At 41.1% G+C, this 60,948-nt stretch overlaps 5 protein-coding genes across 5 annotated transcripts; 2 read left to right on the top strand and 3 right to left on the bottom strand.

Moving 5' to 3' along the window:
- Positions 1-1,366: 1,366 nt before the first annotated feature.
- On the bottom strand, positions 1,367-7,630 carry her8.2 (hairy-related 8.2). The gene is made up of 5 exons (XM_031741534.2): positions 7,447-7,630; positions 2,855-3,165; positions 2,643-2,738; positions 2,483-2,561; positions 1,367-2,065 (listed from the first exon to the last, which is right to left on the bottom strand). The coding sequence occupies exons 2-5, from the start codon at positions 2,915-2,917 to the stop codon at positions 1,731-1,733; spliced, it is 573 nt and encodes a 190-aa protein (XP_031597394.1). The 5' UTR covers positions 2,918-3,165; positions 7,447-7,630; the 3' UTR covers positions 1,367-1,730.
- On the top strand, positions 6,410-22,133 carry cab39 (calcium binding protein 39). The gene is made up of 9 exons (XM_031741531.2): positions 6,410-6,624; positions 9,338-9,493; positions 9,643-9,807; positions 13,170-13,288; positions 14,791-14,959; positions 15,634-15,693; positions 16,116-16,181; positions 16,593-16,736; positions 19,897-22,133. Exons 2-9 carry the CDS (start codon positions 9,380-9,382, stop codon positions 20,083-20,085), a joined length of 1,026 nt encoding a protein of 341 aa, XP_031597391.1. The 5' UTR covers positions 6,410-6,624; positions 9,338-9,379; the 3' UTR covers positions 20,086-22,133.
- A 1,791-nt stretch (positions 22,134-23,924) lies between these two features.
- Positions 23,925-29,706, top strand: itm2ca (integral membrane protein 2Ca). The gene is made up of 6 exons (XM_031741579.2): positions 23,925-24,191; positions 25,881-26,024; positions 26,234-26,422; positions 27,708-27,818; positions 28,328-28,478; positions 28,640-29,706. Exons 1-6 carry the CDS (start codon positions 24,099-24,101, stop codon positions 28,729-28,731), a joined length of 780 nt encoding a protein of 259 aa, XP_031597439.1. The 5' UTR covers positions 23,925-24,098; the 3' UTR covers positions 28,732-29,706.
- A 1,378-nt stretch (positions 29,707-31,084) lies between these two features.
- Positions 31,085-34,359, bottom strand: LOC116321656 (lysophosphatidic acid receptor 6-like). Its single transcript, XM_039622450.1, has one exon. It carries the CDS (start codon positions 34,295-34,297, stop codon positions 33,449-33,451), a length of 849 nt encoding a protein of 282 aa, XP_039478384.1. The 5' UTR covers positions 34,298-34,359; the 3' UTR covers positions 31,085-33,448.
- Positions 34,360-48,120: 13,761 nt separating this feature from the next.
- On the bottom strand, positions 48,121-49,488 carry LOC116321657 (lysophosphatidic acid receptor 6-like). Its single transcript, XM_039598250.1, has one exon. It carries the CDS (start codon positions 49,144-49,146, stop codon positions 48,289-48,291), a length of 858 nt encoding a protein of 285 aa, XP_039454184.1. The 5' UTR covers positions 49,147-49,488; the 3' UTR covers positions 48,121-48,288.
- Between the last annotated feature and the right edge of the window lie 11,460 nt (positions 49,489-60,948).

Here is a 60,948-nt window from a genome sequence, read left to right as displayed (position 1 = left end):
GTAGATCATTACATATTTGAAATGTTTGCAATTTTATATTCAAGAACATTACTCTGAAATTTTCCCCTGATTTGCAGAGGCAGTTTTTACAGATTGGTGAAACTCTGCCTTTCAAAGATGCTCTTTTTCTACCCAGTCATGTTACTGACCTGCTAACCTAACGATTTCACATGTTTTTCCAGCTTTTTAGTGTTAGTGCCACTTACTTTTCTTTTTTATTTTACCTTTTTTTTTTTTTTTTTTTTTAGATGTATGACTGTCATAAAGTTCAAAACAAGTTAATATTTGTCAATATAATTTCTCTGTTTGAGCATTTGATATATTTTCTAAGCTCTATTGTGAATAAGATTAGGGGGTAGATCACTGCATTCTATTTTTATTTACATTTTATGCAGCATGCCAGATTTTATGGTATCCAGTTTGTAGATTAGTTGGTCCCAGGGTGTTCATGTTAACCATATTAGCTTACTGGGACAGTGGAAATGAAAGTCCAGACTCATCTTCTATGTTATTTTTGACATCTGTTCTCACCCCTTCATGAAAAGTCCAAATATTAGCTGCTTCTCTGTTCTGTTTAATCAGCTAAACTACAACTAAGTGTAAAGATATGAGTCTACATAGTACTGAAGTGTTTTCTTTCTGACTTTGTCACGTTTTTATTAGGCAGTTGAGTTTAGCACTGGAATGCTGCGTCACTTTATTTGACTTGTTTCATGTCCATTACATGACAATAGTCCATCCATGAATCCATTTTCCTAGTTTATCGCATCCAGAGCCACAAGAGGGCTGGAACCTATCCCAGCTGTCACTGGATGAGGGGCAGTGTACACCTGGACAGGTCACCAGTCTATGACAGGATTACAACAGAGAGACAGTCAGCCACACACTCACATCCACAGCTTCAGCCAATTTTAAGTCAACGTTTATCCAAACAGGAATGTCTTTGTACCGTGTGAGCAGATTGGGATGACAGGGCAATGGTAACGCATGCAAACTCCACACAGAAAGGCCCCTCCCGCCCAGGAGTTCCAAACCAAGCATCTTCTTGCTGGGATCCAACAGTGCTAACAGTGCACCAACGCATCTTTCTAGTTGTGTAATGGCACTCATCAGTGAATTTAGCTTCTAAATGCTCTCCAAAATGTTTTTATGATGATAGAAGTTATAGTCTTTCACACCTGAGTCAAATGCTGTGTAATCCCCAAAACTCTTAATCCATATTACTGTAATATCATATTACAATAAACACTTGTAGGCCTCTTATGCTTTGTGTTTGTAAGACCTTAAAGTACTCCTGTCAATATCCAACAGAAAAGAGCACCTGCACACAAACATGGCTGTTCACAAAGATCATACAATCTGAGTGCATAATAAGTTTTATTATTAATAATGTTTAGGTTAATAGTACAGCAAAGGAGGAATCTATGCAAAGGCCAAGCAGGCAGTCTAAGAAGCAAAGTCATGCCTTATAATAACAATAAATAAAGCTGTTAATACAATAAATACACGGAAGATTAATAAGAGCCTTCTATAATGCAGGCTACAAGAGGTCAACTTCTGAAGGGAAGTACTGAGAAAAGGTCTGTATAGAATCATTATAGCACACCTACAATAATAATCACTGGAACAAAAACCGCCCCACATGTTTGTCTTCTGAGCAGCATATCTATAAGATACATAACAGAGGATGGTCTAACAGAATGGACAACCAAGATCATCAATCCAGCAGTTCACCAGGGCCTCCACATCTCAAGCATCCCCAGGTGGGAGCTGTGGAGTGCTGGCCTTTCCTGAGGTCCAGCCTCTCTCTGGAACTGCTCTACTCTGAGGGGGGTCCCTGGGACGGCTTGGGTGGCTGGAAGAGCAGCATCGAGTCTGGGTGTGGGCAGGGTGAGGGGGCGCTCATCGGTGGACCTAGGCAGGGACTTGAGGAGGTGGTTGAGCAGACGGGAACCCAGAGTTTTGTCCATCCAATCACAGGTCAGGAGCATGTTGTGAACCTCGTGCATGCACTGGATGTAGCCCGTGCTGTATCTCTGCTGGGCCTCAAGGCCTAACGTGGGGTCTGAATGAAGAGAGAAAAAGATGCATGTTTCACAGCGACCCCTGGTGGTAACAGGTAACAGCACAACCATCACAACCGGTTGGCTACAATTATATTTCCATCCATGGCTCAGCACTTCAGACAGCCATCATTTTCTAATTTTTCCACTTTCACCCATCCAGCAGCTCCACACACTGCTCTAACCACCACCCAGTGAAAACGTTGTCAGACCTCCAACATATGCCATGATATGTGCTGATGCTGCCCCCTGCTGCCTAATGCCAAATAGGTCAGTGGATTTTCATTCTCACGCATTATCGGTTCATTACGCCTAACCAAATTAATAAAACGGAGATATAAATATCTTTTAATACAACGGTGAATAACAGCAGTAACAAACTCGTAATATCGTAATCAATCAAGTGCCCGGTTCCTTACCGTTAACTTTATTGTTCTGGATGTTCTGCAGATGTTTCACCGTCATCTCCAAAATATCCGCTTTCTCCAGTTTGGATTGCTGTCGAGAGAGGAGAAGCCTCACAGTTATTATAGAGCCCTCGCTGTTTGCTCAGAGGAGACACGTGAGGACAATACTCACGTCCAGCCTGAACGCTCCGATCACGGTTTCTTTGAGCTGATCCAAACAGTTGTTGATCCTCTCCCGTCGTTTTCTCTCAATGAGCGGCTTTCTGAGCTGTAAAAAAGTAAACAAACTAGGTAAGAGCAGGAAAAACAAGATGAAGAGGCACCATGCTGGATTCATTTAAAAAAATTGGTCAAAAAGAAACCCGTCTTCAGTATGCCCAGTACCTTTCTTTCCTCCTTTGCGCTAGGATGTTTCCCCAGGTTGTGCGCCATGGATGAAGCAGTCATGTTTTAACCTGTGGTGTGTGATGGTGTGTGTGTATGTGTGTGTGTTTGTGTGCGCGCTTTTTTGTCCCTTCTCCTCTGAATCTCAGTTCGTCTCTAGGGTCCTCGGCGCGGCGCGACCCTCTTATTTATAGGGCGCAATTAGCATGTGAATGCGCCAACTCTTTGGCTGCGGGATTTTCCCACACACGGGGTCCCATCAGTCAAGACTGACAGGTCACTGGTTCCATTGAATAACTGAGAGACCCGGCCTAGAAAAAAAAAAAAAAAAAAAAAAAAAAGCTCACAAGCGACAGATGTCCAGCCTGAAACCATTGCGCTACACCCCCCTCTCTCCACCCTCTTCACCCGACAATAACACCGAAAAACTGCAGTTTCCTCTTCTCCCAGGCATGAACAAGAGTGTGCAATTACCGTGCTTTACTCCAGGGACCCCCACGTCTATTCTATACAAGGGCAACATTACACTACCTGCAAAAAAGACCAAACCTATTTCCTCAGAGCTCACGGGACGACACAAAAAGGCTGACAAATCACCTGAGAATATATTTCTGTCACCTGTTATAGTTCATATTCATATCCTTAAAAATCCTCTGAATCATGTTAACAGCAGCTGGTTGCACTGGGAGAGGTTGTACTTTTGTGGAAGCGCAGAAGAGTTGGGAAAAACACGCTGTGTGTTTAGCCTGCTTTGATCACATTCGGTGTTTTTAAAATGTGAGACATCTGCTGTTAACTGTTTACGAGCAGATGTCAGATTGACCAGATGCCCCCTCCCCCCTTCCACCCTCTCTCTCTCCCTCCCCGTCCTCCTACCTTTTGGGTCCCCTGAAGTGGGAGTCCTTGTTTCAGAGCCACGCGACTGCCAGGCGAATGCCGGGTCGTGGGAATCGAGGCCGGACAAAGAGCGCTATTCACCCAAACCTAATCAGCATGAAGTGAGTAATAACCTTCACACAGGGTCCGACCAGAGGAGGACGAGGAGGAGGAGGCTCGGCCTTTGGCAAGTGACCAGTAGATAGCCGGTGACGAGGACAGGTGTAACACATGGCAACCAATCCAAATACATCAATCAGATCATAACCTCAGAGAAGCATTAGGTAGGCGTCTGTATTTTTAAAGGGAGGGGATTTTGAAGCCACTGTGGGGCTGTTGTCGCACTAAAGTGTTAGTAATAGAGTTTTAATATTACAGATCCACCCTTTTCCAGTGTTTAATGGCACACAGTGGCAAAAACAAAGGCAAAATAAGCCCCGAAACAGCTCATGAGCTACCGAGATAGACAAGTCAGAGTATCTTAGAAACTGCTGATCTACTGTAGGGGCACAATTTGGTATGAACAACATGAGAGCATCTATCCATCTGCATTGTATCAGTGTTTCAGAATGCTGGTAGGAGTGTAACTTTCCTCACAGTCTACCTGAGTATTGTTGCTGTCCATGTCCATCCCATGACCATCACCTGATGGCTTCTTGGAGCAGGATAACACACCATGTCCCAAAGCTCAAATAATCTCAAACTGGTTTCTTGACCAGGAGGATGAGCCACCAGATCTCAGTCCACCAGAGCACCTCTGGGTTGTGGTGGAATGGAAACTGTGCAGAGTTAAAGCAATTCTGAAGTCCGACCCTGCACCAGCATGGTCAGCCAGTGTAATGTCAGTACTGCTGAATTCTGAATTCTACTGGAATCAATAACACAGAGGATCTGCATTGTTATAGTATTTATAACAGACTGCACAAATACACCATGTATGTTACCTGTATGCAAGGCTTGAAATGCAGGACTGCCAATCCCATCAGTGTTCTCTGTGGGGAGTGGGTATCTCAAACCATGTAGTTGCTTTGAATTTTATGTTGCAATTGACTTTATCAGTTAACTGTTTACGGGTTAAGATCAAATCTGATGATGATGAACATTTGATGAAATGATGAAACAAGGTTTCATATATTGTTAGAAGTTTGTCAGCAAAAGCAGACCATACTTGATGAGGGGGGCATATTTGCTGCAATTACTTTTTGATAGTCAGCCACATATCCAGCCACTATCCTCCACCTGAGGCTTCTCTTGTTCTCTTGTTCTTCAGTCTCAGCCCCCAACATGTAACTTCCAGCTCTAGGTAAACCCTTACTACACCTTTTGATGAAAAACAGAGTTTGGAGCTAACAGCTGCTAAACTCTCTTGATGCAGCTAAACAGACAGCTGTAAAATTAAAGCCTCTTCCTGCTTCTGTTAGCTCTCGCCTGAGGCTTTGCTTATTAAAGTGAATCACAGCTGCCTGCTTCCCAAGCCACTGCCTGCACAGTCTTAACTTAGTATCTAAGGAATGAATAGTTTTGTGTATTGTACATTAATAAAACATTTTTCCTATACAAGAGGCCTTAAAATACTCTGGCTGTTGGCAATACTATGCATCATCACTTAGAAAACAACTTAAAGTACAACAAATTAATTTAGAAATTTGGAAGAATGCAATGCATTCTTCTATTGTTTCAAATCCTTGTTTTGTTCAGAGTTAAGGAAGTGTTTGTGCTCATAGAGAGAACAGTACCACACAACTTAAAAAAAACATTTCAAGCAAAGTTCAGTTTTATTTCAAGCAAAATGTATTCTAATATGAAGGAAATTTAGACAATTCAAGGAAAAAGTTGACTTATTTCAAGCAAAATGTAGATTTCAAATGTGCCCCCCATCACCCCCACCACCACCATTGTCACTGATGTTCTAATATTAAAGGCTATCGTTGAATTATTAAACCGATTTGTAAAGGTGTATTAGTCCAGCTGCTATGTTTGTTAATGGGGTCTGCAGTTAATGTAGATCATTTCATTTGTCAAAACTGGATGAAATAATAATGCTTTGAGTTCAAATCATAACCTGTAAGTACAATATTTCCTTCAGGTGACATTTGATACAGTGTACTCCAGATTAAGGCTAACTGCATCCTAAAATGCCTTGGTTTCTAACCTTAAATGGGGTGCTAAGGTTTCGTTCCAAATATGCTCTCTGTACACTGAAATAGTTATAAGAGGAAGACAAATATTTCAAGTTTCCTGATTTTAAGTCAGCAATCTTAAAGTTTGTAATAAAGTAAAATATCTTGAACGTTTTATTACTGATCAGAGGACATGAAGATATTTATAGGCAAGAAAACATATTTCTATTCAATTTTGTTGCATGTACAGATTGTGACCGATGTTCATATTCATATTGCACACAGGACAGTTGCAGGGAAACTGTAGAAGTGGGATCATATGGTTCAGTGCAAGTGAAATGTCGTTGTTGCTAAAGGAATCAGTGCTTTTAAGCTGTTAAGAAACCTAATACGTACATTTATTTGCAGGTACATTGTCGCTTGGAGTTCTACCTAATTCATCTTATAGGTCCCACGATCTGTCTATGGGTTAAGCGCGCCCTCGTGCGGTGATCTCGCATGTCCCTGCAGTGTAACCCCCCCACTGTTGTTGCACGAGGCGACCACCGGAGGCGCTAGACGACACTGCAGTGACAGCCGCTCTCTGCTAACGTTACCAGTCGGGCTCAGAGAAAGCACTAGGAGGAAACAGGGGCTGCACAATTAACAACAGTACAAACAAGGAGAGGCAACACGAGCAGGGAAAACAAAGCGGTTTTTGTTCCGAGGAGCACCTGAGTTGCCTTTTGCTGTCTTTACAAACCGGGAGAAACGAGTGAAAACGCCGTTTGCAAGGTATTGTGTTGTGAATATTATCCTATGAATTATGGTTTGCAGGCATAGCTTTCTGAGCAGCTCTGAGCAAGTGGAAACGGTTTAGCTGAACCTAGCCTGCTGCTGATTGTTGCTAAAGCCAGGCATGGTTTTCACAGCACTAACGCGAGCAGCCCCAGTCAGGCCTGGCTAACGTTAGGCCGAGTTAGCTAATTAACGTAGCCACTTTTGCCTTATGATAGCTGGTGAGTTGGTAATATATTGCCACAACTCCTAGCAGCTTTAAATGAAGGTTTAGCAGCTGGAAAATGCTTGTAAGCAGTGGGCCTGCCGAGGCCTCCCGTGTGTCGACAGCACACACACAGTCACATACACACTTCCACAAGCCAGCCAACAGTAGCACGGTTGTTTAGTGGACTGTGATTGAAAAACTATAGGCCACGCTACCTTGCAAACAAATAAAGTTCGCTGTCCTGTAGAAATGAAAGAAAGCTAAGTGGTATATTGTTCCAGCTTTGCGGTAAACGCTCTTTTGTTTGCTAGACTCCATGTTATTCAGTATCCATTTTGTTAACATTGTGCAAAGTTGGCAGACTTCACACCATCACAAACCAGGCATGGATAACAGAGATGGGCGGTGCTCACTGTCAGGTTTATGTTGCACAGCTTATTGGACCGTAGGTTTGCAATTAGCTTTTAAGTTGTACGAGTGGCAATACTTTCATTAAATAGATGTGTTGGTGTGTATAAGATATTTTTTAATATATCGCTTGGGTAAATGTGTAAATAAATCAGGGGACTTGACTAGCACCCGCTAGCAGCGAGTAGCGGTTGCTAGCTTACCTTCAGATGGTAGCAGGGCACCCGCTGCTGTCTGGACTGAGAGAGAGATGGTGAGGTTAACGTTGAGCTGTTCTATGGCACTGTATTGTTTGTGTTCTGGTAGGTATTTATAGGTCAGGATTCACTGTCACTTGCCATGACAAGTCTTTCTAGACTAATTTACCCAAAAAGAGGTGGAGCGGGTTTCTTTTATCCTTTTTTCTTTTTTTTGTCTCTGTTAGGACAGGTTGTACAGACGTCAGGTTGACATTTGTTGGCACAATTTTACTCGGACTCCTGATTAGTACCGGAGTCGTTGTGGGTTAGATGTGATCTACCGATTTTGAACGCACCATATGTATTTCCCTCCTATTTGCGTCACTGGTACTGTATCAGGTCAGGAGCAGAGAGGCGCTTCTGCTGCCTACTTTAACGAGCATTAGCCTGCGCGAAAGACGCATTTGGCCACCTGGCAAAGCTGAAGCGTAATGAAGCTGTGAGCAAGCAAAAACCATCCGCTTGGGAACATAAGGCTCTCCTGTTTCAGCTCTGTCACACATGACACATCATATATGAATGGTGGGCAACAGCAGCAGCCTGCCACCCCACTTTGGTTGGTGCTCGGTTTTATATTCCTGGCTCCAGCATTGCTTTCTAAATGTGGACTCCCTGCCAAGATATAAGAGGAAGTGTGTGACAGCTCCAGTATTTGTGTGCACAGTTTAGAGGATCCTGGCTGGAAAACAGGTTAGTGGCAGTGCCTGATTTGTACCTTTAGGTCACTAAATTCACCAAACAAAAAGTGGAAATATGTCCTAAAAGTGCAGCACGCTTTCTGTGTTTCCTCCAGCTAACCTGATCATGAGAAGGGGATTACAGTTTACTGGCGTGGTGTTGTCTCTTCGTGATTGTTCATGAAACTTTGACTTTTGCCCTGCCCTGTGAACTTAAGGTTGTTGGGTGGGTTGGAGAATTTCTTAGAAAGGGGTCCTTGTTAAGTCACACAGTTAAACAGGAGCAGCAGTGAGATATGAGATGGTGACATCTGTCGATTGCATCACCCGTGGCCTTGCTAGGGTCTTTAGTGTTTATTTTTTCGGTATCGTTTGAGGATTTAGTTTTATAGATTTGTGACTCAAAGGGTGTGTTTATAAACCTAAATGTGAACTGATAAAGCATATTTGGCAATGTCACCTAGTGTCTGTTTAAGTATGTTATTGAAGTGAAGGAGTCGGGCATACAAAGGTCTGATGTGGTGTCTTCATTCATGTGGGCCTGCGTCATAGTAAGCTGATTTCACAGTTAATCATTTACTAATAATGACCAAAAAACTTCACAAGCTTTTACAGCTGCTCAATGAAGCCTTAAAGGTCAGATCTAGATATGTGCAAATCATTAAAATCATAATATTTCCACAAACTTATTTCTATAACTAACATGAGCTTGACTTTTATTAGTATTGAAAGCTTCTTTGGGACTTGATACATAGGTTAGTGTTTGTTACAGGATATATGGAGTGCACCACCTCCCTGCCCCCACCCAACTTCTACTTCTCAGCTCAAAGTTGCATAACAAAACAACTTCATCAAAGGCTCAATCCAGAGTGATGACTTGAGCAACATTTCTGCTTATCCCACGAGAGAAATGAACATTTGCCAAAAATGCTAATTCATAAGATGAGAAAAATCTCTTCTTGTCTTGAATACAGTAACAAGTAGAGAGAGAGAGAGATTTACCGCTACCATGCACACCTGTAAGTGCAGCAGCAGTCAATACATTTCCTGTTTCTGCGGTATTTAACCTTTCAAACTTCTCCTGTTCTGGGTTTTGTGTCTGCTCGTTATATCATTTCTGTGAACGTACTTGATCTTGAAAGGTGGATTTGTTTTACATTTTACATTTCTTTCCTCAGGTGGACAGTCGGCTGCCTGGTCACTCGTGGTAACTCTCCGCCATGCCTTTCCCCTTTGGCAAGTCCCACAAGTCGCCGGCGGACATCGTCAAGAATCTTAAGGACAGCATGACGGTGCTCGAGAAGCACGACATCTCGGACAAAAAGGCAGAGAAGGTAGGGTGAATCTCTTCATCTGTCAGGTGCAGTGTCCGTCACCTAAGAGATTTCACTGTATTTAGTAACACGAATTTGAAGGAATTCTTTTGAACTTTGAAATAATCTGATGTGTTGATGTTGTGCCCTGGATTAATTTGTGTATTCAGGCTACAGAGGAGGTGTCAAAGAGTCTCGTGGCCATGAAGGAGATCTTGTATGGGACTAATGAAAAAGAGCCCCAGACAGAAGCAGTGGCCCAGCTCGCCCAGGAACTCTACAACAGTGGATTACTCAGCACCCTGATAGCAGACCTGCAGCTCATCGACTTTGAGGTCAGACTTTTGATGTGAAGTTGAAAGAACAGGAAGTAGTGGTAGACATTGAACAGTGGTCTCAATTTATCCAAGGTGTGCAAGCATTGCAAGAATGTGTCTTACAGGGGCACTAACCTAATAAAATATCTGCAGTTAGCAGCCACTTAGCACACATAATGTAGAGGATTCAGATTGTGGTGAGAAAGTTTGAAAAGGTGTGGAGACATTTTATTTCTCACTGCAAACATAAAGGGCAGGCACAATAAAACCAACTAGAGAGCACTAACGTTAACCCTAACAGCAAGGAATTAAGCCTACATTAATCAGTCAGTATAAGTGGATGGATATTGATCATCTGAAAGCAAAACAGTGTTAAGTCATAATGTTTGTCCCATTCTTGCTATTTATTTTAGGAACTTTGTTGATCCACTAATTGTTTCAGGTGTTGTTTTTAGTTGTAGAATCACTTTATGTTGTCTTATGTGCCTTACTTTGATTCACAAAACAGAAACAGTAAATGAAAATTAAAAAAATATTATTGCGTTTGTGGTCTGCTGGCGCTTTGGGGATGTCCAATCTGCCTGCAGAGAGCTCTGTTGTCGATGGAGACAGTTACAGTACACGGTACAGTTGTTGTGTGGACCACTCTTGCTTATGCTTTTGTCCGTCTGCCAGCTGTGGAGAAGAGTGAAGTTCCAATAAACAAAGAGCTGAAGTGAAACAGAGTGTTAAAAACTATGAAAAGTGTCACTTCAGCACTGTCTGTGCTTTTCATGCTATTTCTTTTCTTTTCTTTTTTTAAATCTTTGAATTTCTTTCTGCGGTTCTGCAGTTCCCGGTTAACTCCGCTGTTGCTCCATTGCCTATTCCAGTCTACTTGTCAACCAATTGGCATTTGGCAGAAGCATGTGTCATCTGCTTCCAGCAACACGCAGTCAGGATTTAGGAGGACTGCACAGAAGTGCATCTGCCTTGGTTGAAAACCCCTCCCCTCCCATCCAAACACCAAAGTGTACCCAGACAGACACATGTGCAAGATCATAAATGATGTTTAACATGTCAGTGTTCTGTTGGTCATCATTGTGTGTTGGCTGTGGACTCGCAGTAACTTTACACTCACTGATGATTTTTTATTTTTTATTTTGCAGTAATGCACAGTAGCAAATGCACAAATCAAATGCAATATAGCAAATAATATAACTAAATATAAAATGCCCTCTGTGTTGGTGTCAAAGGAGAACCTGTCTAGGGTTTAACCTGCCTCTTTCCCTATAATACCTGGAGTAGGCTCCAGCCCCCCCGCGACCCTGATAAGGATCAGGGGAGAGAATGAATGCATGGATAAAATGCAATATTCCGGTCTGGAAATTAAATTAGGTTCCTGAACTTGGGTAAATAAATTATTTAAGTATGCATCTTGTAAATATGTAATTGATTGCTTAAAAATAAAAGCTAAAAATATAAAATTCCTTGATGTGGAACAGACTGGTAGCGGCCCTGCACAGTAAATGGTACAAACCACATTCCAAAGTGATGTTTTTAAAGCTCTTGTTCAGTTTGACCAGCAGTGCAAAATCTGCAGAAATTCACTCACTGTTAACTGTGGTTTTAAAAAAAAAAGTACTGTGGTACTGTTTTTTTTTTTTTTTTTTTTTCTTTAAAGGTTTTTAAAAGCATTTTGTTTTTTTTAAACAATGGTGCAGGAACTGAACTATGTATGAGAAGGAAAAAGCAGGATGTTTCGAAAAAGTGCACGTGGGCTGACAGCTTGCTACTCATGACAAACCTGCCTGTTTTGATATGTGAGCAAACTCATGTCTCGCTGCAATATGTCAGACTAGTGGTGTGTGGTAACCACTGCAGGCTTCCCTGACTCACCCCATCACAGTATGACTCACTGTGCTGTGTGATCCTTCTTCCTCTTTTACCCTCGCTCATACTGCCTACTTGCTCAAAAGAAAAGTCTGGTGAACAGTTGCAAAGCACAAGAGTCCAATATCGAAGTTTGACAGTGATTTGATATTTCTGATAACTTTGCACACTTTTATTATATGTTCAGTTTTGCCAGTATATGACAGTGTCTCTCTTTTTGGCTCCTATGTTTAGTGCTGTTTCCTGTCAATTAGAGCTGGGCAATATAAGATTTTTTTCATATCACGATATGTTTTTTTCATTTCAGGCGATAACGATATATATCACGATATAAGCCAAATAACTATATTTGAAATAATCAGCAGCTTGTTTTGATTTAAATATTTATTTCCCATAATAAGTTCAACAGAGTAGATGTACTTAAGGAACATGAGACTTTTTCAGATAAATAAAGGCAAATATTGCAAACTACACAAAGGGCAGCCGATAAAGCGTTTAAGTTTCAAAATAGAACAAACAAAACAGACTAAATTGTCAATTCCACTCAGAAACAAAATATTAATTCTAAAAAAATAAATCTTAGTTCGTTTTACAGAAGAACAGACAAAATTGACTAACTTTTGTCAATATCAAATAAACTGAGAACTAAAAGGAAATTCTCAATCTCTCCTTGTTGTATAGCTTAGCTTTTCAAACAGTTTTAACAGTTACTTTAGTCTGACAAAAGCCAAATGACGAATTAGCGCTTTCAGTCAGAGACTGAGCATGCACCGCTTTATTGTATTTCCAGACTTGCTTTCGGCACAATTTACAGTGTGCGCTACTCTGTTTTTTGTCAGACTTGAAATAGCCGAAATACCTTCACACTACGAAACTTCTATGGCCTTTCCGTTCGACAATCTCTCCGGCATTGGAACCATCATCTGTTTTCTCTTCGATAACCTTCGCTCACGCACTCTGTTGATTTTTCTCTAGTCGGCACACTCATTTCCTCCATTACCCGGGCGGCACGGCAGCTGGCTGCTTCCCAAACAAATACACACGTGCGGCTTGGCACTTGTGTTGTACGTAACAAGTCACGTGACGTGACGCTGCGGCTGTGATTGGTTCGGCTCTGCGCTACTTAATTTGGATTGGCTGTTCTTTTTTTTTTTTTAAGAGCGCAAGAGAGATGAGGCCTATCGCAATAGCTTAATTTTTCTATCGAGAAAAAGTTATTTTGCAATACATATTGTTATCGTTCTATCGCCCAGCTCTACTGTCAATATGTTTAAACCTCAAGAGAACGGATCTTTCATCAAGGTTTTATTGCCACACTGCAGAAAATTAAGAATGCAGCAGATTCCTAGCCGTTCATTAGCTGTTATGTAACAAAGCACCACACCTTACATTTACAATTTTGCTTTCCACCCAGAGAGCCTGCTGTAAAATGACTTCATGTACAAATTCTCTATTGTGTATTTCTGTTCTGTCTAAGCCTTCATGTGGTATTTTTCTGTCACCGCCAGGGTAAAAAAGATGTGGCTCAGATTTTCAACAACATCCTGAGGCGTCAGATCGGTACTCGGACACCCACGGTGGAGTATCTTTGCACCCAGCAGAATATTCTCTTCATGCTGCTTAAAGGGTAAGAGCATACACACAGAGTAATCCTGCCCCCCCCATGATTATTTCATTATAATTGTTGTTGTTAACAGTACTTGGTATTGAAAAGACCAAGGAATTTCCCGAGTAACTTCCTAGCATAAAGGGAAATGAGATCTGCTGCCTATATAAGAAAAGTAAAAATAGAGCACGCAGTCTAGTTCACTAAAGATTATAAAAACACCAGTAGAGTGCTACTACGGCTTGTGGAAAGGGGCTTGTTTCTGTGCACCTCATCCACGCTTACAGATATCCCCTGGTCTACCCTTCACACCCGTCTCATTTTGCAGTAACAGAGCAACTACTAGTAACATAAACAGTTACACTTTTTTTTGTTTTTTAGAGTACAACAAGTTACATGCAAAGTCCAGGCTGGAATAAGTTTGTGAATCGCTGTGCTCATAATGTCAGGTGTTTCAGTTAGATACCACTGGAGGTCTGCACTTCTCAGATTCAGTAGTTCAGTGAAGGTTTAAAAAGGTAACTGGAGAGGCTATACAACACATGAGAAGCGCAACTGTTTTTGTGTTGTCAGATTGTTTCTGTCTTTGTGACTTGGATGAAGATATGAGAATATTTGGAGTCACCGGTGCAGAAATCCTAGTGACTCCAAAGGATTTAAAAAGCTCTTCTTAAACCTGTTTTGTGAAAACCAAGCACACGGCACGAGCATCAGTCATTTTGTGCCAGGGGCACGGTGAATAGATGCACTACTATTCCCATTTTCCAGCATTTTAATGCTTCAGAGTGTAACATTTAGTTCTCAGATTGGCACGTCTTATTTTGCACAGCTTGATGTGACTGAAGCGTTCTATTCTTTATGTTTGTTCAGTTAATCTCAAGGGAAACTAAATGTCTGCAGTAAAGTGGTGCTCTGACAGAACATACATCTTGTGCGCATACTCCCATTGTGATAGGACTAATGAGGATTTCCCTTGTTTTGTGTTGCACAGTGGAATTGATCCTCATTATCAGTTGTGTAAACATCATAAGCTTTCACCCGGCTCAGTCACTATCCCTGCTTTGTCTTTCCTGAAAACTGAAGGATCTTTGGCTAGCTGCTACAGATTACACTCAGTTTAAACACTGGAAGTCTGTTTTATGTGAAATTGCTGACATGAAGATAAGATGGTTTCATTTAAATAAAGCAATTGCACATTTTTAAATGACGTTACCCTCCTGTTTGTTGATACGAAATGGTTGTTTTAAGTGCCATAAAATAGAAGGGAAACATAAAAAAAACTGTGCACCCAATGTGCAGGAAGATCTTTGCAGAAATACCATATTTGCTAAATTGTTACCTTTATTAATGACTTAATGTGTACCTTGTAGTACTGTACACCATTATTATGCCAAACATTTTGCAGCTCACTGTGTTCTTGTTTCAGGTTTTCAGGAAACCATCCATCCTTCTGCCGCTTGTGTTTGCGCGCATGTGAAATGCAAAATGAGAAATCATTTTCCATATGTTGATGTTATATGCAGGTATGAGTCTCCAGAGATTGCACTGAACTGCGGTATCATGCTGAGGGAGTGCATCAGACATGAGCCACTGGCCAAAATCACACTGTGGTCAGAACAATTCTACGACTTCTTCAGATATGTGGAGATGTCCACATTCGACATCGCCTCAGACGCATTTGCCACTTTCAAAGTAAGTGAGCAAAGTTGTTTATCTATTGAAGTAATGCTCTAAAAACATCTGTGGTTCCTCATAGCTGTAACTGCCTAAACAGCTTAAAGAAAACAGACTTGATAAAGCACAGGCACCAAAAGTGCGTCTGCTGCTGCTGCTGCTGTTACAACAGGAAAGATGAAAGTAATGCCTTGAATTAAAAACCAGATCTCAACACTTCAGCTCTCATGATCTGCCTCTTAGATTCAAAAGGGAAAACCTGGTCATGCTTTCATGTTTATGACAGTTTAAATAGCTGTTTATATTATTATGTAAACCTTTCTTGTAGTTTGCTACTTCAGGGTCCCATTGGAGCAGCTCATGTTTAAGATGGTATTTTTTCAGGAGGGGGATGACAGGCCAGTCTTGACAGTAAACATGTTTATTCCATCCAGCAAAAGATAACTTTGATAAACCTTTGTAATAAACCATTTGTCTGCTGTCTTGGAACAGTTTCAGTCATCAAACAGTAATCTGACATGTCTTTTCTCGCTAATTTTTAGCTTCATAGTGGTTCATTTAGTGGCAAAACGTAAATGGATTTCTCTGGGTTATGGTTTGTATCTGTGCTGTACAAATAGGAGACAGATGGGACCTAGTCATAGCTGTCAGGTCTGAATGTGTCGCTGATAGTTGCCTTTGTCTGTTTCCAGGACCTCCTTACAAGACACAAGCTACTCAGCGCAGAGTTTCTGGAACAACATTATGACAGAGTAAGTTCACATTTAACTAAAAATATCTAGATTAGATTGGAAAACATGTAAAGAATATACTCTTAAATAAACCATATAGCCTTACCCCGACCAAGGATATCGTTTGACAAAATTATAAACTTCAGATTAAAAAACAAAAACTGTTTCTTTTGACCAGTTAGATGTGAATTAAGTCTGTTTCTGTCAGTCAGTCTGTTTTTCTAACAACATCAAACCAGCCATTTGGGAGATAATTTGCAGGCTGGGAACACAACATAGCTGTCAGTCCGTGAGAGGAAAAGCTGTCATTTTCCTGTCACAGTGTTTTGATACAAGATACAGATGTAATTGTGAAAACACCGCTTGAAGCATTTAGATGACTCCCTCTCTCGCTGACCACTTGTATTTTGTCTGCCTCACTGCCTCTTTCTCTGCTGCTCTAGTTCTTTAGCGAATATGAGAAGCTGCTCCACTCAGAAAACTACGTGACTAAAAGGCAGTCCCTCAAGGTAAGAGGCCAGGATTGTGCCAGTAAAGAGGTTTCAAGTAGTGGTGCAACTCTATTCAGAGAGCTATTTAAAAATGGTTTCTAGTGTTGGGTTTCTCTGAATCACTCTTAACATGACTGCCATCTAGTGGTTAGACCACAAACTTATGTGGTTATTTAAAGAGCTTTAATGGCTCCTTCACTGGCCTTATGTTTTGAGTGTTTAATTTGATTTCAGTCTGAAGACTGAGGTACTTGATGACTAAATCTGTAATCCAGATGTTTGACCACTGGTGATTCTTAAACACATTTTTATTACTTTATTCATGATCACTAATGATTATATACAAACGAGTAAAGCATGACTACTTATTTAAATATAGTAAAAGAAATGCACTGATGGAATACATTTTTATTTCTTTTCTCACTGTAGTTGTTGGGGGAGTTGCTCCTCGACCGGCACAATTTTACCATCATGACAAAATACATCAGCAAGCCAGAGAATCTCAAACTCATGATGAACCTGCTACGGGACAAGAGCCGCAACATCCAGTTTGAGGCCTTCCACGTTTTTAAGGTAAAATCAAAGCACTGTATGCTAGTCCTTTCTACAGAAGAGGGAAGGCTTGAGGGGGTAAAGAAAATATTAAGGTGCTTAATGCACTTCCTGATTTAATAGTGTGTAATAGTGTTGTGTAAATTATTCAAGACATCAGGCAGACTTATTTTTTCTACTTTTCATGTGGATCATTTCTAGTTTTGGAGTCATTTCCATTATGAAATAATTACAAGTAAAATAAAAAATGACTACTCCTGTTTAACCCTTTGGGGTCGAGGGACACGCTGGGGCGTCTAAATCACATGACCAATATAAGATGACACAGCAACAAGATGCAGCGACCCAGAGTCTCCATTTCAGCTTGTGTCGAAAACCCAGACTTCAAATTATATACCAGTTTCTAAATTGTGTTGATAGGCCACCTAAAACCAGAGTTTGATATAAAACACAATGTTTTTTCTGAATAAAACACAGAAATGGTAAAAACTGTGTTTTCTTTCTTTACTTTGTTTTTTGTTACAGTAAAAAATATAACTTTTTTTTACTCGGATTTTTAGATCAATTGTACTAATACAGTATGTCAAAATGAAAAAATAACTCCAAATTCAGATATGTGAGGGTGTGCTGAAAAGAATGATACCAAACAAAGCAAGATAAACAGTTTATAAAGGTGGAAATTAGAGGTCAAATCAAAAGTAGTCAAGAACGGCCAATTATACCCTGGACCCCAGAGGGTTAATATTATATTTACACCCTAACACGTTAAATGGAGAACTTGAGGCAATCTTGAGGAAAGGCGAGTGCTTGGGTGTACAGTGCAGTAAGAAGTAAACGGCACAGTAGCTTACAAAATGATCAGATAAATTATGAAACCTAAAAGATAAAGTAGAACTGGTATTTTGCTTGTGTTGTTTTTACTTCATCTTTTACAGCAATGATCAGCACATCTTTCAAAAGTTTGGTCATTTTAGCACACAGTCACTGAAAATAGACGGGCAGCAGTGCTCTACTATACAGTGCTCTTACTTGGGTTGACTGCCCAAAGTACATTTACAAGTCATTTTAGAATTTCTTCATTTTTCATGTGAGCACAGTTCCTCTGTTCTTCTATGGAAAGTTCTGCTTCTGCCTTTCCCTTCTTGTGTTTCCCTTCCCGCAGGCTGATCATGTCGCTTTTGTTGTGGTCATAGTTGTCTTTCAGGTGCTATCATGCGGTCACACTCACTCCACTGTTGTGGACTGAAACTGGTGATCATAGTCTTTGTTCTGTTCTGCTTTCTTTTGCTTAGTGGAAGAAGCAGCAGGTAGAGAGCTGATTCATGTGCCAATACGCTGGATTCACTGAGCCTGCAATGCAGAGCACAGACTACTGTCGCTGCCTGCAGTTCAAGACAGTGGGGTTTTTAGTTCCTCCACTGGATGAGGAACTTACTAGTGAGGCACTTGACGGCTGATTACTATTTATTGTCACAAAACTGTGTGTGTACATACATACATATACATATACATATATATATCTTAGAGCTGCACCAGTTCATGGAGTAATTCAATTATAAAAATTCTTGACACAAATTTGTCACTTCACTGCTTCATTTAACACAGCTGTGCAGCGCATCGATGTGTTAAACAATGTAAACGTGAGCATTTCGGGGTGAGTCTCATGGCGGGCATGGGATGTACTAGATCATATTTATTTCAAACATTTTTCAGATTGAAAATGAAACATATAAATTATAGTGTTCACTAAATTACATTAATATTTAAAAATAAGAAAAAAAAGCTTTAAAAAAATAAAAATAAATAGAAATGTATATGGGCCAGTAAAACTCTGAGGGTTGTTAGGTTGGACACATTGGTTTTATTATCATCCATCCATACATCGATCGTGGGGCAGCAGCCCAAGCAGAAAAACCCTGACCTCCCTCTCCCCAGCCATCTCCTCCAGCTTGTCCGTTGGAACACCAAGGCATTCCCAGGCCAGGGTAGAGATATAATCTCTACAGCGTGTCCAGGGTCTGCCCCGGGGCCTCCTCCCAGTGGGAACACCAAACCAACTCAAAAGGCTCCTTTCGATGTGAAGGAGCAGCGGCTCTACTCTGAGCCCCTCCCGAATGGCTGAGCTTCTCACCCTATATCCAAGGCAGAGGCTTGGATTCCCTCTGCGAATCGCTACCATATCGTGGTTGAGGGGTTTGTGTGTCCCAGGGATCCCAGGAGCTATGTGGTCTGGTTTTTTTTTTTTTTTTTGCCCCTGGTAGGGTCTACCATGGCAAATTGGTCCTGGGTGAGGGACCAGACAAAGAGCGATTCAGACGACCCCTATGAGAAGGAACAGTTCACCCTGCCTGGGATAGGGTTACCGGGGCCCCGCCCTGGAGCCAGGCCAGGGGAGGGTGTCTGAGGGCGAGTGTCTGGTGGCCGGGCCTTAGTCCATGGAGCCCAGGCACAGCTGAAAAAGGCACATGGGCCCATCTTCTGGCAGGCCCACCATCTGCAGTAGGCCCCTTAGGGGTCGGATGCATTGTGAGCTGGGCGGCTGCCAGGAGCCAGAGGTCCTGGCTGACCAATCCGCCACTAGCAAGCAGTAGTACAAAAATTTGGCATCAAAGCACAGAGCAAACTTCAGAATGCTGGTATGCTCGCTTTTCTTGCAGCCACCATATTCTCCTTTAAATGCTTACAATGAAAACGCATGAACATGAACACACACCTCTTCTACCTCGTTGTATATGTATCTAATTTTATTCAACTCTGACCTATTTGAGATATTTATGTTTTTGTATTTAAGAAAAAGTTTTCTTTAAAGAATTAAATTTTAATATGACTTCTACATACAGTCAAAGGGTTTAGTAGGTTTTTTTTGTTGTTGTTGTTTTTGTTTTTTGGCAAATCCGAGCTTTTTATTCTGAAAGATCTTTTTTTTTCCTCTTTGAAATATGTATTATTGCTCATTAATAAGACAAAAGTATTTCTTATCAGATTGTTCGATTAATTGATTGAGTACTCGATTACTAAAATAATCAGTAGTGCAATAAATTGTTATTATTTAATAAGTTATTTGGTGAAGCGTTGGTGATCCTCTTCTTGTGAGCACATGTGGTCCTGCTAGCACCACAGATCCAGATTCTTCAGAAAAAAAAATCATGAAAAGTTGCCTCTTTCTGCTCCCCTTTTTCAGGTGTTTGTGGCCAACCCGAACAAGACACAGCCCATCCTTGACATCCTGCTGAAGAACCAGACCAAACTCATCGAGTTTCTGAGCAAGTTCCAAAACGACAGAACAGAAGACGAACAGTTCAACGATGAAAAGACTTACCTGGTCAAACAGATCAGGGATCTTAAGAGGCCTGCACCCCAGGAGGCCTGAGACAAAGAGCGTGCGGAGGTTTTATCGGGGGAGCCACCAGGACCATGTCTGGACAACATCCAGGCAACATTTGCTTAACGGACCCCATCAGCAGCTGCTGTTCTGGTTTCTGAACAAAATTTAGGAAACAGTAAAAAAAGAAAAGGAAAAAAAGAAAAAGAACAAATTTACTCGTATCAACTCGTCAGGAAGTCGCCAGCTCCTCTGCTCCCCAGAACTTTTTTCTTTTTGTTCCTTCCAGTCTTTTTCCTTCAAAAGAGAAAATAATAGTTGCTGCTGCTTTCTTGCACATCGAGACATTTACGGTAAATTATATTGACACAACAGCCCATCAAACATAGTGGCAGAAAATGTCCGTGCATTTAAAGTAAGGCAAACTTCCTGCAACAAAAATAGACCCGTTTACACAAACATGCGTATTACAAAAAACACATGCATACGCACATGCTGCAAGAATGTCACCTAACATCTTGGAAATGGTACGAGCAAGTTGAACATTGGTGTGTGTGTGTGTGGTTGTTGCATGCCTCGAAATGTGACAGATCCATTGCTGTGCCCGGCGTCGGCTCTGTGATGGCCTGCCGAGCCCGGCACCCACGTTCAGTGCCACAAACTCTGAAATTTGTGTGCATCACAGCAACATGTATGTCTTCATTCAACAAAGCAACAGCGGCTCATTTTACAGGGGCAAACTCAGACGCCATCACACCGTTTACCTCCCGTGCGCTTCGTCACCACAGGGCACATGAAGCACAGGCACAAAGCAGGGAGGCAGGAAAGGTATAATTCTGGTGAAGCCCAAGACGTGGGCGTTTTTATTGTTTTCTGGGACAGGATGAACATGTACATATGCCTTTTTTCTTTCTTTTCTTTTGCTTTGTAGATTTTTGTTTAACCTTGACATATGAATATATATTATATATATATTACCTTAAACATCATGTTTTCGGTTAATTGTAATCAAATTGCTTTCTAAACCATAAAAAAAACAACAAAGGTTAAGTGACATTGTTTTTGCATTTCATTTTACTGCTGATTGCTGGTGGGTTTCTTTGTACATACTTTGAAGGGCCAGCTCACATTTAGCTAACCTTATAGGATATTAACAATTTGTCCAGCAGAGGAATGTCATTGTATTAGCTCTGGATCTCTTAATCTTCTTTTTATTCTCCATCTACATTTTTGAGTATTTCAGACTCAGACTGCTGAATATGTGCTGGGGGGGACGGGGTGTAGGCGCAGAGCATTTACTGAAACATTAAAGCCTGTGTGTTTGTGCACTTTGTGAAGTACTGGATGATCAGCATCACTTAACTGGAGTTAGGGTGATGATGATTTTCCCAGTTTCTTCATTAACTTTTTTTTCATTCAACCCCTTTCTCACTGCTTGGCATGAGGCCCTGGAGTGCTGTGCAGCCCCACAGTGAGTGTATTTCAGGGGTGATCTCATTAGGACTTTGGAAACTCAGCACATCTTTCCACATTCTTACCCCACCCCCTCCACCCTTTTTTTTTTTTTTTTCCTTGTGTTTGAGCCTGTCTCTTCAGAGGGTTGATATAATTCCAGTACAATTGTGAGTGTAAAGCATTGTGGGTAGCAGAGTACTTTGGGCATCTTGGATTGTCCTCATGGTGCTGAGCAAAACTGATGAAACCACAGATTTTTCTGCATTTACACTGAACTCGGTCAGCGTGTTATGGAAAACACATTCAAGCAATTTAGACAGAAACCAGAAGCCCATAGTTCCTCCATGAGCATTGAACAAGCATGTCGCTCCACTGGCTGTGCATGATGCTGTACTAAAGATGTTGTACTGGAATTGGTTTTTCCAGCTATTTAACAACATTGAAATGTCCAGTTGAACTCTTGGCTACATGGCTGTACGCTGGCTTTGACTCCAGTTTCAGCAAAGAGCGTGTGGGTGCTTTCAAAAGTGTCAAAGGCTTGGGCCCTACAATCGAAATAAAGGAATAAAAACAAAACAAAAACAAAAAAAACCATTTGGAATAAAACAAAGCCTGTTGTTGCTTTCTTCCTGACTATCAAAGTCTTGGCTGTTGATTGTATGTGTACTCTGTGATTTTAAGGTTCATGTGGGTACTTGGTAAAAGCATAACAAAGTCAAGTGTCTTGAAATATCATTTTAAAAAATGTAACCAGTTTTTGTAAATAGCCTTATCTACATTTTCCACTCATTTTCAGTCCAGTCCTTGTACCTGACCATTAACACTGACCAATGAATCATTCTAACATAAAAAAAAAAGGGAATCACTGTCTACGCATAACAGACAACTTACAAAATTTTTCATTGAATCTTTAGGCACTTTGTTACCTTTCTTTAGTTGAAGCTATGAAAACTGCCAAAGATAAAATGGTAACAGACACAAAATAGCATTTCTGAAACACCAAGGTGATTCCTAAAGAGCTGTTAGCTCAAAATGTATAATATCCCAGCATGGTGTGAAGGGTGTCCTTAAATAAGGAAGCTAGAAAAGTGGAGGATGAAAGAAGTTTCAGGCCTTAACACTACAGCAGATAAACAGTGTCTGAGTCCATGATTGTGGAGGGCTTCAGGCGTGAGGTACAACAGTGAATGTCTAGTTTTGTCTGTTTTGTCACAGTGGAGGGTCTGTCATTGTGGCTGCATTTCGTGATCTTACCAAAATTGATAGAATTACGAACACACAACTGTCAGATTTTGATCCACTGTGAAAGATTGTCTGGAAAGCATCTGATTGGCAGTGATTTCATTTTTCTGCCAGTGCAGTAAACCCATATCTGGATAGTGTTCCACTGTGTGTTTTTCTACATTTCACGGATTGGTGTCCCCAGAACCCGGACCTCAACATTACTAAAGCAGTGTGGGATCATCTTGACAGAGAACAGACCAAAAGGCAGAAACATACAAAGAAGCACTTTGAATGTCCTTCAGGGAGCCTGGAGAACTATTCCTGAAGAAACAGAACCCCGGTTTCTTGCTATATTAAGGCAGGACCTATACCACACCATGTAGCAATATTCCAGTGTAAAAATACTGTTGTTGGGAAAGCTGACCTATCACTACTTAAGTGTCAAAAGTTAAGTATCAAACCATAAAGTGCTCTTCAAGATCATGTATGTGCATGAAATCAGAGCCAGTCTGAGAAAGCAAAGCTTGAGATGCTGAGACATGAACACGTTAAGCTCTGTGAATGCAGACCTGACTGTTTCATACAGTCACTGATGAAGACAACCACATCAGGGGCCAGAAGTGTGAGAAAAGGCCAATAATTACTCACTACATCATCTTGTGGTACAAAGTGGTAGTACAGCGGCCACTCGATACTTCTTTAACACAGTGCATACATAGACATTTTACAGGGGTAGCACGGTTACCACTTTGCCTCACAGAAAGAAGGTCTTGGGTTTGAATCCACCATCTGGCCTTTCTATGTGGAGTTTGCATGTTCTCCCCGTGTCTGCGTGGGTTATCGCTGGGTACTCTGGCTTGCTCCCACAGTCTAAAGACAAGCAATTAGTGGTGTTAGGTTAATTATTGATCGATGGATATTTTGCACACAGACTTTAGCCGTTTCTTCATATTTGGTTGATAGGTTTAGTTAATTTTAACAGATTTTAATAATTTTAAACAGAAATTTACATTGAACACAATTTAAGCTGAGGGGTAGGTAAGTTTGAATATATCAGCATACATTATTATAAAATATTATAGCTACCGCCTTAGTTTTATGTGGAAACTGTCTCGTTAATAAAGGTGTTCCTCTGAACAGTAGACAGTAAAGCGGCAGATTGGTCCTTTAAAGGGCGATTAAAAAAAAAAGCACACTTCCGGTGGGTAGAGACAAAAACAGAGAGGCACCCCGGTGGTGAGAGCAGAGAAGAGGGCGGCCCGTTAGCGAGAGTAAGGGATCTGTCTGAGAAAGGTGGCCAGCTATCGTCAACACAGCCCGAGAGTGAAGTCACCTGCAGCGGATAGACAGGCGAGCAGTGACCGCCTCCCTACCCCGGAGCCATGGTGAAGATCAGTTTCCAGGCTGTCTCGGGACAGAAAGTGGAAAAAGAGAGCGATGGCGACAAGACCGAGATCCTCATTCCTCATCCGATGGTGAGCAAAAGAGTCGCCTGTTCACATTTAACACATTATAATCGTGCATTATATCCACTCAATGTGCATAGATGGTCTTTATGGAACGCGATGCCTGCTGTGTGTCCAGCAGGCTCACCTGCCTGCTCGGTCCGCAGGGCAGCCTGCACCTGCTCGGTCATGAGCAGCAGCAAGGGGATTTTTTTTTTTTTTTTTGACAGCATCTATCGACATTTGGCTGGGAACAAAAACATGTCATTGCTGTGATGCTTTCCTGTGCGCCAGCGCACTCTGTGCACGTTTGATGCAAGTTATTCCAATGTGCAAAAATGCTTGCTCTTTAATCAGGGCTGCTTTGGGGGGGGATTTACCCCCCCCCCCCAAAAGCCACAATGTACCAATTTAAAAGCTTTGTACTGGGTTTATCTGTCGACTTCCCCTGCAGTGCTGATGTATTCACCGAAAACAAAACCCACAAGCTTTCAAAAAAAGGGGAGGGGGGTAAAAACGGGGGTAGAATGCAAGAAATGCAGAGCTTTGGGATGACAAAATGGCAGATGGGTTGCTGAGGCTTGCAGCGCATGCAGGATTATTTGTCACAGCTCTAAAGGGAGGCAGAGCAGTGGAGTCCTGAAGTTTGCTGTGCTGCAGCATCCCCCTGCATCGCTCTTATTAAAAAATACATGGCTGAGCAGCAGAGACGACAAACACCGACAGAATACAGAGAAGGCATCCGGCATTGCATAGGAAGTGAATATCGCAGGAGTGCAGATCTGCGGCCCCTGAGTGACTTGCGCTCATTCAAATGTACTGAACAAGAGACAGACAGACAGACAAGGCCTCATGGTGTGACACGCACTCAGCTGCTGCCGCGATCCCATCTCAGTGGGACGGAGGAACACAAAGAACTTGCAAAAGTCTGCCTTCACACATACACTGCTGTCTCCTTGTCCTCGTGCACCCTCCAAATGCTCCCTCCAAAGAACAAAGGCTTGAAGAATCAAATTCAGCTCACATAGCAAAGGCAGTGTCCTGAAATTAGGCACTCGGGCCATACCACGCATTGTTGGTGGGGTGAGGGTGGTGGTTGGTGAAAGCTTTCAAGCATTTTGAAGTCATCTCCCTTTTAAAAAATAATAATAATAATGATAGGAACATACGCAAACACAGTTGCCATCATTTTTCTTTGAGGTATCCTCAAAGAGTCTTTTTTTCACATGCACACAGTTGTTATTTTTTCCCCTTCATAGCTCCAGCTAAGAATAGCAGCCCTTTGTTTCCTTACAGTCTGCTTTTCACAAGATAATTTCTCCTGCTGTAGTTACTCTGCAGCACATCTACAGTAATTCGCTGAGCCAGTTCTCAGATAGTAGCCACTCGCTGTGTGTGTGTGCACTTCCTTTTACAACAATAATGACTAACAGTGTGTAGTGCCACCCTCCAAACACTGGCTGGGCGCGTGGCATCAGCAGATGGGCTGCGAGACTGGAGGCGTCTGGGAAGATTACTCACCATCTCAGTCAAGTTTTCATTACCCGCCGTCTCCGTCAGCCTTTCCTCCTGGCCGAGCTCCGTGCTGCTAATTCCTGCAGTTAGTTAAATTCAGATTTCTTTTCAGCCACCCGTCACGCGATTGAATCGAAGCTGGCTAGAAATGCTGCTCTGTGCACTTCTTGAAGTTTTAATGTGTGCATTTGTGGTGTCCTCCAGGATGAGGAGGAGCTGGTCCTGCCCCTGCGGCCCAAGAAGTCTCCTCTCAATGGCCTGTGCTGCCTGACGTTTGGTCTGGTGGTCTTCATGGCTGGTCTGGTTTTAGCCTCCATCTTTGTCTACCGCTACTACTTCATACCTCATGTAAGACCCGATTATGCTCTACAGTGTGCCATATGTGTGCCCTTGTTGGCCTTGCAATGAAACACTGCAGTAAATAAATGGGAAGTGTCCTTCTTTTTAAAAACAATAAATAATTGTAATCACTGCCATCTGAGATGGATCATGTTGCTGCAGTCTTGTTTCTTGGCTGCTGTGTTGCATTGAAAGCTGATCTGTGTGCATGTGTGTAGATCCCAGAGGAGAACTTGTTCCACTGCAGGGTGCTGTATGAAGACTCTGTGTATGCTCCGCTGCGTGGCCGTCAGGAGCTGGAGGAGAATGTCGGGATCTACCTGGCCGACAACTACGAGAAGATCACTGTGCCCGTGCCTCATTTTGGAGGAAGTGACCCTGCTGATATAATCCATGATTTCCACAGAGTGAGGACAAATATACACACGTTACATTTGACTTTTTTTTTTTTAGTTCCTTTTTGGCTCTTTCTTTAAAAACTCTGCTTTTAGCTTAATAAGAACGTTTGCTTCCTACCATGATAGATAGATAGATAGATAGATAGATAGATAGATAGAAAAGAAATAAATAACATGGAGGACAATAAGCACTGGTATGTGGACTGCTGCTTTAAAGGTCTGATATTCTACCCCTTAAAGACACATGAACGCCACACTCACATGTCTCCAGAATGTGTATTTCAAGTTTCAGTCTCAAATACAACACATATAGATGCAGATCTGAGCCAAAATGTGGGTTGTAACATTTTGTCAGTATGATAACTTCTTTTTTTTTCTTCTAGTAAATGTGAACATGGATTTTGTCTGAGTTCATGAAAATCTGCAGTCCAGGAGTATAGAACACACAGCTCATAGGCTACGTTAAAAACAAGACTTCATATTCGTTGTCTTTGTCTGGTGACAAGAATGGAAAAATATGAACATGAGGACAGATTTCATTGCTAATTCGGCTGCATCAGAGGAGTGAGTGCAGAGCACAGGAAAGAAGCATACAGCTAGCAGAAAGTGGAGTCTAACTATACTGTACACAAATTGCTATTTTGGCCAATGTGCAAAGCTGTCGTCTAATGCTAACTAGCTTGGTTACCAAAGTGCATCCATAGACTACATGGGTTTATTGCACTGCAGACACAGACACCTGCTAGTTAGTGCTGAGAAAATAAGTAAACAAATGCTGGAATTTCAGCCCCATGCTTTGATGTTCAGTACATGTACTTATACAGTGAGCCTGATAAACAGTCATATTTAAGGCTTTTTACCATTTTTAACAGGCGAATTACAAAAACTGTGTTTTGTAAACAAGTGGCCATTTGAGGAACCGATTCCACATTGGCTTTATCTTTCAGCCACAAAAGTTGCGGAATACACTTAAGAAAAAACAAAAAAGCTAACATTACTGACTTACTTTCAATATCAAAGTTCAGTCAGTGAACTACTGACCTGGAAGTGTTTTTACTGTTGTTGTTTCATTTACTGTATAAATCGAATCTTAAGACACTGAATTATTTGTTGGGGTATTTCAGCTCTGCAGCCATCGTGGTTGCAGTCATTCCAGTTTTACAACTTTAGTTTAATTTTATTTGTAAAGCACCAAATGATATTATAGTCAGCTGAAGGTGCTTTACATTGTGAGGTAAAGACTACAGTAATTGAGAACTGGCCATAATTAGAATTGCTTTGTTGTTGTTTCCAGGGACTGACTGCATACCATGACATTGCTCTGGACAAGTGCTACGTTATCGAGCTCAACACCACCATTGTGATGCCTCCGCGCAACCTCTGGGAGCTGCTTATCAATGTCAAGGTAACACAGCCGCAATCTTAGACGACGTCTCCGGCTGTTACCAAATGCTGGAAGCTAACATATTTAGCAGTGTAAGAAATTAATAAGAAGAAAACTACCCCACTTTTTTTTTTTCTGTCCTTTATTTGCAATGTAGTTGGTGTACTCTGGGATGATTAATAAACTGCTTAAGTGGACTCACTAACAGCTAGCAAGGCTTAGCAAGTCTGTCACAGCTTCCCTAGCTTTTTAATAAAAAAGAAATTGACCTACTTTGCTGCTGTTTGAGGCAGTTGATACTTTTGACGAAGTTAAAATTAATACACCATTTTTTTTCGAGTCATCTCAAAGGTCGGCACTCTTAAAGCAGTTTGGTGTTGTTCAACTGGAAATATTCCTCTACTAGAATTTGCCAGCATTAAAAATCACTCGTTAAAATTTCCACAGATGTCATTCCCCTCAAGAATGAGTATTCCAGCATCATTAGCCCCTTTGTGTTCCCACCGAGCTTGTTACTTTGTCTCTTGCAGAAGGGTACATACTTGCCTCAGACCTACATCATCCATGAAGAGATGGTGGTGACCGGCAAAGTGCACAACATGCGTCAGCTGGGACCTTTCATCTATCGCCTGTGCAACGGGAAGGACACGTACCGCCTGAACCGCCGCGTCACCCGCAGGCGTATGTTGGGGTTAATGGGGCCGTTAAAAGAGCTGCTACATGCCTGTGTTTTTGTTTTCTTCTGGGGGATTAAGAGGTTTATCGTTTAAGCTGTGATGGTATCTGAAGTTCAGCGACTCGGCTGATTGGCTCTCTGTGTCTCGCCACATTTTCCCTCATAGGCATCAACAAGCGTGACACGAAGGACTGCCACCACATCCGCCACTTTGAGAATACATTTGTGGTGGAGACGGTTATCTGCGATGAAGCGTAAACGCGACTGTCATCTGTGAGATTCCCGCCCACCCAAAGGCACATCACCAGTCATGTCTCCAGCCACTGTAGCACCCTCCTGTGGATCTGATCATGTCTGAGTTGCACTTTACTTGTTTTTGTTTTGTTTTTAATTTTATTTCAGTACCTCCCCTTTATTCTGTTTCGAATTAGGTAATATTTACCCTAAAGTGTGATGCAATACTAAGCTGCTGGTTATGTCACAGGATTTTCCATGTAGCAAAGGCCTTAAGCCAATAATAATGATTTCAAGACATGTCCTCTTCCTCTTTGGGGATTTGTATGATGGTTACCGTTGCCGGGGGAGACGACTTTCTCCCCATGTTGTTTTGTTCTGCTCCCCTTGAGGTTACGTTGTTTTCCTTAGTTATCTACACAAAGCATGAGGTATTGCCTTCCTGAGCAAACATGGATTCTTTTTTTTTTTTTTTTTTTTTTCTCATGTTCTGTGTAACGTAACTGTTGATGACTAGTAGCTTGCTTGCATCTTTAGCCTCTTGCTTGCCTGTTGCTTCCTCGCTTCTGCCTTCACCCTGTTAAAAAGCACTATCACACAGTAGACTTTAGACAAGGCTGCATCGGGCATTACACTTACTATTTTTCTTCTTTGGGAATAATATTCCGCCACTGAAACACATGGACCGATATTTCTTTTTGACCTCTAATTTGTCACACTTTTTTTTTTTTTTTTTTTTTTCCCCTCGTCCTCACTACTTTTCTGAATCGTTTTAGACTAACCTTTGTTTTCCCTTGCATGTGTTTATGTATAAGAGAAACAGCACTCTTAGAATGTTTTGTAAAACCACGTTTAAAGCCTTAGTCCAGAGTCAGAGACTGGACTAAAGTCAAAACAAGTGAAAGGGAGCATATTATATGTTAGATGAACAAAACCAACTGTGATCTGTATATTTTGTCTGCCAATGAAATCTGTCTGTGAATAAAGTAGTAAAAAAAAATGACTGAGTTGAGGCATATGTTACTTTATTTAAAATGTTACTAGCCTCCAGTCAGTATCTTATCAATGTAAAAAGGCTAATGGGGTTTTGTTGTCACCAACCAGGTGGGTGGGCAAGCAATGTGGACACCCAAATTTGTGAATACGATGACTCAAGAAAGAAGCGATACAGGAGTTTCAAAGTGACACCATAGGTGTATCTACTAAAAATCTTAGACAAGTTTGAATCTCAGTGACCTACACTTCGAGGTTGGAGGTCAGTTTTTTGAAAATTCTGTGAATGGAATAACTGGAGAAAAAGCTGACAAAGGATTTTGAAATTGAAACTATAGGAGCAGCCAGTAGGAGGCTGAGGGTTAACACTAGCTGCTGCCAGTATTTTTCATTTTACAGTTTCCATTTTGTATTCTGTACTGATTTAAACATTTCCATAGTAAAATCCTCGTGTGAACCTGCAGCTCTGCCAGCAACTACATTTCCAGTCACTATTAGTCAAAAACATAAAATTTCCCTAGATTTTTTAAAAAGAAATTTCTTAAAGCAAAAGAGGTGAGTTTGATGTGATGGATATTTGTTTTTCATAATGAAATGGTGATTAACTGCTATTTGTATTTGACACATGTGCCTTATAGTTGCTTTGTACATCTTCCTGTCTTTGTCAGTGAATTGAACTACATGCAGTATGAAACTTGTAGTAGGTTAATGTAGGGTAATGCTAGAAGAAATGATGACTGTATTACACAGACAGGATGAAACATGGATGTAGCCACTGTGACTCAACCACTGGTTTTGGTCTCATGATTCTCTTTTCTGTTTATATTGCAAGTAGAGCTCGTACATTGTTATCTGATGGCATCATGTCATCAGATAACTTTTCATGAATTCTGTCTTTAATGACTTTAAAAAAAGCCTCAAGAACTGACAGAGGCGATTTGACTTTTTTGGGGGAGATTTTCTCCAATCCACACAGGGTTAAAGCTATACATACACGCTCATACAGGCTCTATTAATGTCCTTAGCAAGCTGCGCTTTTGCAAGATGCTTTTGGTAGCCATGAACAAGCTTTCATTGTAATTCTGGCAGATTGATGGAGTTCATTTTAAGCATAGTCCACAAATTTTCAATAGTGCTGGTAATTCCAGAAGCTTAATGATAGACTGCTTTATCTATTAACCAGTTTTAATGTGTCTTTGAGATCATTGTCCAACTGGGACACCGAACTGTGTCCGAGTTTGAAACCTCTAGCTGTTGATTTGAGGTGAAGCTGAAGAATTTGAATGTCATGTACGGCTGTATGGCAGGCAGACTAGGACCCAAATGCAGGACTCTGAGACGAAGATTTGACTTGAAAAAAAAAAGCAACTTTAATGATGTGACTTAAAAAATTCAAAAATATAAAAAATACAAGAACTTAGGTAAAAAGCTAAACTAGGAAACTCAAAACCAGGAGACTTGAAAACACACAAAACAAGAGACGAGTCTGAGACAAGGACACAAAAGCTTGACATTAGGACGGGGGATAAACATGGAAACACATGACAGACTGGAGAGACAAAACACAGAACAGACAGCAGCAGGAGATACTGAAGACAGAACAGACATGACAGCAGGCAAAAAAAAAAATAGAAATATTAAACACAGATGCACTAGGAAATACAAATCTACAGACTAACTAATAACTAAGAATGAGTCACAAAACCATCATGAACTCACAAACTGGGTCAAAGACACAGGACCATGACACTATTGGTATTTGTCCTTCATTACTCCATGCACAGCTAAACTGCTCCCACCACCATGCTTGATATCTGGTACAGTGTTCTTAGGTTTGAAAACCTCAGGTTTAAACATACCTAAACAAGCATACCTTTTGACATTGTGGCCAAATAGCTCAATCATTGTTTCTTTGGATGATAAAACTCCAGAAGTCATTTGTCCTGTTCATGTGGGCAGGTGCAAATTTCAGTTGAGCTTTAAAGTGTTGATTTTGTAGCAGCGGCTTCTTTCTGAAACCTTCTCAGTTCATGGTGACGTAAAACTCACTGGACATTGGCTCTGGTGTTACAGCACTTTCCTGTTCATGTCACAGTTGAAACTTTGTGGTTTCTGGGTTGTTCCTCAACCTAATAATCAATTTCCTCTCATCAGAGAGTAACAGTTTGGGCCTTCTTCCATGACTTGGCGAAATGGTGTCACATCCAAAAAACTTGTACATGCAATGAACTGTTTAAACTGATCTTGGAATCTCCAGTTGTTTAGAAATGGCTCCAAGAGACTTTCCCAAATCTACAGTTCTCCTTCTTAGATCTTTCCTGGGTTCGTGGTACTTTCCCATTGTGCTCAGTATTGGTCAGTCCAGTGAGTGCTGTCAAACAAATCTTTACATCCTGGTAAGTAGAAACTACCAGCTTAGTCAATTATGATGACTAAGAAGAAGTTAATAGGTCTTGGCAAATGATGACTATATTGAACTCGACATGATCAACTTACAGCATGTGTGCAATAATTAACATTAACAACAGTAAAATGTAATGGCCAGTCTAGGAAATTCAGCCAATCTTCAGTGTCTAATAGCATTTTCAGTGATGACTTTTGGATCATTTCAAATCTGCAGATGAGATAATCAGTCGTCTTACAGTCTGTTGTAGGCTTACACCAACACCCTTCCATCTGGTGGGACTTAATTAGGCCTTGAGTCTTTGGCTCCACTAGTGAGGCTCTCACAAATAAAACAAAAGCCTGAGTCTTATGAAAGGACTTAAAACATACAGAAAAGATGAGCGTCGAACAGTGCTGTATGTAATGTTTGCAAAAATATTTACAAAATATTGTGATAAGTCAATTTTAAACCAGCTTTTCTGTTGAATGCCTGATTATATTCTTAATCCATCTACACACCGATCTGTCTACCTTCAGAATTATTTTTATGTATACGCTTTTTTATTTGCCAAAAGAGAACTGAGGAGATTGATTTTACTTATACCTCTTGATTAAATATCAGGCTACAACAAGGAGACAAATTATCATAAAAAAACAAAGCAGCTAGCCTGACTAAAATGGCTTAAAAATACAATTCTATTTGGTACTCGTCTAACTGTATGTTAAAATGTGGTTTGTTTCATGTCTCTGACAAGCTGTGACTTCGGGAAGTCGTGCAATAGTTTTTATTTGTTTACTCTCTAATAGGTTGAGACAGACTGTTTCCTCAGTTTTTAAGTGAACAAAATATAAAGCAGATTTAATGAATTATGTGACTTACCACCCAAGATTTTTTTCTCTATACTGATTTTCTCAACTGCATGAGAAAACCTTCAGGAGAAGGCTTTAGGGGAAAATAACATTTCATGATTCAATACATTGAATACATCTTCCCACGTCAGTTAAATCTGACAGATTTATCACATGATACTGATCAGGATATTGACTGAACTTGTTGCAGTGTTGCAGCTGCCATTTCCCCCCCTTTTCTAGTAAATCGGATGAGACAATGTTCTTTCCGTTATTGAAGCTTTCATGTTGCGGTGAAAATAAAACATGAAACCACTAAGCCAAGCCTCGTTCAATCTTTCACTTTCTGGCTTTGACACAAATGTCACTGAAGAGATGAATATTGATGGTTAACTGCTGAAAACTGTGCATGTGGTTGAACTAATTAAGAATCTCATGCACAAACGGGATACTCTGTGGAAAAGATAGGGATGTATCATGGGACATCTGATAGCAACTCTAGCAGGTCCCTAATCTATAGTTCTCTTCCCAAGTCCTCTTTTTTCTTCCAGAAGGAGTCAAAAGAAAAAAAATAGATCAGAGGATCCAGACAGCAGTTCAAAACAGTCAGACATACCAGTGGAGTTATACTGGTATTGCTTTTTGTAGCTAAGTGTAGTGGCACGGGCAGAAAACATGTGAAGAACATAACCAAGTTGATGGCAAAAATCAGCATTACGTTCACCTTGTTTCTGACCTTTGCAGAGTCACTGAGATGGTTGTGTAGAGTCCAGGAAACCATAACGGTGCACACAATGTTGACTGCTAGCATTGTGACCAGTAACACAGTCTGAAGGTAAATAATTGCTGATCGTGTTACACTTGTATAATCATGAGATTCAAAACAACTGTGTTCTGTGTGGTTCTGTAAGTGTTTTAAAAATCCTATGGCCTCTGGGATATTTACCAGCAGCAAAACTCCCCAGATGAGTGCTGCTCCTTTCCAGGCATTGGACGAGGTCCGAAGATGGCGAGACCTCAGAGGATAAACCACAGCCAGCAGTCGGTCCACGCTTATGAAGGTGATGAAGGAGGCGCTGGAGCGGATATTGTTGCGAAAGAACATTGTGTTAATAAGACAGGTCATAATTCCAAAAGTCTCGGTGCCTGTTGCATGAAAGTAGATCCTCATGGGCAAAGAGATGATGACTAGCAGGTCTGAGAGTGCCAGATTGATCATGAAGACAGCGTTGGGTGATTTGAGGCTGTGGCGGCGAAGAAGAATCCACAGTGCGACTGCGTTGAGAGGCAGACCTATCACCATAATGCAGCCAAAGACCCCAGCATAAACCCGGTCATCTGTGGTGATGTTTGATGTGTTCATGATGAGAAAAGAAATGTTTGCACGTCCTTTTTAAAGTACTGAAGCCGAGCAGCAAAGGTTCCTCTTTGTGTGGTTTTTCTTTGTGAGTAAGGCGTGACTAGTTTGTGACTGTAAGTAGTCACACCACAGGAAACTCAACCTCATCTCATCTCATCTCATCTCATCTCATAAGCACTTCCTCTACATTTGTGCTTTGAAAATAGGAGGTCTAATTACGAATACTCTAATGCAGTGGTTCTCAAACTTTTCACAATGAGTACCACCTCATAAAATATATGGCTGCTGCAGTACCACCCTTATGACCAACATTAAAGTACAATTGTATAGGCCTATTTAACAACACATACAGTTTACACAGACAGTTTTATTTCTTATATGAATGTTATTTATTTTAACTGTCATAAACAAGATGTGACAAGTGATAGATACAAGATGCTTTGTATCTTGTTCTATTTAATCTGAACAAGCATCTAAAAAAAGCCCAGGATCACTGTCGGCCTCTCTCGGTTTGTATCATGGCTATACATTTTAAAGCTCAGTTTTTAAAACCTTACGATGGAACTACAGCCCAGCCCATGCAGCAGTATATTAATGACTAACCTTATATTGCAGTTGTTCTCCTCACTGAAGTTCAGTCCGTTTACAGCATCCTGCCATCCGATTGCATTTGTCCCTAACCATCGGGAACCCTCATGTTAGCGTTCATCGTCCAGCTTCGCTGTGTTTACATTATGCTAACCATAGCTGTGTAGTTAGCCACCACACAGCACATCATTATATACTGTTGGGATTCAGAGATTCTTTTATTGCTGCCATATAATCTGCCTTATGATGAATGTATTAATAACATGTTTTAGAGTATTATTTTAACAGTAATATTTCTTACAGGGTTCATATTGCATTGAATATGTTTGTCATCACATTGAGCTTTCTATTTACAGGTGTAGTTATGATCAGTTTATACACATTGCATATCTGTGCTCGTTTAGAGTTGATGTTCTATCCAAGAGGGTTTTAAGCTTCACTGGTGAGAGTGTCCAGGTGATACATGTTGAGGGAAGATGAGAACATAGCAGGTTAATTGCATGCATGCTTACAATACACATAAATCTAGTAGCAGGCCTGAGCGAAGGCCCGAGTGTCTTCTGCTTCTTATTTGAGACCTGCGCCAATTCAGTCTACTTAGAGATTGAGGACGAGGGTCAATTATTAGCCCTTAGAGGCCCTGAAGCTTGAAGTTATTACCTTAAAAGGAAGGTGTTATCAAAAAGAGAAGTTATATGTCTGTTTATAGTTATTGAGATGTACAAGATGTACCCTTGTCTGTAAACAATGACTGTACACAAGGTATTTTTGACCTGTATTGACGTGTATGTGGGGGTGTGATCCTCTATGCTATAAAACCAGAACTCAGTGTATTTTTGTCAGAGCAAATAAGCCATATGCTGATGGTTGTTCTCCGTTGTCAATAAACTCATCGTTTGATTGCACTTTTCTGGAGCCTCTGTCGTTTGTTGTCTGGTCTGCAGTTGAATGATCTCGCTTCAATACCAGCTAGCCCAACTTCAGTAACCCTACAAACACCACTGCTGTTTAGTTTTCTGTCTTCATTTAAAGTGATAGCAGAACTGTACGTTTTAATTTTTGCTGTGGCGGTTAAGCTGACGGACTTTTGGCTTCACGACCCTCCTTTGTGGTTCATCCACGTCGAAGCTCAGTTTTCTCTTCGTGGTGTTTCAGCCAACGACACGAAATACCATCATGTCGTAGCCTCCACCCGCCATGTGATGACTCTCTTCCGGATCCCTCCACCCAAGGGAAATACACCGCTCTCAAGGAACTGCTGCTGCGGCGCTACTCTCTCTCTGATGCAGAGTGAGGCTAGAAACTCCTCTCTCTCTCTCAGGCCTGGGAGATGGTACTGCACTTGAGCTCATGGAGAGCACGCCGTCCTTGCTAGGAACGGATGACGGCGTGCACTTGAGCTCATGGAGAGCACGCCGTCCTTGCTAGGAACGGATGACGGCGGATTCCTTTTCACTCACATCTTCCTCCGACAGTTGCCGGTGCGAGCTGGCATCGCCAAATCCTTGCTGCTTGCAGGGATTACCGCTCACTCGCAGAAGAAACAGATCACATTCTCCTGGCTACCAGCTGCCAGATTAGTTAAACTGCAGGAATGTCTTAAAGACATAAAGACCTGGATGGCCTCTAACTTTGTATTCGGCCCTGAAAATCTTAGAAACATGGTATCTAACCAGATTCTTACTCTGGATGGCATTACCTTGGCCTCCAGTAACACTGTGAGGAACCTTGGAGTCATTTTTGACCAGGATATATCCTTCAATGCACATATTAAACAAATATGTAGGACTGATTTCTTCTTTCTTCTTGTGTTTCTTCTTTGCTAAAGCATATAGTTAGGGCTGGATTAGGTGACCCTGAATCCTCCCTTAGTTATGCTGCAATAGGTGTAGACTGCTGGGGGATTCCATGATGCACTGAGTATTTCCTTTCCACTCTCCTTTCTCACTCAACATGTGTTAATAGACCTCTCTGCTGAATCACACTTGTTATTAATCCCTGTGTCACTTCCAACACAAGTCTTCTATCCTGTCTTCCTTCTCTCACCCCAACCGGTCGCAGCAGATGGCCCCGCCCCTTCCTGAGCCTGGTTCTGCCCGAGGTTTCTTCCTGTTAAAAGGGAGTTTTTCCTTCCCATTGTCGCCAAAGTGCTTGCTCATAGGGGGTCATTTGATTGTTGTTTTTATTGTTTTTTTTTTTCCTTGTATGTATTATTGTAGGGTCTACCTACAATACCTATATAAATCTACCTATATAAAGCGCCTTAAGGCGACTGTTGTTGTGATTTGGCACTATATAAATAAAATTGAATTGAATTGAATTGAATTGAACTGAATTGAATTACCCGGAGCTTCAGCATCCAGGTGATAGTTCCTGACTCACCGACGGCATCTCCTGCACCCCCACCGATTCTCCCGGAGGCCTCCGACTCATCGATGATGGCTGGGATCGTGGCACGGCAGAAAAGGGCTGTGTTTTTACATGTGACAGCGCCGTGCCGCCTTTGCAGCTTTAAGGCCCAGAGAAACGAGCCCGCCAGTGGTCTGTAGTGGGCGCAACCGCTGGCGATAAGGAAAGGCTACTCTTCACAGAGGACTCTCGCTCAGGGAGATGTTTTCTGGTTGACTCTGGCTTCCAGAAGAGCCTTGGGAACTCTCTTGTCATCTTTGCATACCTCTGCAATGGTATATTATTTAATCTTTTAAAAAAAAGGAGATTTCCCTCGTTCCACCAGAGAGAGCCAAAGTATTACTAGTGGTACGGGTACCACAATTTGAGAAAGACTGCTCTAATACACATTTTTAATAAGCTCTGATTGACATGAGGCTGGGTCTTTGACCCAGAATTTTGAGTTTATTTTTAGATTATTGATCCTTTCCTTTACTATATTCAGATGATTTAAGTTCATGTTTTATATGGTTTAGTCTTGAGGTTAGTTCTTTTAATGTCTCTGAGTTTATTTATTTGGGGGAGGGTTTTTTAAATATAAACCTTCCTTCTATAAAGTATTTTCCCAGTTCAGGTTCCCTGTTACATTTTGGCTTTTCTTGTTTTTTGTGTCAGCCAAAATACAAAATAAACGTCTCGTTTTCTTTTAATAATTTCTCCTGTGTCATCTTCATTTTGGTCCTCACTGATTAGTCTCACACAATCTGCAGCCTCAGATTGTGACAGTGATATTGTTTGGAAATAGAGTAAATGACAGCATTACTTTGAGTTACATCTTCAGTTTAGGCCATTGTAACCACTGTGACTCCACCGTTTACTTTCAAGAACTGAAAGGAAAACAAATAACAAGTCAGTTCAATCAAAGGAGTTTGCAAAGAAAAGCGTCTGGACTTCTTTGAGTTGCTTGAAGGCGTTTCACCTCTCAACCGAGAAGCTTCTTCAGTTCTAAGGTCAAATGGCCGAGAGTCCCAGATTTAAACCCAGTGGGAGTATCCCCCCAAAGAGGGACAAAGGACCCCTGGTGATCCTCTAATCACATGCGCCAAGGTGTGAAAGCGGTGTGGTACCTAATCAGCCAGGGTTTCGGGTGAGCTCATTGTGAAACCTGGCCGCACCTTGTCATGTGAATTCCTGAGGTCAGATGGCCCAGGATGTGAGTGGGCGTTAAGGCGTCTGGGGAGGGAACTCAAAACTGGATTATAGATGGCAGACAGTTGGTGTCGTAAACCGCCACCTCTGTTCAAAGATGGTCGCTCACAGTGGACATAGATGGCCTCTTTCACTCCTCTTTCAAACCATCTGTCCTCTCTGTCCAAAATGTGAACATTGGCATCCTCGAAAGAGTGACCTTTATCCTTAAGATGCAGATGGACTGCTGAGTCTTGTCCTGTGGAGGTGGCTCTTCTATGTTGTGCCATGCGCTTGTGGAGTGGCTGTTTGGTCTCTCCAATGTAGAGGTCTGGGCATTCCTCACTGCACTGTACAGCATACACCACGTTGTTAAGTCTGTGTTTTGGAGTTTTGTCTTTCGGGTGAACCAGTTTCTGTCTGAGTGTGTTGCTGGGTCTGAAGTACACTGGGATGTCGTGCTTGGAGAAAACTCTCCTGAGTTTCTCTGATACACCGGCTACATAGGGGATGACAACGTTGTTGTGTCTGTCTTTCTTATCCTCCCTCGCTGGTGTCTGATCTTCTTTTCTGTGCCTCTTTGCTGACTTTATGAACACCCAGTTAGGCTAACCGCATGTTTTGAGTGCTTCCTTTACATGTGTGTGTTCCTTCTTTTTCCCTCAGGCTTAGAGGGAACATGTTCTGCCCGTGGTGTAGGGTCCTAATTACTCCAAGTTTGTGTTCCAGAGGGTGATGGGAGTCAAAGAGGAGGTACTGGTCCGTGTGTGTGGGCTTCCGTAAACTTTGATGTTGAGGTTGCCATTCTCTTCAATGTGCACGGCGCAGTCCAGGAAAGGCAAACAGTTATCCTTTGTGTCTTCCCTGGTGAACTTGATGTTTTTATCCACGGCGTTGATGTGCGCAGTGAAGGATTCCACTTCTTGTGTCTTGATTTTGACCCAGGTGTCATCTACATATCTGTACCAGTGGCTGGGTGCTCTTCCTTTGAAAGAGCCAAGAGCCTTCCTTTCCACTTCCTCCATGTAAAGGTTGGCTACAATAGGTGACACAGGGGAGCCCATGGCACAGCCATGTTTTTTTGTCTGTAGAAGCCTTCGTTGTATTTGAAGTATGTTGTGGTAAGGCAGAGGTCTAACAGTGTGCAGATCTGATCGGGTGTGAAGTTGGTCCTGTCTTCCAAGGAGCTGTCTTCTTGTAGTCGTTTTCTGACAGTCTCCACTGCTTCCGTGGTGGGTATGCAAGTGAAGAGGGAGACTACATCAAAGGACACCATGGTTTCATCTGGATCCAGGGTAAGTTTCTGGACCTTGTCGGTGAAGTCGGTGGAGTTCTTGATGTGGTGTGGGGTGTTCCCCACGAGAGGTGCAAGGATGGTAGCAAGGTGTTTCGCAATGTTGTAAGTAGCTGAGTTTATGCTACTGACTATGGGTCTGAGTGGGACCCCTTCCTTGTGGATTTTAGGAAGTCCATAAATGCAGGGTATGGCATCCCCTGGATAAAGGCGGTGATATGTAATGCGGTCAATGGTTTTGTCCTTTTCAAGGTTTTGAAGGCAAGCTATAACTTTCTTCTTGTAGCTGCTTGTGGGGTCTCGCTTTAAAGCTTCGTAGGTGTTGTTGTCACTGAGGAGAGTAGTGATCTTTGTGTGGTAATCTGTTGTGTTTAGGATCACGGTGCACCTTCCCTTATCCGCTGGTAATATAGTGATGTTGTGGTCTTTGCTCAGGGAAGCGACGGCCTTCTTTTCTTGTAGTGTAAGGTTAGACGGAGGGACTTTCGCACTGGAGAGGGTGGCTGAGACTTTCATCCTGATTTGCTCTGCTTCTGTCTGTGGTAATTTATTAATCCGTATGGCGGTTTCTGTGGCTGTGATGAGGTCCACTATGGGCAACTGTTGCGGAGAAATGGCGAAATTGAGTCCTTTGGCTAAAACCCTCTTTTCAGGTTCAGTGAGATTCCGGTCTGAAAAGTTCTTTACCCATGTCTCCCGAACGTCTTCAGGTGTGTTTTCTTCTCTGAGTTGTGTGGGTTCAGACTGAGGGGTGTGGGTTTTTGAAAGCAAGGTGTGAAATTTTCTGCGTTGTCTTTCTTTTCCTTGAGAGTGTTGGGCCTTGTCCACAAGTTTGTGGACAAGGCTCAGCGGTTGGGCTCAGCGGGCCCAACACTCTCAAGTGTGGACCTCACAGAGTATCTCACTCACATCTCAGTCATCCACTGACCTGGATGACTGAGAACCTTCACAGACATACAAGAAGAAAGTTATAGCTTGCCTTCAAAACCTTGAAAAGGACAAAACCATTGACCGCATTACATATCACCGCCTTTATCCAGGGGATGCCATACCCTGCATTTATGGACTTCCTAAAATCCACAAGGAAGGGGTCCCACTCAGACCCATAGTCAGTAGCATAAACTCAGCTACTTACAACATTGCGAAACACCTTGCTACCATCCTTGCACCTCTCGTGGGGAACACTCCACACCACATCAAGAACTCCACCGACTTCACCGACAAGGTCCAGAAACTTACCCTGGATCCAGATGAAACCATGGTGTCCTTTGATGTAGTCTCCCTCTTCACTTGCATACCCACCACGGAAGCAGTGGAGACTGTCAGAAAACGACTACAAGAAGACAGCTCCTTGGAAGACAGGACCAACTTCACACCCGATCAGATCTGCACACTGTTAGACCTCTGCCTTACCACAACATACTTCAAATACAACGAAGGCTTCTACAGACAAAAACATGGCTGTGCCATGGGCTCCCCTGTGTCACCTATTGTAGCCAACCTTTACATGGAGGAAGTGGAAAGGAAGGCTCTTGGCTCTTTCAAAGGAAGAGCACCCAGCCACTGGTACAGATATGTAGATGACACCTGGGTCAAAATCAAGACACAAGAAGTGGAATCCTTCACTGCGCACATCAACGCCGTGGATAAAAACATCAAGTTCACCAGGGAAGACACAAAGGATAACTGTTTGCCTTTCCTGGACTGCGCCGTGCACATTGAAGAGAATGGCAACCTCAACATCAAAGTTTACCGGAAGCCCACACACACGGACCAGTACCTCCTCTTTGACTCCCATCACCCTCTGGAACACAAACTTGGAGTAATTAGGACCCTACACCACTGGGCAGAACATGTTCCCTCTAAGCCTGAGGGAAAAAAGAAGGAACACACACATGTAAAGGAAGCACTCAAAACATGCGGTTAGCCTAACTGGGTGTTCATAAAGTCAGCAAAGAGGCACAGAAAAGAAGATCAGACACCAGCGAGGGAGGATAAGAAAGACAGACACAACAACGTTGTCATCCCCTATGTAGCCGGTGTATCAGAGAAACTCAGGAGAGTTTTCTCCAAGCACGACATCCCAGTGTACTTCAGACCCAGCAACACACTCAGACAGAAACTGGTTCACCCGAAAGACAAAACTCCAAAACACAGACTTAACAACGTGGTGTATGCTGTACAGTGCAGTGAGGAATGCCCAGACCTCTACATTGGAGAGACCAAACAGCCACTTCACAAGCGCATGGCACAACATAGAAGAGCCACCTCCACAGGACAAGACTCAGCAGTCCATCTGCATCTTAAGGATAAAGGACACTCTTTCGAGGATGCCAATGTTCACATTTTGGACAGAGAGGACAGATGGTTTGAAAGAGGAGTGAAAGAGGCCATCTATGTCCACTGTGAGCGACCATCTTTGAACAGAGGTGGCGGTTTACGACACCAACTGTCTGCCATCTATAATCCAGTTTTGAGTTCCCTCCCCAGACGCCTTAACGCCCACTCACATCCTGGGCCATCTGACCTCAGGAATTCACATGACAAGGTGCGGCCAGGTTTCACAATGAGCTCACCCGAAACCCTGGCTGATTAGGTACCACACCCGCTTTCACACCTTGGCGCATGTGATTAGAGGATCACCAGGGGGTCCTTTGTCCCTCTTTGGGGGGATACTCCCACTGGGTTTAAATCTGGGACTCTCGGCCATTTGACCTTAGAACTGAAGAAGCTTCTCGGATGAGAGGTGAAACGTCTTCAAGCAACTCAAAGAAGTCCAGACGCTTTTCTTTGCAAACTCCTTTGACTACGATGACCTGGATGACTGAGAACCTTCACAGACAAGTCAGTTCAATTTTTAGACTTTTTACTGCAAGTTATTTTAAGTATTGTGTAATTTGGGGATTTTCCCCATCTTACACTGATATAAGACATTTTCAGTCACTGTTCAGCTGTACACATAAAACTGAGATATGGTCTGTTAAAAAAAAAAGAGTGTAATTTTACATGAAATAAATAAAAAGTATAAAACATTACAGGGCCTAGGCCCATGTGAATTTACAATGATGGATGCAAGATGGTTTGTTTTCAGTTACCTTTAATAAGTTTGTAAGTTTTGAACAAACATGATCAGTTTGAAAAAACAGATAAAGACATGTTATTCAATTCAATTCAGTTCAGTTCAATTTTATTTATATAGCGCCAAATAACAACAATAGTCGCCTCAAGGTGCTTTATATTGTACAGTAAATCGTATAGAGAAGGAAGACAGAATAAAGACATGCTGTGGAAGAGAGACAGAGATTAATAACAGATATGATTCAATGCAGAGAGGTCTATTAACACATAGTGAGTGAGAAAGGTGACTGGAAAGGAGAAACTCAGTGCATCATGGGAATCCCACAGCAGCCTACGTCTATTGCAGCATAACTAAGGGAGGATTCAGGGTCACCTGGTCCAGCCCTAACTATATGCTTTAGCAAAAAAGGAAAGTTTTAAGCCTAATCTTGAAAGTAGAGATAGTGTCTGTCTCCCGAATCCAAACTGGAAGCTGGTTCCACAGAAGAGGGGCCTGAAAAATGAAGGTTCTCCTCCCTTTTAAATACTCTAGGAACAACAAGTAGGCCTGCAGTGCGAGAGCGAAGTGCTGTAATAGGGTGATATGGTACTACAAGGTCATTAAGATAAGATGGGGCCTGATTATTTAAGACCTTGTATGTGAGGAGCAGGATTTTGAAGTCAATTCTGGATTTAACAGGAAGCCAATGAAGGGAAGCCAAAACAGGAGAAATCTGCTCTCTCTTTCTAGTCCCTGTCAGGACTCTTGCTGCAGCATTTTGGATTAACTGAAGGCTTTTCAGGGAGTTTTTAGGACATCCTGATAATAATGAATTACAGTAGTCCAGCCTGGAAGTAATAAATGCATGAACTAGTTTTTCAGCGTCACTCTGAGACAGGATGTTTCTAATTTTAGAGATGTTGCGCAAATGGAAGAAAGCAGTCTTACATAGTTGTTTAATATGTGCGTTGAAGGACATGTCCTGGTCAAAAATGACTCCAAGGTTCCTCACAATGTTACTGGAGGCCAAGGTAATGCCATCCAGAGTAAGAATCTGGTTAGATACCATATTTCTAAGATTTTCAGGGCCGAGTACAATAACCTCAGTTTTATCTGAATTAAGAAGCAGAAAGTTAGCGGCCATCCAGGTTTTTATGTCTTTAAGACATTCCTGCAGTTTAACTAATTGGTGTGTGTTACCTGGCTTCATGGATAGATAGAGTTGGGTGTCATCAGCATAGCAGTGAAAATGTATACTATGTCTTCTAATGATGCTGCCTAAGGGAAGCATGTATAATGTAAACAGAATTGGTCCTAGCACTGAACCCTGTGGAACTCCATAATTGACCTTGGTGTGTGAAGAGGACTCTCCATTTACATGTACAAATTGGAGTCTATTAGATAGATATGATACAAACCACTGCAGCGCAGTACCTGTAATACCTACAGCATGTTCTAATCGCTCTAATAGGATATTATGGTCAACAGTATCGAACGCAGCACTGAGGTCTAGCAGGACAAGCACAGAGATGAGTCCACTGTCAGAGGCCATAAGAAGATCATTTGTAACCTTCACTAAAGCTGTTTCTGTGCTGTGATGAGCTCTGAAACCTGACTGAAACTCTTCAAATAAGCCATTCCTCTGCAGATGATCTGTTAGCTGTTTGACAACTACTCTTTCAAGGATTTTTGATATGAAAGGAAGGTTGGAGATTGGCCTATAATTAGCTAAGACAGCTGGGTCTAGAGATGGCTTTTTAAGTAAAGGTTTAACTACAGCCACCTTGAAGGCCTGTGGTACATAGCCGATTATTAGAGATAGGTTGATCATATTTAAGATTGAAGCATTAATTAATGGCAGGACTTCTTTGAGCAGTTTTGTAGGAATGGGGTCTAAAAGACACGTTGATGGTTTGGAGGAAGTAATTATTGAAGTTAACTCAGAAAGATCAATTGGAGAAAAAGAGTCTAACTTAACATCGATGGTACTGAAAGTAGCTGTAGATAATGTTACATCTGTGGGATGATTATTGGTAATTTTTTCTCTAATGTTTAAAATTTTATTTGTGAAGAATTTCATTAAGTCATTACTAGTGAAAGGGATGGTTGGCTCAACAGTGCTCTGACTGTTTGTCAGCCTGGCTACAGTGCTGAAGAGAAACCTGGGGTTGTTCTTATTTCCTTCAATCAGTGATGAATAGTAAGATGTTCTGGCTTTGCGGAGGGCTTTCTTATAAAGCAGCAAACTATTTCTCCAGGGTAAATGATGATCTTCTAAATTTGTGACACGCCATTTCCTCTCCAGCTTACGAGTCATCTGCTTTAGGCTACTTGTTTGAGAATTATACCACGGAGTCAGGTACTTCTGATTTGAGGCCTTAGTTTTCACCGGAGCTACAGTATCCAGAGTCGTACGTAGTGAGGAGGTAAAATTATTAACAAGATAATCGACCTCTGTTGGAGTAGCGTTCAGGTAGCTGCTCTGCTCTATTGAAGATGATAACAGTGGGTGGATTATATTCTTAAACTTAGTTACAGGACTTTCAGAAAGATATCTACTGTGATAAAGTCTACTCTACACTGCTGTGTAATCAATTATTATCAATTATCAATTACAGTAGATAACCTGATAACCTGCTAAAACTAAACAGAAGAACAGGAAACAATTTCTTAAATGTGGCTGCGTGATGATACATGATTAGACTGGACACAGACAAACAAAGCAAGTGAATGTGTCTCGTTTGGAGTCTTTTCCTGGAAAACATTTAAATATGTGACCCTTGTGCACTGTCATCCCATATGAAAAAGATATATATAAATCTTATAAAGTTTGTATCTGTCTTGTGTGAAACTTGTATGAAAAGCATACAAGAGTGAAAAGAGATATAAGATCCCTTGAAAAATTATATAAATGAAACTTGTATGTTTTGGATACTTAACAATATATGAAAGTAATGAGAAAGTGGCCACTTTCATGAGTAAATCATATAAGCCTTATGATTCACTATATGAAGTAGGCCACATCTTATGCGAGTCTTTTATAAGTTTTTTTCTATTTCTTTTCCATATGGGATCACATATGGTGATGATAAATAAAAGCGGCAACAGGTGCACTGGAGAGCCATTAATAAGATATTCCTCAAAAAAGGGAATGTTTGTAGGTGTTGCCCACAGACTATTTCTCTACATATCCCTCCTGACTGATTTTTCTTTAGTTTGGCTTTTAGCTACTGTCCTTGTCACTGCTGGTAGCCCAGATGCCTGCAGCCAATTCCGGTAGCACAGGTAGTCCAGCTCCTCCAGGATGGCACATCCATGCAAGAAGGTTTGCCGTGTCTCCAAGCACAGTCTTGAGTATGTGGAGGAGATACCAGGAGATGGGAGGTTGCACAAGGAGAGTTGGGCAGGGCCATAGAAAGGCCTCAATCTAAAGGGCAAGATCAATATCTGCTCATTTCTACTATGGAGGAACAGGACGAGCACTGCCAGACTCCCACAGAATGACCTCCAGCAGGCTATTTGTGTGCATGTTAGTTATCAAACTATCAAAGGCTTCGTGAAGGTAGCACAAGGTTCCAACATCCTTTAGTGGGCCCCGTGCTCACAGTCCCACACCATGTATCTGCATCTTCATCTGCAGCTTTGTCAGCTGAGTTAAGCCTTCTTCTATTGACCACTCTGTGCATGGTCACATGTTGACCAAGTTAAACAGCATGTACTCAGCACAAAATTCAAAAATAAACCTAAATTATTCCATGCCACCATTTTTTAAAACTCTGACATCACAGAAAACTGCATAATGCACGATGTATAGCAAACACCAGTCAAACAGTGGTGAACTTTACTGGTATTTCTGCATGTTGTTATGAATCTTCAGCCTTAACTGTAGAAAAAGAATTTTTGGTCAATTTATAACCTTTTCCTTCAGGAGACACCACACCAGCTACAGGACAGTTAAGCACATTTTGTTGTTAGACAAAAGAAAACAAACAACAGATATCGGTGTTATTTAAAATCTTTATACACTTTGACATATTTTAGGGAAGAAGCCCAACATTATTGTGACATACACAAGCTAACATTTGTACAACTGTACCAATAGAAATTTAACTACTGGAGATTTAACCTAACTAAATGAAATAATTTTCACTGCACATGGATAAAATAAATCAAAGCAAAATCAAAGAATCAAAACAAAAGGAAAAGGAGAAAAGGCAGCAAGTAAAGGAAGTCAATTCTTCACAAATTTCTTTCAAAAGAAAGGCGAGTACAGCATAACTAACATGCTAAGATTGATTTAGCTGTCAGCAGCTGTAACAGGCAGTGGGAGAGTTTTATATGTGACACTATATCTATCACAATTAGACAGCACAAATTACCACAATGAAACACATGGGCTTAATTTTAGAAGGAGCCAGACAGAGCGAAGCAGCAGCAGCTCCCTCTCTAAATGATGTGCCATAAGGTGGGCTCACATAGTGACAACTAAAATCTTCATCCAGCCACTTCTATTTATCCAATTCAGGGTTGCCTATTCTAGCTACCATAGGGTGAGAGGCCGGGTACACAGGTCACTAGTCTGTCACAGGGCTGCAACTAAAATTTATTTTGAGGAACCATTTATTGATAGAAGTTTCAACTGAAACCTTAGTAACCTCAATATCAAGTCAAATATCAAAAATATTCTATATTGGACCAATGCAGCCATAAGGTTAGAGAGGCCTTTTGTGGAAGCCAGTGTGTTTCAGGCAGATGAAATAAGCTTCTTCAGTTCTAGGGTCAAATGGTGGAGAGTCCCAGATTTAAGCCCTGTGGGAGTGTCCCCCCAAGAGGGACAATGGACCCCCTAATGATCCTCTACCTAATCACATGAGCCAAGGTGTGAAGATGGGTGTAGGTCACAATCAGCAGAGGTTTCGGGTGAGCTCATTGTGAAACCTAACCTCACCCTATCATGTGATTTCCTGAGGTCAGGTGGCCCAGGATGTGAGTGGGCGTTAAGGCCCCCCTTAACGCCCACTCACATCCTGTGGGAAGGGATCTCAGAAACTGAATTATAGATGGCAGACAAACCTTCACAGTTATACAACCGCAATTCCATAGAAGTTGGGACGCTGTGTAAAAGGCTAAATGCATTATTTACTGTGGTTGGCAAAGTAAATAATGTTCACAGACAGCAATTTTTTTTCAGTGTTTTTTTCACAGTTTCTAGTAAGTCAGCCACCGGTCATGCTGTGGTTGAAGCTTTCATGTTGCAGTGAAAATAAAACTTGACACCACTAAGCCAAGCCTTTGGTTTCGCTCTTTCACTTTCTGGCTTTGACACAAATGTCACTGAAGAGATGAATATTGATGGTTAACTGCTGAAAACTGTGCATGTGGTTGAACTAAAGAATCTCATGCACAAACAGGATACTCTGTGGAAAAAACTGGCATGTATCATGGGACATCTGATAGCAACTCTAGCAGGTCCCTAATCTATAGTTCTCTTCCCACGTCCTCTTTTTTCTTCCAGAAGGAGTCAAAAGAAAAATAATACATCAGAGGATCCAGACAGCAGCTCAAAACAGTCAGACATGCCAGTGGAGTTATTCTGGTATTGCTTTTTGTAGCTAAGTGTAGTGGCACAGGCAGAAAACATGTGCAGAATATAACCAAGTTGATGGCAAAAATCAGCATTACGTTGACCTTGTTTCTGACCTTTGCAGAGTCACTGAGATGGTTGTGTAGAGTCCAGGAAACCATAACGGTGCACACAATGTTGACTGCTAGCATTGTGACCAGTAACACAATCTGAAGGTAAATAATTGCTGATCGTGTTACACTTTTATATTCATGAGATTCAAAACAACTGTGTTCTGTGTGGTTCTGTAAGTGTTTTAAAAATCCTATGGCCTCTGGGATATTTACCACCAGGAAAACTCCCCAGATGAGTGCTGCTCCTTTCCAGGCATTGCACGAGGTCCGAAGATGGCGAGACCTCAGAGGATAAACCACAGCCAGCAGTCGGTCCACGCTTATGAAGGTGATGAAGGAGGCGCTGGAGCGGATGTTGGTGCGAAAGAACATTGTGATGATGAGGCACACTCCCTTGGGCAGAGTCCATTCCCCTGTGGTGTGAAAGTGGATCCTCATGGGCAAAGTGAAGACCAGCAGCAGGTCTGAGAGTGCCAGATTAACCATGAAAACAGCGTTGGGTGATTTGAGGCTGTGGCGGCGAAGAAGAATCCACAGTGAGATCGCATTGAGAGGCAGACCTATCACCATAATTAAGCTAAAGATCCCAGCATAAACCTTGTCTTCTGTTGTCACGTTAGTGATGTTTGATGTGTTCATGATGAGAAAAGAAATCTTTCTGCGTCCTTTATAAAATATTGTAGTCAAGCAGCAAGAGTTCCTCTCTGAGCTGGTTATCTGTGTGGAATGAGGTGAGGTTAGTCTGCGAGGGCAAACAGTGGAACAGGAAACTTTGTGACTTGACTCAACAGTTGTGGTAACTGACAGAAATGACGCTACATGACAACATAGTTTCTGCCACTTTTAAAAGTAGTATCCTGTTTACCCCCCTAAATCAAAATACATTTATAAGATTTATATTTTTATTCATAAGACATTTATAAGGCCATCGCCTTATGTCAAGTTTTCACTTCAGCTGGATGTGATGCTTCTAAACAAGAAAAGGAAGAAACAAAGATTCTGGGTTTATACAATTCTCACAAGAAAGCAGCATGAGGGAGAATATTATGGCTTGATCTATAAGTAGAAGCTGTATTACAGCTTTCAAACATATGAAAGGATGTCAGTGGGGCAGTTTGAACTCCTGTTAGCAGAGTTGGGACCTGATCTGAGGAGGCAGAGAAATCATTTGAGAGAGCCAAATGACCCAGAGAAGCCACTATCTGTGTGTCTGAGGTAAAAAGAGTATTTTTGAATTATTTACATATCATTGTATATGCAGTACCAGTGCATGATTTCAGCTATGAGTGTTGCCCAATGTAGTGATCTCAGTGGCCAGATCTGTTTATTCAGATCTGAAAAAAACCTGATAAATCAAACTTGGTTCAAAAAAATAAATGCTGCAAATTTGTAAAAATACTCGGTTGGTGTAAACGGTTGCATTAAGAATAGGTGATTCTGAAAAACATTTTAATGGATTTTTCATGTCAGTTGTGTAAAGGCCTTGAGTTTAACCAATGAACTTTAGCTAGTATACAGTTAACCACTGTAACTCTAGAGTTAGAGTGGGAGAAAAGACGGAGTTCTTTTTGGGAATGAATCAGAGATCAGAGTATAAAAGTGAAAATAAATATTTCACTCTTCTCAAAGAAGAGAAAACTAAAAATAGGTTCTTAATAATTCTAAAGGATTCTTGCAGTTTTATTGAAATCTCCAAGAGGGCAGCATGTCTCTTTACATCTGTGCATATCTGTGTGTTTGTTAACTGAGAGATTCTATTGTTCCTGAAAATAACCTGTGTTCCAGTTTAGCTGGTTTCCATTCTACACTGGTTAAGCTTTGTTTTTTATATCACATACTCCATTCTGACTGCTTTTTCAACAAGTAGTTGCTTCTGCCAGCTAGTATGTCATACTTGACAAAAGACCTCACTGACAAAAAAAAATGTTGCTTTCTAGATCATACAAATGTATAAAATGTCAACATTATCTTCAGATAACAAAGCAAATTATACTGATTAAAAGTATTTGTAATGAATTTGAAATAAAAACTGCCCTTTGACTGGACCTGTATGTGTTTCTGTGACATAAAACAAAGCACAAGCTATGGTTTTCCTCACGGCTGATCAGCTCGCAGTAGAGTTGAGTTCACCTGCATTCATCTTGTTCACTCTGTCTGCTGTTTTAACACCTGCTGCTGATTTAGGCTTCAGCTGGAAACTTGTTTTTATCCCTGGAGTAACTTAAAATTGATAGATCGGATTTTTAAAAAAAGGACTGACGGATGGAACATGTCAAATTTTTATTAAGGAACCAGGCTGGTGTAATTAATTCCAGCAGACTCATAAGTATAAGAACTATTTGTTTCAGCAGATAAAATTAAAGCGCTTGGAGTTGAGTAACTGAAGTTGCAGTGCAAGTGTAGCGAACCTTATGGAAATAATGAATTGCGACTGGTATTGTGGTGCAGACTAACCAATACATTTTTACCTGACAGAAACATTCTTTGTGTTTCCAGAGTATCGTCAGCCCTGCCTTTGGTTTTGGTTTGGTTTGGCCTTCTTTGCATTAGCTGGCTTGACAACATTTAAAACCCTAACTGTAGATAAAGGGTATCACAAGGGTTGTTATCAACTTTCTCTGTTAAATCTGTTAAGCTGGGCTTTTTGCTTCAGGCCTCTTTTACAGTCAGGGCATTCTATAGATCATATCACTCTTCTTCTACACGAAATGATCCCTATGAGTGACGCCTACACCAAACTGAGATGTTGTCAGATGATGATGATAAAATCACGATTAAAAACATGAAAAGAACATAAAAAATGTATCAGTAAAATGCAACACCGTAGCAAATTTATAGTTAAATATGTTGGCGTGAGAGCTTGCAGAGAATTGAGAATGTGTAGAAAACATGTGAACTTATACTTTGAATCTTTCACTTTTTAAGTTAAAACTTAACTCAAAACATTGATATTCTCATTGATATTTTCACAAATATACCAAGAGCAGCAAACTTGTTATTTAAATTTTACTCATATTTATTTTTATTTATTTATTTATTTTTACTACTGCTTAGAACCACAACTCTGATTACAACTTCTAAAATCAGTGAATATGAGTGCTCTACTGCGCCTCCTCAAGTCACAAAATGACAAATTTCTGTGCTTTGACTTCTGCACCAGTTGCATTAAACATTTTCCCCTTCAACACACTGGCCCTACAGACGTGCTGATTTTTAGTTTTGGTGTCGTTTTTTTCCTCTGAGGTATCTATTCTGTCACTAGTTAGCTAACATAACTAATGTAAGTCCATTAGCCCAAAACCAACCACATGACATTACGTTCTGTACTGACAGAAAAACACTAAACATGTTTTTAAAACATGAACTTTAAGTGTCTCAGAGTGACGCTGTGAAGCTAGTTCATGCATTTATTACTTCCAGGCTGGACTACTGTAATTCATTATTATCAGGATGTCCTAAAAACTCCCTAAAAAGCCTTCAGTTAATCCAAAATGCTGCAGCAAGAGTCCTGACAGGGACTAGAAAGAGAGAGCATATTTCTCCTGTTTTGGCTTCCCTTCATTGGCTTCCTGTTAAATCCAGAATTGAATTCAAAATCCTGCTCCTCACATACAAGGTCTTAAATAATCAGGCCCCATCTTATCTTAATGACCTCGTAGTACTTGTTGTTCCTAGAGTATTTAAAAGGGAGGAGAGCCTTCATTTTTCAGGCCCTTCTTCTGTGGAACCAGCTTCCAGTTTGGATTCGGGAGACAGACACTATCTCTACTTTTAAGATTAGGCTTAAAACTTTCCTTTTTGCTAAAGCATATAGTTAGGGCTGGACCAGGTGACCCTGAATCCTCCCTTAGTTATGCTGCAATAGATGTAGGCTGCCGTGGGATTCCCATGATGCACTGAGTTTCTCCTTTCCAGTCACCTTTCTCACTCACTATGTGTTAATAGACCTCTCTGCATTGAACCATACCTGTTATTAATCTCTGTCTCAAACAAACCATCTTGCATCCATCATTGTAAATTCACATGGGCCTAGGCCCTGTAATGTTTTATACTTTTTATTTATTTCATGTAAAATTACACTCTTTTTTTTTTAAACAGACCATATCTCAGTTTTATGTGTACAGCTGAACAGTGACTGAAAATGTCTTATTTAAAATGTTAAATTTAAATTTAAAAATTTAAAATGTCTTATAAAAGTCTAAAAATTGAACTGACTTGTTATTTGTTTTCCTTTCAGTGTTCTTGAAAGTAAACAGTGGAGTCACAGTGGTTACAATGGCCTAGACTGAAGATGTAACTCAAAGCAATGCTGTCATTTACTCTATTTCCAAACAATATCACTGTCACAATCTGAGGCTGCAGATTGTGTGAGACTAATCAGTGAGGACCAAAATGAAGATGACACAGGAGAAATTATTAAAAGAAAACGAGACGTTTATTTTGTATTTTGGCTGACACAAAAAACAAGAAAAGCCAAAATGTAACAGGGAACCTGAACTGGGAAAATACTTTATAGAAGGAAGGTTTATATTTAAAAAACCCTCCCCCAAATAAATAAACTCAGAGACATTAAAAGAACTAACCTCAAGACTAAACCATATAAAACATGAACTTAAATCATTTGAATATAGTAAAGGAAAGGATCAATAATCTAAAAATAAACTCAAAATTCTGGGTCAAAGACCCAGCCTCATGTCAGTCAGAGCTTATTAAAAATGTGTATTAGAGCAGTCTTTCTCAAATTGTGGTACCCGTACCACTAGTAATACTTTGGCTCTCTCTGGTGGAACGAGGGAAATCTCCTTTTTTTTAAAGATTAAATAATATACCATTGCAGAGGTATGCAAAGATGACAAGAGAGTTCCCAAGGCTCTTCTGGAAGCCAGAGTCAACCAGAAAACATCTCCCTGAGCGAGAGTCCTCTATGAAGAGTAGCCTTTCCTTATCGCCAGCGGTTGCACCCACTACAGAGCACTGGCGGGCTCGTTTCTCTGGACCTTAACGCTGCAAAGGCGGCACGGCGCTGTCACATGTACAAACACAGCCCTTTTCTGCCGTGCCACGATCCCAGCCATCATCGATGAGTCGGAGGCCTCCGGGAGAATCGGTGGGGGTGCAGGAGATGCCGTCGGTGAGTCAGGAACTGGTAATTCAATTCAGTTCAATTCAATTCAATTCAATTTTATTTATATAGTGCCAAATCACAACAACAGTCGCCTCAAGGCGCTTTATATAGGTAGATTTATATAGGTATTGTAGGTAGACCCTACAATAATACATACAGAGGAAAAAAACAACAACAAAAACAACAATCATATGACCCCCTATGAGCAAGCACTTTGGCGACAGTGGGAAGGAAAAACTCCCTTTTAACAGGAAGAAACCTCGGGCAGAACCAGGCTCAGGGAGGGGCGGGGCCATCTGCTGCGACCGGTTGGGGTGAGAGAAGGAAGACAGGATAGAAGACTTGTGTTGGAAGTGACACAGGGATTAATAACAAGTGTGATTCAGCAGAGAGGTCTATTAACACATGTTGAGTGAGAAAGGAGAGTGGAAAGGAAATACTCAGTGCATCATGGAATCCCCCAGCAGTCTACACCTATTGCAGCATAACTAAGGGAGGATTCAGGGTCACCTAATCCAGCCCTAACTATATGCTTTAGCAAAGAAGAAACACAAGAAGAAAGAAGAAAGCAGTCCTACATATTTGTTTAATATGTGCATTGAAGGATATATCCTGGTCAAAAATGACTCCAAGGTTCCTCACAGTGTTACTGGAGGCCAAGGTAATGCCATCCAGAGTAAGAATCTGGTTAGATACCATGTTTCTAAGATTTTCAGGGCCGAATACAAAGTTAGAGGCCATCCAGGTCTTTATGTCTTTAAGACATTCCTGCAGTTTAACTAATCCGGCAGCTGGTAGCCAGGAGAATGTGATCTGCTTCTTCTGCGAATGAGCGGTAATCCCTGCAAGCAGCAAGGATTTGGCGATGCCAGCTCGCACCGGCAACTGTCGGAGGAAGATGTGAGTGAAAAGGAATCCGCCGTCATCCGTTCCTAGCAAGGACGGCGTGCTCTCCATGAGCTCAAGTGCGGTACCATCTCCCAGGCCTGAGAGAGAGAGAGGAGTTTCTCGCCTCACTCTGCATCGGAGAGGGAGTAGCGCCGCAGCAGCAGTTCCTTGAGAGCGGTGTATTTCCCTTGGGTGGAAGGATCCGGAAGAGAGTCATCACATGGCGGGTGGAGGCTACGACATGATGGTATTTCGTGTCGTTGGCTGAAACGCCACGAAGAGAAAACTGAGCTTCGACGTGCATGAACCACGAAGGAGGGTCGTGAAGCCAAAAGTCCGTCAGCTTAACCGCCACAGCAAAAATTAAAACGTACAGTTCTGCTATCACTTTAAATGAAGACAGAAAACTAAACAGCAGTGGTGTTTGTAGGGTTACTGAAGCTGGGCTAGCTGGTATATAATGATGTGCTGTGTGATCGCCGTGTTTATGTGTGATACACAGCATAAACACGGTGAAGCTGGAGGACGCTAACTTTTTTACACTTCAGAATTATTAACGTGACGGTTCCCGATGGTTAGGGCCAAATGCAATCGCATGGCAGGATGTTGTAAATGGACAAAACTTAAGTCAGGAGAACAATTGAGATAATCCATCCACAATACGAGGTTAGCCATTTATATACTGCTGCATGGGCTGGGCTGTAGTTACATCGTAAGGTTTTAAAAACTGAGCTTTAAAATCAACATCGGTAATAAAAACCTAGAGAGGCCGACAGTGATCACTGACTGTTTTTAGGGGCTTGTTGAGATTAAATAGAACAAGATGCAAAACATTAAAACATGTTAAAAGCACAACAGCCTTAAAAAACACAGAGTAGTTTGAGTGTGGAAGCAGGATTCATCACGTCATCACTTATTGACCTGATTGTCGACCAGTCTGAAATAATCTTTCATAAACTGCAACATTACTCAGTGTTTTTCATCTGTGTAGAAAGACAGACCTCTATTCATCTCTTGCTGATGAGGAGTTGGAGTATAATAAGCCTGTTATTGACAAATATGAATAACTATAAAGTGATCTGTTAGTGAGCCAAGCTAAAGTTAAGCTCATGTTTGTGTATGTATCTTTTTCTAAGCACTATGATTTGTTATGCAGGTTATTAGACTGACACTATTTCCTCAAAAGTGACCATGACAGTATCACTAACTGATGAATATTTGAAATTCTACTGGTAGATATTTTACAATATTGGTCGGTTGGTTAATATAGGTCTTTCTAATGAAGTGGCCAGTTAGTTTGTGGTTATTTTTGTCCACCTCTCAGTCTCAAGACTGCGGGAGTCTTTACGCAGAGTCGATGCAGAAGGAGCGAACATCAGACGTCTACGGCTGCATGTATTAAGACGACGGCAGTATTCTGTTCCAGGTCCAAACTCCTTATGGCACATTGACGGTAACCATAAGCTAATAAGGTATCAGTGGTATTGGCATATGAATACTTAACCATATTATAGATATTTTAATAATTGTTCTACAAAAAGGTTGTGCTTTTTTGTGTTTTACATATTGTCTCAGATGGAGATTTGTTGTCCATGGTGGCACGGATGGATTCAGTCGACTAATTGTCTACTTGACAGTGGCGGCAACAACAGAGCTAGAACAGTCTTGGAGAGCTTTATTGCTGCTGTTGAGCAGTACGGACTGCCATCAAGGGTTCGGTCTGATAAAGGTGGGGAGAATGCAGATGTAGCTGAATTCGTGATCAGGAGCAGAGGTACCATCAGGAACTCTCACATCACAGGCAGAAGTGTCCACAATCAGCGGTAAATAACATGTTTTGTTGCTGTCTTATAGACTATACCAGTTTAATGCTTTGTGAAAAATTACATCACATAAACATTTTCGATTTTATTTTAATCACAGAATAGAGAGGATGTGGAGAGATGTCTACGAGCATGCCCTAGACCTTCTCTATCAGATCGTCACTTCACTGGAACATCAGGGAACACTTAATCCAGACAATGAAATCCATCTGTATGCCTTGCACCGGATCTTCCTTCCACACATACAGAGCAACAGAGATGCATGGAACAGTCATGGTCTTAGAACTGAACGGAATCAATCACCACAGCAACTCTGGATAAGATACAGAGACCAAGGCCCCATGGAGGATCCTTCAGAGGTTAGAGAACAACAGCCTTTTAACATAGTTATTAAAACTATCTGACCATACGCAAAAAAAAAAAAAAAAAAGGCTACATACTGATCTTAGTTTTTGACTAGGGGAGAAAAACCATGTGCTAAAAAGTGATACTCAGAGATTCAAACCTAACCTCTCCAACATTTTCTGAGCTAAGATTTCTTTAGCTCATGTACATTTTTCTAGCCTATGCAGAATTGTACTGTTTTACAACATTTAATTGTTAACATATGTTATTCAAATACTTATCAACATGCCGACCACAAAAAAGTCCCAAATAGGTTGTGCAATTACCTGAAGTATTATTAAGTAGTTGTAACTACAACACTAATCAAGATTATTCTATGTTCAGGTTTCTGAAGACTATGGGATCGACTGGAATGGGCCTCACACCATGGAGGCACTACATCAGTACCTGACATTCAGCTGGGCCGTGAGCTATCAGATGAAGAGCTTGCTACTTTGCCAGTTTCAGGAGTTTCTTTAACAGATGCAATTGGATCATACTTGGAGACAGTCCAAATTCTGTCAAGAACCATAGGAGACTGATATACAACCCAAGCTTTTTATTTAACATGCTAAAACAAACAGACATGCGCTGTAAAACAATTTGCTTTCCTCACAAAATTTTTTAAGTTCAAGTTTTTCCCATCATGACATTTGTCACATTGAACTTTTTGGTTAACATAAAATTATAATTTTTGGTTTGTTGTAAATGAAAAAAAAAAGTAAGACATGAAAGCTGGGGATGCAGAACTGGTAACTGTCTCTCCCATTTTATATCAAAATGTAAAACTGCTGTTTATAAACATGTGAAACATTAAACGTGTTTCATTCCCCTTTGCTTTCTTTGTGTTTGAACCATGGCAAATTCTCTGCCTGAAAACTCTTAAACCAGTCCAAAACCTGTGTGTGCACTATTTATTGCAGAAATAAGTGCTTCCTCAAAGTCTTGGTGTGTCTGGAAATGAGCTGGCAGCTTTAGCGTTTCAAAACATGTGGAGGCTGTAGGAAAGGTGCCCCCAGAGATCTCCACATTGAGTTCAGGAGGAAGCATCTCCCAGCCAACCCAGAATTTCATCAGTTGGGCCAGTCTACTTGATGAAGCTAGAAAGTCAGAAATGGAGTTAAGGAAACATTTAGTTCATTGTTCATAATGCTGCAGAGCAAATATACAGTTAAATTATGAATTTCATACATTCTATAACTTTAAATGCTTATTATCAAGCATTTGCAATATAAGCAATAGATTTATTAAAAAAAACAAAAAAACAAAACATGGACTGAACATCAAATTCCTCAACTTCATCACTATCCTGAGCTGGCCATGTGATTTTGTCTATTACCATCTGATAGAACATGGAAGAGGACAACTTAGTCTTCAGTACTGGTGAAAAGAATATATAGATTACCATCTTTATTAATAGGAAAACAACAAGTTCAGTATATTATTATTTCATGGCAAGTTCTCCAAATACATTTATAAATAAGGTCTCATAAATCAGTGGTCTCCAACCCCCGGACCGGTCTGTGAGTTGTTTGGTACCGGGCCGTGAGAGTTGATGCTCGGGTGTGAAATTTATGGTTTTCAGGGTTTTTATTGTTAACTCTGTTTCCCTGGGTCTTTTCCCGTGTGTTATGAATAAATCTTTTTTTGATACCGGTGCTGGTTTTATTTTGTTTGTTAATCCACTACAGCTTTAAGGCCGGTCTCTGAAAATATTGTCGGATATAAACCATTCCGTGGCGCAAAAAAGGTTGGGGACCGCTGTTATCAATGATGAGAAAGAACTGGCTTACCCGTGGTGTGAACTGCATTTCTGCCATTCGTGGGAAAAGAAGCGGGACAACATCTGGCCTACTCGTCAGCAGGGGCCATACCATGGCATCTTTGATTCCCTTTCTCAGCTGTTTGAGTTGGCGCATGGTTCTCCCAATAACCTTCCAGGCAGACAGACCCAAGCCATAGTATAAGAACAAATATCCTCCCAAATTCTATACAAGTTGGCACGGTAGAGGAAATGTTCATGAAGACACACTGACATGCTTTGCCATACCTATTTACACTGTAGTAGACTGTGTATACACCAAAGACAAATTATAATTTTGTCTATTGTCTATAATTTTTTACATTTTACAGTAATATATTCTTCAATTCACACATCTTTTCTGGGGGCTTTGTTATTTTCCCAACATCAAACCACATTCTGCAGTAAAAAAATAAATAAATAAAAAATTGCTAAGGTTAGCCTTTTTCATTAACTACAATGTGTCTTTAATGCCTATTTAAGTGCAAAACGTGGTAATGCAGACTTGAGATAACTGTTCTGCTGAAGACATAACTGATGGGTGAGTGGGCGGATTCACTTTCTAAATTTTTCTAAATCAAGTAGTGATTTGAAATGGGTTTAGTTTAAGAAGGAAAATGTAAAAACACAAACATACAGTACATGTTTTTGAACTGCTTTCAGTATACTATAGCCTGAAGATATTTTGTAAAGGAATTTCTGTGTTTGTGAACAGTTTCCTCTTGTGTGTGCATTTGTGGAATTAGGGTGTGAGTGCCAACACTTGCAGGTATGAAGGAAAAGGTCAGATTTTGGTTATGAAAAACTATGTGCATGATTTAAGAAAAAAAAAGAATAATAATTTTAACATGACTGGGAGAACGCTAAATGTTAAAATCCAAATATTTACAACACGAATTTTAGCACTAATAAAAAGAAAAAAAAGAAAAGAAAACATGACCATTGCCTGCCAGTGTTGAAGAAAAAGCTACTCTATACAAATCCGTCTGCTTATTAATTTCAACAACTATAACAATGTCTTTGATACTTAACCAGCAAGAACCTACCGCATGCACTAGAAGTTTGGTATGCAGCCATCTCCGATTTGTTTTATTTACTGCTGGGAGATCCCAAGACAGGGAAAGATCAGAGACGGTGTCTTGCTGTTCCTGAGTAAGTTCTTCGAGTTCAAGCTAAAATTAAGATTAAGTGCTTTATGTAACACTGTATTTTAAAAATTATCACAAGCTTCCAAGCAAGGAGAGTAAGGTAATTATGATAATATATACCAATATTATCCTTTTGTTAATTTCTAAAAAATGGATCCAGACCCAAACACCACATAAGAGTAAAATACATTTAAAAATGGTGAAATACCACATATGAAAATAGTAGTACACTTACCAAGATCTAGTCTGAATCCAAACTGGAGTTTGGATATTATTGTTGTCACAAAGTACCGCATCACCCCTTGTCCAACAGCAGCATCACCTGAAATAAAATACAGATGATTACACTGTACAAAAAACAAAATGGCCGAGTATTATTGCCAAACCCTATTTAATTAAAAAAAAAAATTTTAAAGGGAAAGTGTGGTCGCAAATTTTGAAGCCATTCTGATAACCTTCTCCCACCAACGATGTGGAGATCCAAATCCAATTAAAACCAAGACACTCAAAAAGATGCTCTGTAAAAGAGTAGAATTCTTGGAACAGAGTTTAATACACTGAATCATATGAACAGCAGGAAAAATACATACAGACATTTAGCAAGAAAATTACAAAGCAGAAAGCAAACAAAGCAAAACCCCGGGGTGTACAGCCTTAAGCACAGACAGCAGAGCAACACGGAGACGGACAGGTAGCAGCAGCAGGAGGAAAAGAGCCCTGGGGGCGTCCTCTGGTCCCCTAATATAGGGACCAGTGTCGCCGCCCCCTGCTGCTGGGTAACTTTCCCACACGCCCAGCACAGCTGCTGGGGTCAGATAGCGGCCAGAGTTCACACCTGGCGCTGGCTGAGGGCCCGGTCCAAAGTGACACCAATAGGTTAACCCTTTGCTTTACCCTCTGACAATAGGTCACAACATGGTCAAAGGTCACACATTAATCCTAATTATTAAATCTTATACAGCAAGTGGCACAATCTTATAACATATAATACACAGGTTACATGCTTAAAAACACTTCAGTGTGGGTTCAAAGTGTGTGTGTGTGTGTGTGTGTGTGTGTGTGTGTGTGTGTGTACTTTGTATGATAGTTTATCGTTATGTGTTCAGGATCTCTGTTACAATGTTACTGTTTTGGTTGTGCTGCATTAAAGATGTTAAATTAATTAATTATTAAGTAAATTATTCAAGAGAACTCTCCCTCTACATTAACTGCCCTGTTACAGTACCAACTTAATAAACCTCGGTGAAGCAAAATGTCTTGTGCTTAAGACTC

This window comes from Oreochromis aureus, linkage group 14 (assembly GCF_013358895.1).
Source record: "Oreochromis aureus strain Israel breed Guangdong linkage group 14, ZZ_aureus, whole genome shotgun sequence".
NCBI classification, from domain to species: domain Eukaryota; kingdom Metazoa; phylum Chordata; class Actinopteri; order Cichliformes; family Cichlidae; genus Oreochromis; species Oreochromis aureus.
This window is presented reverse-complemented; position numbering and strand designations above follow the sequence as displayed.

Excerpts from the sequence above, each read along its gene's own strand:
- itm2ca (XM_031741579.2), top strand. The coding sequence starts at position 24,099 with ATGGTGAAGATCAGTTTCCAGGCTGTCTCGGGACAGAAAGTGGAAAAA. Across the intron at positions 26,025-26,233 it reads GCTACTACTTCATACCTCAT|ATCCCAGAGGAGAACTTGTT; the intron begins GTAAGACCCGAT and ends GCATGTGTGTAG. Across the intron at positions 28,479-28,639 it reads CCGCCGCGTCACCCGCAGGC|GCATCAACAAGCGTGACACG; the intron begins GTATGTTGGGGT and ends TTTCCCTCATAG.
- LOC116321657 (XM_039598250.1), bottom strand. The coding sequence starts at position 49,146 with ATGAACACATCAAACATCACTAACGTGACAACAGAAGACAAGGTTTAT.
- her8.2 (XM_031741534.2), bottom strand. The coding sequence starts at position 2,917 with ATGACTGCTTCATCCATGGCGCACAACCTGGGGAAACATCCTAGCGCA. Across the intron at positions 2,739-2,854 it reads GCGCAAAGGAGGAAAGAAAG|CTCAGAAAGCCGCTCATTGA; the intron begins GTACTGGGCATA and ends ACTTTTTTACAG. Across the intron at positions 2,066-2,482 it reads CCAGAACAATAAAGTTAACG|ACCCCACGTTAGGCCTTGAG; the intron begins GTAAGGAACCGG and ends CTCTTCATTCAG.
- LOC116321656 (XM_039622450.1), bottom strand. The coding sequence starts at position 34,297 with ATGAACACATCAAACATCACCACAGATGACCGGGTTTATGCTGGGGTC.
- cab39 (XM_031741531.2), top strand. The coding sequence starts at position 9,380 with ATGCCTTTCCCCTTTGGCAAGTCCCACAAGTCGCCGGCGGACATCGTC. Across the intron at positions 9,808-13,169 it reads TGCAGCTCATCGACTTTGAG|GGTAAAAAAGATGTGGCTCA; the intron begins GTCAGACTTTTG and ends TGTCACCGCCAG. Across the intron at positions 13,289-14,790 it reads CTCTTCATGCTGCTTAAAGG|GTATGAGTCTCCAGAGATTG; the intron begins GTAAGAGCATAC and ends TGTTATATGCAG.